Source organism: Panthera tigris, chromosome B3, assembly GCF_018350195.1.
Source record: "Panthera tigris isolate Pti1 chromosome B3, P.tigris_Pti1_mat1.1, whole genome shotgun sequence".
Taxonomy (NCBI): domain Eukaryota; kingdom Metazoa; phylum Chordata; class Mammalia; order Carnivora; family Felidae; genus Panthera; species Panthera tigris.
This window is the reverse complement of record NC_056665.1, coordinates 71,582,578-71,650,300: the sequence shown is the minus strand read 5'-3', so window position 1 is coordinate 71,650,300 and position 67,723 is coordinate 71,582,578. Positions and strand designations below refer to the sequence as shown.

Below are 67,723 nucleotides of genomic sequence, written 5' to 3'. Positions count from 1 at the left end.
CACAGGCTGTCTCCACAGGTAGTAGATTCCTCCTCTCTGGAAAATGTTAAACATAATGAGAGAGTTTTAAAAAAAAATTTTGTTTTATAAGCTTTCCAGATTTGCAATCTGTATATTTTCCTAGCCCCATTCCTTTGCTCTGAAAACAAGTTTTGTTAAACAAACACTTATTAAGATCTAACATGTGCCAGGTATACCTAGGGGCAGCCCGAACCCTCACTGGATGCCTCCCAGCAAAATCCTCCAGGGGCAGGCAATCTGGGAATTACAACAGCATGAAATCATCCGTCCACCCCACCCCCAACTTCAGAACTGCTAAGCCGGTGAGTGCAGATTTCTCTCCAGTTCCTTAACATCTCCTTTCCTGTGCTCATTGACTACTTGTAGGCCTCTGCCCATATTCTACCCATTCTTAAGAGCCCTTACTACAAAACTTTCTCTCTATGCCATGCCTCCAAACCCAGTACCTAACTGATTGATTCCAAGTAATTGCTACATTGTCTTTTTTTTTATTTCTGCCAAAAATATATCTGTATTTAAAATTGATATTTTTTTAAGAAATGGGGAGTTTTTTTCCCCACAGTATCTCTAATTGGTGGAATATAGCACGCTTGATTCCGCTCATATAACTTCACCTCATCACCCTGAACATGATGGGTATTTTTTACACATACAAATGCTCTCTCTCTTCCAGGCAAGCAGCCTGATATATTGATGGAGCCAGTTGCTTAACAATCTGTTGTTTTTTTTTTTAAGTCCCCTACCTAGTAAAATGTAGTCTTAAAACTCCAAATTTGGCCAAGGAGGAAGAGCCCCAGTTGAGGATGAAGACTCAACCATAGTCTCTTGAGTGTTACTTTTTCTTGGAGATACTTTGCTGATGTCCTCTGCCAGCGCCACACTGGCCTCAGGGGAGTCCTGCTCCCCTTTCTCAGCTTCTCCGGAATGCAAGTCAGCCGAGTGAGCCACTGGGAGGCAGCGTGGGCAGAGGAGGGAGGGCACTGAGGAGAGATACAGTTCCAGGTTTTGTTCTAGTGCTGAAGCCGCCCGCTGTGGGTCTTGGGCCTGAGCCTGGGCCACTGCATCGTCAGTGACCAACCTCCCTTCGAAGTGTTCAGTAAGCCCAACAAACATGGGAACACCAGAAAACACAATTACCAAAGCTCACGGTTCACCGTATAGATGAAAACAGTGTAGAAAATGGACTGGTCCTATAGTGTCAATGTGAATTTTTAAAATGTCCTTTTGGTTCCTGGAAAGAAAAGATTCAGAGGGCTACTCTGGCTTTTAAAAATTTATGTTCCCTGATGCCTGGATGGCTCAGTCATTTAAGCGTCTGACTCTTGATTTCGGCTCAGGTCATGATCTCACGTTTTGTGAGATCAAGCCCCATGGTGGGCTCTGTGCTGACAGTGAAGAGCCTGCTTGGGGTTCTCTGTCTCCCCTCTTTCTCTGCCCCTCCCCTGCTCATGCTCTCTCTCTCTCTCTCTCTCTCTCTCAAAATAAGTAAACATTAAAAAAATAATCATAAAAGGGGGTGCTGGGGTGGTTCAGTCAGTTGAGCGACCGACTCGGTTTTGGCTCAGGTTATGATCTCATGGTTTGTGAGTTTGAGCCCTGCCTGCATCAGGCTCTATGCTGACAGTGCAGAGCCTGCTTGGGATTCTCTCTCTCTCCCCTCCTGTGTGAGCCAACTGTCTCTCTCTTTAAGTAAATAAATAAATAAACATTAAAAAATAATAATAAAAGAAAATTTATGTTCCTTATGTTAAAAATGCAAATCAGAAGCCCAGTTCTTCCTTAAGCTTTTATGTTTAATTTATAAACAAATATAATTTTTAAAAGGATTAAATTTTATTTATTTATTTATTTATTTATTTATTTATTTATTTATTTGAGAAAGAGGGCTGGAGTGAGTGTGGGGGAGAGAGAATCCCACGAGGAGCAGAAAGAGAGAGAGGGAGAGAGAGAGATTCCCACTCAGGCTCTGTGCTGACAGTGTGGAGCAGGGCTTAATCTCATGAACCATGAAATCATGACCTGAGCTAAAATCAAAAGTTGGATGCTTAACCAACTGAGCCAGCCAGGTGCCCCACAAACATACATTTTGATAATCACTTCATATGCTTGTATTTGATGACTATTTGGTACTATTTATACATGTAGTTAATAAGACTACTTTAAACATTAAAAAATATATTTTACACATTTAAAATATTCCCTGTCCTTATAAAGTAATTCAGTCATCTGGCAAACCAACAAGGCATTCCTGAATCCCTAAAACACTAAAATCTAAACAATTTATAAATATGGTGATTCAATTTTGTTTCCTTCAATGTTCCAAAACTAATTTTATTTATTATTAATTTTTTTTAATGTTTATTTATTTGAAAGAGAGAGAGACAGAGAGACAGACCATGAGCGGGGGAGGGGCAGAGAGAGAGGGAGACACAGAATGCGAAGCAGGCTCCAGGCTCTAATTGGTCAGCACAAAGCCTGATGCAGAGCTTGAACTCATGAACCATGAGATCATGACCTGAGCTGACGTCGGATCCCTAACTGACTGAGCCACCTAGGCACCCCTCCAAAACTAAATTTAAAGCAAAGTTCCACCTCAAATCACCCATCTAAACCAATTACACATTTTAAATTAGAATTGTAAGGCCAGTTTATTACTGTAATAGACTAAATTTTCTTAAATACTGCAAATACTTAAAATACCAAATATGCACAAATTACTTCATATAAACATATTAATGCTACGTGTTTGATTCTTTTAAATATTTCTATCCTTAATTTAAAAAGTTCTGCATGTTAAAACAAACTTACCTACTAAGAAGTAACTGTGTTGTCTTAGATGGCTGGGGAGCCCCTTCTCAAGTGACTTTTCGGAAACATGTTCTCAGTGGCCCAGCAGAGATTTTGTCCCAAGACTTTTGGGCAGCTTCTCAGGCCCCAAACTGCCCCTCTGAGCCCTCCTTCATGGATGCTGTGTCATTACACTCTGAATGGGCCAGTTTCACAGTCAAAGGCCCCCAAGTTTCAAGTTACACTTCATCTAATTCTTCAACCTACACACGGAAGTCAGAAACTCCCACCCAGGTTGCTGTACAACTTGTTTGGATATAATTAATCTATTGAAGGATTTATTCTTTTCTGAATTCTTTCCACACTCTCCAGCTTCTGAGGACTTCACTCTTATAGATACTGAATGGTCGAATTTCTCCTAGTGTTGCCTGACTCTGGTTATAGCCTCCGTGGTATCCCAGAAACATTTAACAGGGGGATTTGTATTTAACAGAGAATGGGTTTGCTTAGTTGGGATGAATGAGGGAAGTGGGAGAAAAATGTTATAGAATCTATTTGAGTCATTGTACTTTCTGTTATTGTTTGATGATGTTTCAAAGGTGGTGTTTTTATTTGCTTCTGAAGCTAGATAATGAATCCTTGATTGCAACAATTTATGTGTGTTTGTCTAACTCCAAATTACAGCTCCCCTCCAAAGCCATCGCATGTGTTGGGCATATGTTAGGAACCCAGGATATTTGGAAACAAACAAACAAACCAAGAGCTTTTGTGCCCTCTTAAGGCAGCACCTGGGATAAATGGTGAATTACCAGAGAAGGAAACAAGAATGAGTTGATACAGGTGTCTCTTAGATAAGGACCTTGAATGATTGAGTATGATGTTTCTACCAACCAAGACTGAGAGATTGCAGGAGGGGCAAGTTTGGAAGCCAGGCAGATCATGAGCTCAGTTCTGAGTGTTTTTCTTTTTCTTTTATTAAAAAAATTTTTTTTAAATGTTTATTTAGTTTTGAGAGAGACAGAGACAGAATGAAAGTGGGTTAGGGGCAGAGAGAGGGAGACACAGAATCCAAAGCAGGCTCCATCCAGGTTCTGGGCTGTCAGCACAGAGCCTGACGCGGGGCTCAAACTCACGAGCTGTGTAATCATGACCTGAGCTGAAGTCAGACACTCAACCAACTGAGCCACCCAGGCACCCCCTGAGTGTTTTTCTTAAGAAGCATACAGGACATTGAGGAGGCTAGTAACTGCAGCTAGACGGCTTTACGTGTCTGGAACTTGGGAGATCAGGGAGAGAGGTAAGATTTTGGGAACAGGTAAGTGGCAGTTGAAGCCCTGGATGTGCATCAAGTTACTCAAGAGAGTGCTGTTGTGAGAAGAAAAGAGAGCTAAGAATAGGACCCTGAAAAACACCATCATTTAAGGTGCAGACAGAGGAAGTGGAGCCTGCCCACGACACTGGGGAGATGCCAGATGGGTAGGAGAATGTTTTTCTCTCACTTCCAGTATGTCTTCCTTGGCCAAGAGCACAGGAGTGGCCAGATAGCGATGGTGATGGGCAGGGTACAGTATGGCAAGGCCATATTTGGGGTGCGCTAGCGTGGTGTGGTAGGTCACAGGGAGCTCTGCCTTAAATCTCTTTCTAGAAAGCAGGGAGGGGGGCTGGGAGTCAGAATCTTTGGATTCTCTTTCTCTGCCACTTCATGTTTCTCCAAACATCCTTTGCTTGTTCTGAGCCATAATCTGTGTAGGAAAGTCTCTTTCAAAATGTGAGAAGGAAGCAGAGTTGGTAGAGGGAGGGAGAGGGGTTGGTTGAGTGTTCATGTGTGTCGATGTATGTTTGTGTATGTTGTCTACACACGTGCACATGTGTGAATGTGTCCCTGTGTATGTATATGTGTATGGATGTGTATGTCTTATATTAGTATTTATGTGTACATGTGTGTATAATATGTGTGTTTTTCTCCTGAAAACGGGAAAAGTATAGAAGAGGAAGCATCCAGAAACTCTTATGCCAATTCAATAGAGTGATTTTATGTTAATTGAATCTAATAATAAGAAATTTGGTTTTGTGTTTTCTTTTTTTTAAAGTTTAGTTATTTTGAGGGAGGGAGAGAGCGGGGGAGAGGCAGAGATAGAGGGAGAGAGAATCCCAGGCAGGCTTTTTGCTCTCAGTGAGGAGCCCGAGGCAGGGCTCAAACTCACAAACTGTGAGATCATGATCTGAGCCGAAGTCAGGAGTCAGATGCTGTTTTCTATATGTATATGTTCTATTTCATTTTTCTAGTAATTCACCTTATTGTATTTTACGAAAGCATGGGTCTGGCAGATTGCATACAAAACTGCTCCTTCATCACAGTTAGAAAAACACTAATTAGGACCAGATCAAGATTCTCGGAAGGTCCTGCCTGATTCTGAAATTCCCAAGGGAGAGAGACTCACTTCAGAAATCTGAGGTTCCTGCTCTGGGTCTTATCGGTGATCCATGAGGACGTACAAGGGGGTCAGACCTCAGACCTGACTGGCATCTGGGGGCATCACCTGCTCTTCCTCCCCTCCGTCTCCTTTACACGAGATGGGACCCCCAGGCAGGTCTCAGGTGGGTGGGAGACAGACCCTGCTGGACGTCCCAGCCCGAGCCTTCTCAGGATGCTGCCCTCCCTCCTGCCTGCAGAACAGGTACAGCTGATGCCTGAAAGATAAAGGGTTTCCAAACCTCAATACTTTCCTGGGATAGTAACACACACTCGTGAGGAAGACCCGAATCTCTAATTGCAGCAAAACCAGGCACCTTTGTCCAATACAGGGAACCCAGTGAAGATTTTTCTGCCTTTTTTCCTTGGATAATCTCCCCTGCCTTGGTCCCTCTGAACTGTCCAAACACAGCCCTTCCAAGGCCCGAACTTGGTTAGCATTTGTAATTTTATATTCCTTTTCTTTAAAAGGGTCTTCAACATTATGTATGCCCTGGGCCCCACAAAACCTGGATCCGTCTTTGCTGAGGTCCTCTGTGCTTGACCCCTGAAGGGCCACACGGTATCACACGCAGGAAGATAAACAGCAGTGAAGGGCCAAAGACAATGACTTCTCTTTCTGCATCATTGGGAGCATCCATAAAATCCCCTATGCAATTAAGTGTGCGTGAAGTTGGGTGTGTGGGAGGGAAGTGGAATTTACAAAGAGGGTAAGGATTAGTAAAGAACTGGAGGGTGGAAATGTAGCAGCAATGTCCAGAGTCCGCAGAGCTTAGGGTGGGGCCTTGGGGGGTGGTGGACACCGGCTTTAGACAATATTATTGAAGTGCACAGTGACCAGTCAACATCAGCTGGAACCAGGCCGTCCTCCTGTTATGGAGAGACACGGGCCATGGTGCAAGGAGTGGCCAGTTGCTTCTCTCTGTACAGCAGTCTGGGTACTTCCCTGAAGTGAGCTCACATGTAGTTAAGGACACAGGCCCTTGGCTCAGGTGGCAGTTTTCACAGCCCTTCTTGCAGGCTACAGTGGGGGTCTGACAGGTGGCGGCCGATGAGGGAGCACGAGGCAGGCAGAGGGGCCAAAGCACAAGCTAACACCCAATCCCCTCCCCAGGTGGGATCTGTGTGATATTCCTTGGACAAGGAACAAGAACAAAGGAAAGGGGTTTAAGTGCTTGCCATGGTGATGTGGGAAACTAAGGCAAGTGGAAAATTAAATTCCCTTACTGCCTACAGCCCACCGACAAGTCCTTGAAACCGGCAGAATGACCTCCCTCTGGGAGCTCAGCTGCCTCAAGGATGACACTTTGCTGGGGCAAAAGAGAACCTTAGCTTAACATTATCCCAACCTTGAGGATCCTGTAAGTCTACTTCCTTTATCTCAACTGTCACAAGATATATGCTGGCAATCATACTCCAAGCATATGCCACCCCCCCCGCCATTATACATCGATATATCATACCGATGTACATAAAGGGTCTCATGACTGAGGTTTTACTAAACGGTAATAAATGGCATTTCCCTAGCAATAGCTAGTCCCTCGAGGTCCTGGAAACCTTGCTTCCAAATTTCTCAGGTCTATCCCTGACCCCCCTCCCAACCTGAAGATATATAATGAGTTACCATCAGGACCCCCCAGTGCAGCTCTTCCTGCCCATGGGTCCTGTCCCCGTGCTTTAATAAAATCACCTTTTGCACCAAAGAAGTCTTCAAGAATTCTTTCTTGGCTGTCGGCTCTGGACCCCACGAACCCCCCTGTCACCCCAAAACTTCATCAGCGGCCACACTGGAGAGGCTTCATGCAGGAAAGTGTTGAGGTCTTTGCAGTGTTTTGTGTACTTGTCGATGTTGCCCATCGTGGTGTTGCACCCCTGCTGCATGTGCTGAGTTTCAAACCACCGAGCTGCAGTCATGTCGCTGGGCTTGGCACTGACTGGGACCTCAGCTGGCCACAGCCCCAGGAGCAGCCGCAGAGGGCATGATCCCCCTCTGGCTGCTGCCCTCTTTCTTAGGGGAGTAATGGCATGGAGGAGGAGGAGGAGGACGACACCATGCGGACAGCCCTGCTAGCCTTTCCAAGAATTTCATACCCCAGGGCAAGTATTGCAGACCTTCTACAGCAGACATTTAAGAACACCACTGGAATTTTATTGTTTAGTCTCCGCAGATAATGTGCCTTTTTATGCTCTCAATAAATACTGACATTGTTCACCCCTCTTAAGAGTTTTATGAGGCGAGTATGATTACTTTTTTAAATGTCTGAGAAAAGTTGAGAAAATCGCCCATCATCACACAACTAAAGAGTGTCAGACATAAGATTTTAATCAACGCCTCTCGGTTTCCAATGCCCCTATTCCTTCCACGTGCCCATGTTTCTTCTTTGAAACTGAGACATCAGACCACAGGGGGAACCAATCTTGGAAGAAAAATGGGCTAAGTAAGGGTCCACACCCCACTCTCCCAGGTTAGCTCAGGAGTTCCTGAAAGTCAGCATTAAGGCTGGGGAGTGAGGCTAATGCTTTTCTGTTCTTACAGAAGCTAGAAAAACAGTCACTTCCAGTAAGAGAATCACTGCTCCAGCCGGCCAAGCAACATGGTGAGTGGGGTTCTTTTGTGGCAGATATTTGCCCTGTTGGAGAGAGTCTTGGATAATAGAGGGTTAGAGCTGGAAGAGTCCTTAGAAATACCTCAATCAACTCCCTCTTGTACCAATGAAGGAGCTGGAGTTTGCGAAACATCAAGTGCCCTTCCCAAGGCACCCGAGTGAATGGCAGAGCCAGGGCCAGGAGCTTTCTGACTTTCAACCCACCCCTTTGGTGTGATGCCAGGCTGAAAAGGGAAGGAGAAAATGGTTCCCATGGAGGCAGAGCACAGTGAGTGTGTCTCTGTTTGTAGTCTTAGGTGGTGCATGAACATTGCCTTCAATAGTTCTCTTATGATCCCTGTGATAAAAATTTAGGAGGAAGTCTCGTATTAGAGCAGGGAGGTAAATAAATTGTTTGTTTCTCTCCTTTTCTAACAGAGACCACAGACTTCAGGCTGAGTCTTCAATAAAAAACATTATCTGGGTAGAATTTTTAAAAATTGGAGGACATTGGGGCACCTGGCTGGCTCAGTGGGTAGAACATAGGACTCTTGAACTCAGGGTAATGAGTTCAGGTCCCATGTTGGGTGTAGAGATTACTTAAAATATAATTAAAAAAAAAAATCAACGGTGTTAAAAAAACCCTAAAAATTAGATGACATTCATTAAGCTTTTTTTTATTTACTAAAAAAATGTTTTTTTATGTTTATTTTTGGGAGAGAAAGAGACAGAGTGTGAGTGGGAAAAGGGCAGAGAGGGAGGAAGACACAGAATCCAAAGCAGGCTCCAGGCTCTGAGCTGTCAGCACAGAGCCCGACGTGGGGCTCCAACTCACGAACTGGGAGATCGTGACCTGAGCTGAAGTTGGACTCTCAACCGACTGAGCCACCCAGGCGCCTCTCATTAAACTTATTTTTACTTGTATTTATTGACACCAGTATTCCTTGAAATAAGGTGTTGCACAATTTCATTCAAAAAGGATTATCTGAGAGGCGCTCGGGTGGCTCAGTTTGTTATGTCCAGAATTCGTGATCCCCAAAGACCACCAGAGAGCCAAGTCCCTGGTGCAAAAGTAAAGAGCCTTTATTCGTGATCCCCAAAGACCACCAGAGAGCCAAGTCCCTGGTGCAAAAGCAAAGAGCCTTTATTCGAGCTAGCGGGAGCTCAATCCCCTACCTGAACCGAGGCAGCGGTGAGATACCGGAGAGAGAGCGGGTTCCAAAAGCACAAAGGTTTTATAGGGATCATGGCCTTAGCCGACTGGCTGGGGAAGGGCCGTGGCGTCAGCCGATTGGCTGGGGAAGGATAGAACAATGGCTGCCAAGGTGTGGTCCCAGATCAGCAATTATCAGCGTCACCTGGAACTTGTTAAAAATGCAAATGTTGGGCCTGGTAGTCACAGACCTACTGAATCAGAAACTCTGGGGGTAGAGCTCAACAATCTGTGTTTGAACAAGTTTTCCAGGAGATTCTGATGCACCTGAACTTTAAGAACCACTGTGTCTGAGGATCTCTAACATGTATACAGAACATTTCTCACTGGTCACCTATTAACCATTGGCTGTCAGCCTTGCTGTGCTATATAAATACCTAGCACCAAACACCATCCCCAGAGACTCTGATTAATTGGTTTGGGGAGGGGTAAAATGCTCCCAGGTCATTCTAAGCCTGGACAGGGTTGAGGGCTCCTGCCTCTGGCCCCTACCTGAGAGAAGCCCTCCCTCTTCTACTCACACTTTCCACGCCTCTCATATTCCCTTCCTCCCACTTTAGACTTCAGAAGAATGCATCAATCAGTAGCCTGCTTTCTTAGAAAACGTAAGTTACTCAAGGGGAGGAGGCGTGGTCTGAGGTTTGAGTGAGAACCTCTTTCTGCGGCCATGTCAGGGACATGGTCACTAGTTGGCCGGCCTAGGTCTGCTTTTTCAAGTTGAGCATCTGACTTTGGCTTGGGTCATGATCTCCTGGTTCTTGAGCTCCACCAGAGTCAGGGTCTCTGCTGTCAGCGCAGAGCCAGCTTCAGATCCTTCATCCCCCTCTTCCTGCCCCTCCCAGGCTCTCGTGCACACGTGCTCTCTCTCAAAAATAAATAAACATTAAAAAAAATAAAAAGAACTATTGGAGCTAAATGAGTACATATATATTCAGTAAATTATAATACTGACAGTAAGGGGATAGTGCAACAGTTGTCAAGGGACCGAGCAAATGACTGCAGTGGGGCGCTTGCTCTGGGCTTCTCAAGTCCGTGTTGCTGTGTTGGCTCTCACCCAGCATCTCAAGCTCTGGGATTTGTGTGACTTCACTGCCTTTGAGATAAAATGTTCCTCAAAGTTGCAAAAATCTCCAAGGCTGCTAGGATCTGCATTGCCAGAGGCGAAACTTCTGAGACATCTGTCCCTCCGCCTCCCAGGTGGAGCCTGGTTGCCTTTTCCACAGCTGGGATCCCTTCAGGCGCTTCTCCCCACAAAGCTAACAAAACATTGATTTTTGTGCCCAGGAGAACATTATCCAGCAAACAGTTGACTTGGGCCCCAGGGAGCAAATATACATATATATAACTATATATATATAGTTATATATATATATATATATAGTTATATAGTTATTTATCCAGGAAGTCATTTCTCTTTTGCAGGCCCTCAGCTGAGCCTCTCTCATTGGGATGGGAGGATCACCAAGTGGTTATTCATCAACAGTCGCAGACTCAAGTGTCCTGGATGGGGATGGCAGCAGGGCCCAAGTGCTGGCATTAACATTTTATGCTGACAGGGGCGCCCCGGGGGGCTCAGTCAGTTAAGCTTCCTCCTGATCTCATGGTTTGTGAGATCTCATGGTTCGTGAGATAAGACGGGCTCTGTGCTGACAGCTCAGAGCCTGGAGCCTGCTTCGCATTCTGCATCTCTCTCTGCCCCTCCCCCATTTGTGCTCTGATTCTGTCTCTCAAAAATAAATAAATGTAAAAAAAATTAAAAAAATAAAACATTTCGTGCTGACAGAGATGGCTGACCACAGACTTTTCAAGCGCTGAATCCAATTAAGTTGCAAACATGCTTTCCCTCAGGTAGGTGCTGACCCTGCAGCTGGCCAGCCCCACTCAAGGAAGCCTGGGGAAGGGCTTCCTTTGTGTGTTTGATCCTAGTCATTCGTCATGTCTTTCCAACTGCCAGTCTCAGGGCCCTTACGTCCATTAAGTGCTAGAGGCTCAGTGCCCAGGGTCTGGGAGGTTTCCAAGGGCCTACGCGTTCCAGACTGGGAAGAAAACTATATGGAGTATGGAAAGCGTCCACTGCAAAATCTCAGATTTAAAATGTGTACTTACCTGCTATCACAGGAACAAAGTCGACTTCATCTGTTTTGAAATTTGGCAGCTTTGGCAATTTTGGCAACTTTTTTGACAAAAAGTTGATCAGATTGCAAAACAATCTTAGGTTAAATTTTCTCATCTTACAGGCATTCCCAGGTACAGCAATGGCAGAAGGAGCGGTGCCAGTTACAAATTATTTGCGGTCGATTTCAAAAATAAAGTTTTAAATATCATTTCAGATACATTTCTGCAAGAACGATGTTGCATGAGGGATATGTATATTAAATATATTCAATGTGATGCAGTGTTAAGGTGCCTAGGTTGGTATGGTGGCATGAAACACGGGCCTACTTAAGGGTCAGGTCAGCCCAGGGCTGACAACAGCAACAGAAGGAAAGGGATGACATTAACCACCGTTTCGTGAAGGTCTACTGTGTGCTTGGCATAGTGCTGGGTACTTCGTGAAGAATGATAGCTATCATTTAAAAAAGTGTTTACTGGGGCACCTGGGTGGCTCAGTCGGTTAAACATCTGACTTGTGTTTTCGGCTCAGGTCATGATGTTGAGGTTCGTAGGTTCGAACCCCATGTCGAGGCCCGGGTCGGGCTTCTCCTCCCTGCTTGAGTGGGAGTCTCTCTCCCCCTCTCTCTGCCCTTCCCCTGCGTATGCCCTCTCTCTCTCAAAATAAATAAATAAACTTAAAAAAAAATTAAAAAGTGTTTACTGTGTGCCAAAACATTGTGCTTTATATACAGTTTTATCTACAAAGCAATATTATGTGTTCCATGTTAATAGTCCCATTTTCCAGAAAAGGAAACTGAGGCTTGGAGAGGTTAAGATCACAGATTTAGTAAGTGGCAGATGTAGTAAGTAGGATTGAAAATGAGGTAAAGTCTGGCTCCAAAGTTACATTGTCTCTCTCTGTTGCACTGCCTTCCTGTTTATTGAACTTACCTAATGGGTTAAGGTTGGTGACCAAATTTCTATTCTAACAGACTGGTCTTCCTTTTGTCTTCTGAACATGTTTTGTTCTTTTTTGTTTCTTCCCTGAGAGCCCTTTCTCAAATATTATCCATCTCGCAGAGCTCATCTTGATCGCCTATGTGAGCTTTCCTGAGGCCAATTAATCCCTCCTGAATCTAACCTTCTTCAATGATACTTCTGGTAGCACTCATTTGGGTACTTAGCTGTGTGCTACCTTGTTTTGTTATTTGATTCTTAGATTTGTATCCAGTCTTCCCAACTAAATGGAAGATGTCCTCTAGCTCTCCGCTGGCTCAGAGGGACACTCAGTGACTGCTGCCTCTCGGAATCCACATCATTTGTTTTTGTTTTTGTTTTTTAGTGTTTATTTTTATTAATTTTTTTAATCTTTATTTTTGAGAGAGACAGAGTTGAGAGGGGGAGGGGCAGAGAGAGAGGGAGACACAGAATCTGAAGCAGGCTCCAGGCTCCAAGCTGTCAGCACAGAGCCTGACTCAGGGCTCCATCCCATGAACCGCGAGTTCATGACCTAAGCCGATGTTGGATGCTCAACTGACTGAGCCACCCCAGGTGCCTCCCTCCTTTTTTTTTTTTTTTTTTTAATGTAATGCATTTTTTTTTAGTTTTTATTTTTGAGAGACAGAGAGAGACAGTGCATGAGCAGGGGAGGGCAGAGAGAGAGGGAGACACAGCATCTGAAGCAGGCTCCAGGCTCTGAGCTGTCAGCACAAAGCCCGATGGGGGCTTGAACTCAGCCCCGAGATCATGGCTGCAAGATGATGACCTGAGCCAAAGTTGAACACTTAACCAGCTGAGCCACCCAGGCGCCCCACTTTTTGTGGCCTTTGACTTACTACGAGCCTGTGTGCAGCATTTGGACCTCCCAGGGATGACAAAAACAACAGTGATAAAAATGATCATAGCTAATATTTATTGAGGGGTTTCTATGTTCCAGTCACTGTTCCAAATGCTCTATGTCTGTTTTCTTTTTCTCTTTCTTTCTCTTTTCCTTCCTTCCTTCCTTTTCCTTCTTTCTTTCTTTCTTTCTTTCTTTCTTTCTTTCTTCCTCTTTCTTTTTTCTTTCTTTCACGCGTGAAGGACCTTCCTACTGCCCTTGCCCCATAACTATCTGATCTTCCTCATCTAGTTCTTGAAAAGAAATACTGGTCAGAGACTAAGGCCCACTGAGAGCAAGTTAAGGAAAATCCCATTAAGGCCAGTGTACTCCTACCCTTGACTGAATGCAGATGTATACCAGGTATACAAAGACACAACATAAATGTATTCTTTCCCAATTTTCCTGAAATTATTTTGGGGGGAGAGGAAGTAATTTAAAGCACTATTTTTACATAAAATAAAACTGTATGATGGAGTATGTTGAAAAATTCAAATAAATTACTGATTTTTTTCAATTTAAAATGTTTTTGCTTTGAAATAACTTCAAATTTATATGTAAGTTTCAGAAAGAGTACACAGAACTCCCCTATACGCTCCAACCATATCCCCCAATTATTGACAATCCTGAACTATTGAGAATAGGTTACAGACATGATGCTCCATTACCCCTTCATACGAGAGTGAGTATTTCTCAGTTACAAATACCCTGGCCCACATAAACACAGCACAGCCATCAAAACCAGGAAATTAGCATTGATCTATTACCCACAATGAAATTTTAAGATAACATATAAGACATTTATGCATATGTCTATTCTATGAATATTAGTTAAGTGAAAAAAGGAGGCTTCAGAGAAGGCTCTTGTTGCTAGGCACGACTTCAGGTGTTTTAATTAATTCTCCTCTGTCATTTCTAGCACATTTCTAGCAAAGTCTGAGAAACATTGCTCTGGGGGCTCTAGTTGACCATGAAAACCCAGCCCTGGGTATACCAACTTTGAAGGTAAGGAATGGTGACCCTTACCAAAGATAAAATATTTGGGGATGTCTCAGACCCACCTGGAGGTCCACCAAGTGGCATCTCTGCAATGTTTTCACACTGGCCCCGAATAGCAGATAGGAAGTGAAGACCTTTGTTCCTGCTGCATGCCCTTACTTATGTGTCCAATAGCCAGTGACATGACCCAAGGACGTGCTTCACTAGTTTATAATCAAGTTCTTGGGTACTATGTTTTTCCCCATCTCACTGACACAATATGAACATTCAGTTGAAGGGGATGTGGTCCGTGGGTGAGAGGCAGAAATGTAAACGTGTCAGGATTATGGACACTGAACACTCTTTGGGATGAACGTGCTTTTGTCTCAAGTCCAGGAATCTGCCCATTTGCAGATTCATTTGCCAATCCATGGATAGTGAATTTGACCTTGGAAAATGTCTGAGATCCATTTGGGACAATTAATTAGAATGTCAGTTTGTAAATATCACTGGACTGGTTGAAGATACCTGAGTACTTACTTAAATTAGCCACGTGATCTTGGACAAGGTGTTTAAGTCCTCTGGGTGTTACTTTTCTCATTTGCAAAATAGAGAAGGCTGAACTAGATGATGTCTGAGGTCAGTGGATACAATCTCTTGTAACATTATAATTTTATGAATATCTGCTGAAAGAGTCTAAAGCTATGAAGACATGTAGATCTGTCTTGTGCTAAATGCCATGGCCTGAGCAGGAATTTGTACTAATTTACACCAGGTCAGTTTACGTTTTAAATGTGTAAGCTCAACTAAGTTTCTATGTGAAGACCATAGAAAGTGACAGCTATGATGCTTTCCCACTGGAAGTCCATTGGAAAGCAGTGGAGGACAATGACCCATGGGCACTGGTGGCAGTTTTGAGTAATGGAAGACAAAGTATGAAAGGGAGCTGAATCGGAGAGTGGGAAAAATGTAAGAGGTCTTCCATGATGGAGGTGAGGGCATACCAAACTCACCTGAGGACTGGTTTAAATGTCTCAGGAGGGAAACTTGGAAATGTCACTAGAGTGCTTTCTCCATCAATTGCTGTGATACTTGAATCCTTTGGAGAGGAGCTGACATGGTGAACACCCTCAAAAGTTAGTGGCCCTAAATCCTATGCCTTCTTTTTATATCTTTTGATTCACGGAAGGTAGAGTTGGGGGAAAGAAAAAAAAAAACGTTAAGTAAAGTAGTCTTAACAGAAATACTTGATAGCCACCTCCCCCCCCCCCCCCGCTTTTTTGGTCCCATTTGAAAGTATTGCTCCCTACCCCACCCCACTCCAAATTACTTTTCCTAGAGGGATGAATGCATATTGTCCTTTTTGTCTGACCTTGAGCCTTGCTTTATCCACTCTTGGCTAGGAACTACAGTTGGCAAAGGAAGGGTGAGGAGGAGTTTGGCCTCTGTTGAAATCCTTTGTTCTTCTGTCACGGAAGTCACGCCTGCTCCATCCATCACAGATTTGGCCACCCAACATTTGACACCACAGTAATAAATATGATAACACCTCTTGAACTTTTCCTACATGCCAGCCACTGTACTAAGTACTTTAAACATATTGTCACATTTAATCTACCTGATACTCCCATGAAGTAGGTTACCTTTATATAGATAGGAAATTCCCATCTCCCTAAATCAGGAGGATTTTCCATCAGAGTGTGTATTTCCTTTAGGGGTAGACATCTTTCCTTACCTCCCCTCTTGTGAACCAAGGGCTTCCTACAAGGCCCCGTTAGTGATGTGTTCTCATGCTCCTGTGGCTTCATGGATGCTCCTAGGCTTACTGGCTTTGGAGTCTTGCACAGGTAAGCATCCTGGCAAGAGCTGTATCTGCTCTTCTTTCTAACTTCCATGGTGGGATGGGGGTAGGAGGAGACCTTTAAAAGACTGAGGATCTAAAGTCTTCAAAGTCCTTTTGGAAGCTGCAAGAGCATAAGAATGGGCCAGGGCTCTCTCAAAGGAACATCCCTGGATGTTATTGTCATTGGTGTATTTCTTGCCTTAGCACTAGAGTTATTCTCTTAGAGCCATAGATACTATGAAGAAAGCCATTGACACTATGAATCAGTGTGTGGAGAAGGGCCTCATCTCAAGGGCATTTCCTCTTCCTACATTCTGCCCTTGAGATCAGGACCCTTCTTTTCACATTGACTCAGCTGGCCCTCTTTGTAATGTCTATGGGTCATTTACTTCAGTGTATGGAGACTTTGGGAAACCAGGGTGATGTAGAAAAGTTTCCTACCTAATATACCTCAGTTTTTACTTGTAGGAAAGTGAGTGAGCTCTAGAACCAGTTCTGGGGTTACTTTCTTTTCTTTTTGAGAAAGAGAAAGAGCAAGTAGGGGAGAGGGGCAGAGGGAGAGAGAGAATCTTCAGTAGGCTCCATGCTCAGCATGGAGCCTGATGTAGGGCTTGATCCCATGACCCTGGGATCATGACCTGAGATGAAATCAAGAGTCATACACTCAACCAACTGAGCCACCCAGGTGCCCTTTGGGTTACTTTCTTTTCTGGATTCCGTGTCTGCTCCATATTAGGTCTGGGTTGAAACAATTTTCTTTCTCTTTTTCTTTTTTATTTATTTTGAGAGAGAGAAAGAGAGAGAGCAAGCATGAGCAGGGGAGGGACAGAGAGAGGGAGGGAGAGAGAATCCTAAGTAGGCTCTGCTCTGACAGCACAGGGCTCAAACCCACAAACTGTGAGATCCTGACCTAAGCCAAAATCAAGAGCCAGATGCTTAACTGACTGAGCCACGCAGGAACCCTGAAACAATTTCCTTTAAAGCCACCTACACAAGGCTTGACAATGTTCCCCTACACAGTCTCCTACACACTCCCAGAAACAGCAATGTTATAACTAATCAGCCTCCTTTTCTCATCCTTCAGCCATCAGGTAGGACTGCATCAGGCTTCAGCTGGCCTTAGTAATTGGCCCAAACCTGTTATTCACTTTGGACCTCACCTTTGACCTTTGGAAAGTTGAATAGTCAAATGCTTATTTCAATATTATTCTTGGCATCTCTCAACTTGGCTGTGATCAAAGTCATGTGAAGGAATGGGTGACTGTCAAACCTAATCAGTTAAATCATCAGTGATGAGAACAAGCAAGTCATTTGGATTCATCGTTAATATCTGAATCACTTTCAAATATTAGTGGGAATTCTAGATGTAACTTACAGTGAAATTTTCCTTATGAATTTTTAAGTGTTGAAATTCTGTCAGTCAGTAGAAGTATAAATGCACACTTATTATTTTAAGAAAAATGCTGAAAAATTAATGATTGTAAAAGATTATATTATATATAAAACAATGAAGAATTTTCACATAAAATAGGAAAATCAGTTGACAGTTAATATATGAGAAGAGATAGTGTATTAGCTGGACAACTTTAAGAAGAACCTCATATACTTTTTGAGCCAAAGTATTTATAACAATTTAATAAATAGTATAAGTACTATTCAATTCAAAAAATAGTATAAAGCAGAGCAACAGAAATTCAACTAGATTATAATTCCATCTATGATTCCATTATATCATAATCTTTATAGAATTGATTGGTGTATTAGCATTTATCATGTTAAGTAAAATAATTGTTAAGAACTATACATTCAGAAGGATTTTTTATTGAGGTGTAATTTACATACAGTTAACTGTACAAATCTTAAGTGTACAACTCAATGGGTTTTCACAAAGTAAACATCCAGACCAAGAAAGAACATTACCAGCTTACCTCTTACCCCTTGCCAGTTGGTATTCCCCAATATACCACTATTTTGAACTCCATCACCACAGATTACTTTTGAATTATGCTTGATTTTTAGTTACTTAGTACTATTTAGGTCATGAATCTTTTAAGAAAAAGTTTTATCTGGAAATTCTTTTCATTTTGAGAGGATGCACTAAAAGCATCATTATAGCCACTTCAAAATTTTGTGAGGAGGATGTCTTCAAAACCGTAATATCCATAAGAAAAAACATCAATACATGTAATTTATATTTATATATGATATATATCAACTTATACAATTTATATTTATATGAATATATAAAGAGTTGTGAAAAAAAAGGGAAAAAGTCAATACCCCCAAGTATCTTGCTTTCTATGCACCTCATTGAAACCATCTATTTAAAGTGATAAATGGGGTGCCTGGGTGGCTCAGTTTGTTGAGCATCTGACTTCGGCTCAGGTCATGATCTCGGGGTTTGGCTCATGGTGAGTTCCAGTCCCTCATCTGGTTTGCCTCTGTCAGCACAGAACCTGCTTTGGATCCTCTGTCCCTCTCTCTCTCTTCCTCCCCCGCTTGTGCGTGTGCTCTCTCTCAAAAACAAATAACATTAAAAAAATAAAGTGATAAACGTAGAGTATAATGACCATAGGATATATAGATTTACACTTTGTAATTTGGAATCTGGCCACAATGTGTATTTAGTGCACCTCTACTTCCAAGACTCAGCAACGTAGTGCCCCACGTTCTGCTTGAATTGTTCAAAGTTCCACTCTTTCTTTTGACCGTCCCCTCCCTACCTTCCCTCCACCTCCTCTCCAAACACCAGCCCACCCAGCAGGACTCTGCAGACTTGTCCTCTAGCTACTCATGAACATCACTCTAGCAGAAGAAGGCCCTCAAGGAAAGTTGAGTGGGGCATTTGCCTTCTTCGGCATGTTTGCCACCATGGATTTGACTGGACAACTATTTGTAACTACTAGTGGTCATTATTAATTGCCTACCAGGGCTGAGGGCTGCTTAAGGCATCATAAATATCATTTCTAAATTTTCCTGCAATCCTATTGGGTAGGTGATATCACTCCCATTTTGCTGTATGGAAGCACAGCTGCAGAGAGGTTCAGTAGTTTGCTCAAGGTCACTTGGCCAGGAACACTGAGCCAACCAAGATTTACACCCAATTTTATCCATCTCCAAAACTGACTCTGACTCTGGTAAGGAGTACAGGAGCATGGGTGGTGTCGGGCAGGGACAGGTAGGGAACAGACTCCCCAGCTGGGAAGGGAAAGTCTAACAAGATAATTGGACAGTGAAGTAGGGTGGGCATGGGCATAGTCAGTTTAGGACTGAAATAGAGAATGTGCTGGTGATGGTTAGGGCTGCAGGCGATGTGGTGGTGGGGGGTGGGGGGCACTATCAGAACAGAGCCAGTGTAAAGCCACAACTTCTCCAGTTCTGCTCACTAGAGAGGGAGAAGTGGTGTCTACACCTGGGGGGACAGGGAGATGGCATTTCCACATCTCAAGCCCTCCGGCCTGGGCAGACCGCCAGATTGGAGAGCCAGGGAAGCACCGAGGCAGGAGAGATCATTATCAGAGGAAGGAAGCTCTGGCAGCTCCCACCAGCCTGTTTGTGACCAGCAGGCTCTGGGCCACGGAAGTCCCTTGAGGTCAAGGGAAATGTGATCCTGGAGCAGGGGAATGAAGCTGGGACACTCCCCTGACCCTATGCCTTCAGGCCAAAGGGATCTAGCCACAGCCAGGCCCGGGGTGGGGGGGTGGGGGGGCTGGGTCGGAAGAACAGTGGGCTGGAGAAGGGGGAGCCCGGTTAGAGAGGCAGAGAGAGAATGGATTAAGATCCCTGGAGCACCTCATAAACAGCTCTTGGCTAGAGACGTAGTGACCTTTATTGCAGCCAGCACAGGACAACTGGCTCTTCGGAGAGCTCTCAGGGGATATGGGTGAACTCTTACCTAGTTCTCTAGTCCCTGTAGAGGTCTCTCCTTTTTTGCACAATGGTCAAGTACAAAGTACACCGTATTTAGAATAAGGAGTCCTAAGTGCAAGTCCAGGTTCTGCCACTAACCAGTCTGACAAGCTTTTTAATGAATTACACTTTCTCAAATCTCAATTTCCTCCCCTAAAGAAGGCACATAATCCCTCTCAAGTCTATCTCACAAGGAACTCATGTGGCTCCACTATGAAAGCCTAAAATGCTACATAAATATGAAGTGGTACTTTGTTCTTTCTTCCCAGCTGCCTCTCCACACACAGGCCATGTCACTACCACGTTATCTGGGGAAGATTCCTAGTTTAGGAACTGGAGCAGCTCTGTCCATAAATCCCATACCCTCCTTGTCCATTTATTTCCCCCTCTTGTCATGCTGCCATGAAAAGAGGGGACAGGGGAGAGATGTACAAGGCACAGGCCAGGGAACCCATACTCTTAGCTTGCTCAGCCCCTCTCTTGAGGGTAAGCTTCCGGGAAAACAGCAACAAAAAGATAAAAGACCATCTCTTCTGGAGCTTAGCCCTCCAACCTGTCTACCTCAGCTCACCTTCAGCCTCTCAGAAGAGCTAGGAAGGGCCCTAAGAGATGAGAGGAAAAGAACCTTCTGGACATATGAAGAGTGGCACAGAGGGGTGCCTGGGTGGCTCGGTCAGTTGAGCATCTGACTTTGGCTCAAGTCATGATTTCAGGGTTTGTGAGTTTGAGCTCTGCATTGGGCTCGCCTCTGTCAATGCAGAGACCACTTTGGATCCTCTGTCCCCCTCTCTCTCTGCCCCTCCCCCTCAGTGTCTCTCTCTCTCAAAAATAAATAAACATTAAAAAAAAAAAAGACTTGCACAGAGGTCTGGAGAGGGAATTAAGGTACAGCCCAACAGGGAGGAAGGCTGCATACCTAAAGGACCTAGTCCAAGTGCACAGGGACCAGCTTGAATTTCCCAGAGCCTCCTGCCTGGGGAGCGTCACAGGCTACAATGTAAGAAGCGACCAGTTGCTTCTTTTTGTACTTGCAGTTTGGATACTTCCCCGAGGTGAGCTTACATGTGCTCAGAGACACAGGCCTTTGGCTCTGGTGGCAGTTTTTACGGCCATTCTTGCAGGCTATGGTGGGGGTCTGACAGGTGGTGGCCACACTGGAGAAGGATTCATGCAGGAAGGTGTTGAAGTCTTTGCAGCGTTTCGTGTATTTGTTGATGTTGTTCATTGCAGTGTCGCATCCCTGGGGTTTGGGCTGCACGTGCTGAGTTGCAAACCACTGAGCTGCAGTCATGTTGCTGGGCTTGGCACTGACTGGGACCTCAGCTAGCCACAAGCCCAGCAGCAGGAGCAGGAGCAGAGGGCTGAATCCTGCTCTGGCTGTTGCCATCTCTCTCAGGGGAACAGTCAGGATGGAGGGCTGGGTTTGCTGGGGACAGAGAACAAGAGGTGAGAAATTAGTCTTCCTGTATGTGCTCCTTCTATCACATCACCATTACCCTCCCCACTGCCTCCTTCTTCCCTCACCCAGGGGTCTCATCCCTTCCTCCCTGCTCTGGGTGCCCTTCTCACCCACTGTGACCCCATCCCCCTCACCTTGTATCCTGTCTTCCTTCATTCTGTCCTCCTACTCTTTGTTCTATCTCCTCTCCCTCAAGCCCCATCCTCTTTGTACCCTTATCCATTGGCTCTGTGTCTCATCTACTCCATGACACCCCCTGGCCCCCGTGTCCCCACTCTGTGCCTCCATCCTGGCATCACTCTCCTCTGTCCTGTGTGTGTGTCCTTATCCCTTCTTCCTTCCTCTATCTCATCCCTCACTCTCATCAGAGCCTGTCCCTTCTCTGTCCTCTCTCCTCACCGAGGTCCCTCCACAGGTCTCACCTCCTCACTGAGTTCTCGTGCTTCTGCAGCTGTAGCTTAGCCCCTGTTTAGGCTGCCCCTACCTGCCACTGGCCTCAGATCACTTGCCTTTTAACTCCTTAAGAGCTGGCCTGAGCTACGTTGCTTCTGTTTGAGGGCGGGCTGGGGAGCCATCCTGGATCAGGAAATGAATCAGGTTCATGCCTTTCCACCTACATGTCCCAAATAAGTGGATACCTATGGAGCTAATGTACCTGCCTAAACAGGTTTGGCAATGAGGAAGCTTCAAACCTCATGCTCAAAGAATAGATTTGGCCCCCAGCCACATGGTTTTAATGACTCTAATAAAGCACCTGACCCAGGTGTCAACCCCAAACAAATTTCAAGAGAGTTGCCATTTATCCCCCATATACACCTTTGGTTCATGATACTGGAAGAGCCAGTCCCTGCAGTGGTAAGGATGGCTTTTTCTCTGACCTGATGAGATGCAGAGAGAACAGCCTAGAATATTTGTATGATTTCTTGTCATCAGGACTTCCTGCTTATCTTTTGGAGGAGATGGAGGAGACAGGGAAGTGGATGATTCATCACAGTCACGATGCCCAGCACCACCCCAACTCAGCTATTCTGTGGTCGCTCACTCCTCTGGGCCCCTCAGTGCCAGGTGCTGAGCAGGGCCACCTGACTTTACCTGGAGAAGGCCCCCAACACCTTTCATCCCTCACTCTTTTCCTCCTTACTTTGTTAAAATTTGCAAAATTTAAACATCATCCAAATTTGAAAATGCCGTTGGGGGTGGCAGTTGCCTCATTCTGCCACAGGCCTTTATCTTGCAGGCCTTGTTCCTTGGGGTAGTTCTAGCTGTGTGGAAAGCCTGAGGTGGACTGGTCTGGGGGCTCTAGTGAGCTTGGCACAGGGCACTCAGGAGAACCGAGACGCTGAGGAATAGAATCATCACCATCTGTGGGTGGGAAGGCCTGGGAAACTGAGATGAACAAGAGTTTTGTTTTCAGGATTCACCTGTAAGTAGTAGTTGATCTCAGAATACTGAGTTCATGTTCATCCATGCAGTAAACACGTATGTATTGAGTGCTATGTGCTGAGGTGCATAGATCAGTGAATAAAAGAGACAAACATCCCTATCTGTGGTGGAGCTTACATTCCACTGGGAGAAAGGTAGTAAAAAATAAACATATACTTTGCTTGAAGTGATAATTGCTAAGAAAAAAGGTAGAACAAGAGGGAAGTTGGTAGGCAGTGATTTTTTTTTCTTATTCAGCAAAGTGTATGCATTTCTTTTTAAATATTTAAATAATCTAAATCCAAGTTAGTTAACATATAGTTTAATAATGATTTCAAGAATAGAATTTAGTGATTCATCACCTAAATAAACACCCAGTGTTCATCCCAACAAGTGTCCTCCTTAATGCGCCTTACCCATTTAGCCCATCCCCACTCCCACAACCCTTCCAGCAACCCTCAGTTTGTTCTCTGTATTTAAGAGTCTCTTATAGTTTGTCTCCCTCTCTGTTTTTTTTTTTTTTAATTTTATTTTTGAGAGAGACAGAGATGGCGTGAGTGGGATAGGGGCAGAGAGGGAGAGAGAGAGTCCCAAGCATGCTCCATGCCACCAGCACAGAGCCTGATGTGGGGCTTGAACCCTCAAACCGTAAGATGATGACCTGGGCCAAACCCAAGAGTCGGTCACCTAACCGCCTGAGCCACCCAGTCACCCTTCCCTCTCTGTTTTTATCTTATTTTTGCTTCCCTTCCCCTTTGTTCATCTGTTTTGTTTCTTAAATTCCACATATGAGTGAAATTAGATGTTTGTCATTCTCTGACTAAACTGACTTATTTCACTTAGCATAATACACTCTAGTTCCATCCACGTTATTGCAAATGGCAAGATTTCATTATTTTTGATCGCCAACTAATATTACATTGTATATATACCACATCTTCTTTATCCATTCATCTGTCGATGCACATTTGGGCTCTTTCCATACTTTGGCTATTGTTGATGGTGCTGCTATAAACATTGGGGTGCATGTGTCCCTTTGGCTCAGCATTTTTGTATCTTTGGATAAATATCTAGTAGTGAAATTTCTGGGTCGTAGAGTAGTTCTATTTTTAATTTTTTGAGGAACCTCCATACTGTTGTCTAGAGTAGATGCACCAGTTTGCATTCCCACCAGCAGCGCAAAAGAGATCCTCTTTCTCCACATCCTCGCCAACATCCGTTGTTGCCTGAGCTGTTAATGTTAGCCATTCTGACAGATGTAAGGTGGTATCTCATTGTGGTTTTGATTTGTATTTCCCTGATGATGAGTGATGTTGAGCATTTTTTCATGTGTCTGTTAGCCATCTGGACGTCTCCTTTGAAAAAAATGTCTATTCATGTCTTTTGGTTAGGCAGTGATTTTTAAACAGGGACATTAAGGTAGGCGATGCTGGGACAAAGACCTGAAGATGAGAAAGTGAATTTGTGCTTATGTGGGGAACAGTGGTCCAAACAGAACAGCACTGCAAAGGCCCTAAAGCAGACAGATGCCTGGGTGTTGGAACAGCAAGGAGGCCAGCATGGCTGGAGCAGGTGAAGGATGATCAGAGCAGGTGAAAGATGCGTCAGAGAGGGACAAGTGGCCAGATCATGGAAAGCCTCAGAGACCAGTAAAGGATTGTGACTTTTACTCTGCACACACTGGGGAGGCCCTGGGGTGGGGGTGTTCTAAGCAGAGGAAGTGAAAGGCCCTTGTTGTAGATTATAACTGTAGCGAAGCCATGTGAACGTTCTTGATTGTAAAGTTTGTGTTCTGGTCTAGAAGTCAGAATTTCAAGTCGAGAAGAGGAGGTTTTTGTTTTGAGGGCGGTGGAACATGATTTTAGTAGATGGAGTGACCTGCTGAGGGTCAGGATGATTTTTGGAAGAAAAGGTGGTGTTGGAGATGGGAAGCACCACTAGATGGCGACAGAGAACCAGGAGCAATTTCACACAGGTCTCTGGCTCCTGTGCTCTGCCCTCAGCGAGACCTTGGCTGTGGAACAGCATTCACTGCTTTGTTAAGGTGCCTGAATCTTTGCAGTTTGAACTTCTGGATAGAGAATTATGCCTCTGCTGCTGTAGAAATGCAAATGTTTGGAAATAAAATTCATGGCTTAAAGCAGACTGTGGACAGAATGTGGATCAGCACAAGCCTGTCCAGCCCTGGACTGGAGGCAGGCTGGGGGGGGGGGGGGGTAGGTAGGGGGGGTGGGAAAGAGCTCATTTGAATTCCTAGCCAGGACTCCTCACTTCTCATTATTCTAGAGTGAGATGTTTCCAAACCACGACTTGCACTGCCCTGTGCTCTTGTGTTTTCCTGTCATTATAATTATCCTAGTTTGCTCTTCAAATCCATTATGCTGGGTTCTCCAGAAGGCCACCTTAGTGCTGCATGAAAGTAAAACACGGCCCTACTGTGTCTCAGGCCGAAAGGGAGAGACAGTAAAGGTTTAGGTTTGCACCCAAAAATTAAAGGGTTGAAACTACCATCTGTACAATTCAAGCTGAAACCCCTACTTTGCCTCAATTATTTGGAGAAGGCAGGTGATTTTGTTTATTTGCCCAAAGTATCCAGCTTCCAAGATCTGCTTCACTTTGCAGTCAATGGGATAATTTTGCCAGTTCTCCTACACCACATGTAAGGGCAAGAGAAAAAGATGGAGGAAGGGGGACAAGATTAGGGAGAACAAAAAGGGTCAGGTATCAGGCCAAGGACTGATCAGAGAGTCTGGCAGAAGGGAAAAGAGAAAAATTAGAAAGGGGTGAGCAAGAAGACAAAATAGTGGGAGAAGATGGGAGGGAAGAAAGCCCCTCACACAAGCAACCTCACCCCAGGGATATGAGGTAGCTACCCTCTGCTTTCTCATTCTATCACCGCAGCCACTGCTCTTTGCCCAACCACTCCCAGGCTAATGCCATGCTGCTGCGTGTGTGTGTGTGTGTGTATGTGTGTGTGTGTTTGTGTGTGAGTGTGTGTGTGTGTGTGTGTTTAAAGTCACTGGGGCGGGTGCTGTGAAAATCCCAGCAGTGCCAGGTGGACCTCTGCCTGTCTTCCCCACAGGACAACAGCTGCCACTTCCTCTCGCCTGGCTGAGAGGGGGTGAGGGGAGCTGGCTGGGAGGAGGGCCGGGTCTGGATTGGTGCCCACCCTTCAGAGCCCGGCCTCTCCCCCTTCCGGAGTTCCACACAGCTTCTGGATACCGATGGAAAGCCCGTGAGAGTTTCCCTACAAGCAGGAGCAGATCCAAGTTCTGTTACCCTAATTTTATTGCTCCTATAGGATAAATAAAGGTAATGGGCTCATTTCTGTAGACAGGGAAAGTGAAACAAACAGCAAGTTAGGGTCAGATGTGGGACTTGCTTTGGGTCTTTGAATTCTCATGACCTTTCCTGGAACAGCTGTGGATCTGGAGGCGGCACGGTACTGACAGAGGTTGGGATCTTTATAGCTCCCAAACCAATGCTTTTAGACAAGCTGGGATGTAGGAGAGGGAGACCTGCTCCGGGGTTGAGAGGCCTCATTAGGTCACTCTATCTCGGGAGCCACTGGCAGTTCCCCCTTTATCTGCAGAATAAGATTCAAATTCTGCAGCCTGATATTCAAGGCCTGCCACAATTTGGCAAACCCATCTTTCGAACTTTGTCTCTGACTTCTCTTCCACCGAGAGCCTCAATTCTAGCCAAGCTGGTTTTGTCTATTTTCTTAAACATACCTTTCATAATCTTCTTTATCTCGGTTTAATTATTGACTGTTCCTTGAGATGCATCCCAAGGTCCCAGGATGACCCTCCTCTCACACAGAAAATTTGCTCTGATCTTCCCAATTCAGAGGGATCTTTCTCACCTCTAAATTCCTACAGTTAGGGGCACCTGGGTGGCTCAGTCAGTTGAGCTTCCAACTTGGGCTCAGGTCACAGGCTCACAGTTTCATGAGTTTGAGCCCCGCATCAGGCTCTGCGTTGACAGTACGGGGACTGCTTAGGGTCCTCTGTCTCCATCTCTCTCTGCCCCCCACTCTGGAGACTATCAGTCTCCAGAAGACAAGGACCATCTGTTATACTTCTTTTGTACTTCTCACAGGGTGTAGCTTAGTGCCTTGCATATAAGTGATCTTAACTGATTTGATCTCTGGGTTAGAAGGCATTCATTCGGCCCCTGGATGACCCCAGTCATGCGTGGGACCCCCAGCAACCTGCAGCTTTGGTTGGCAGATGGAGGAACTGACAAGGCAGCTCCTGGACTTCAACCCTGGGGCTGAGGTGAAGTAATGACAAGAAGGTTGAGATGCATGAAGTGATCCCTTTGGGTTCAAGGACAACCCAGGAAGCGCCCATGACCTGGTCTGCTTGTTGGAGGAATTTGGGTGGACAGGGCAAACAGTGACATTACTGAGATTGTGGTGAGCTCACTTTGGGCAGAATCTTGGGGTTCCTCTCATCCCAGGGAATCACCGTTGCACCTGCCACTCTAGCCAGCTGTTCTAGAAATGCTTACTACTAAGGAGAGGAGGTAGGAGAGAACGTGTAGAAGACTACAGGCAGAGAGTCACCTTGACAGGAAAAATGACTCAAAGTTATTTCAACGGTGAACTCTCAGTGCCTCTTTTGCTGGCAGAAAAACCCAGGACCACTAAAAGCAAAATCTAACAAAAACATTTCCAAGGTCTGCCTATTTACTGACCCTTTTCAATATATGAGGTATAAGTAATTCTGCCATTGTTAGAAAATCGGATTCACTCATTGGACCAGGGTTTTCTTTTCTATTTTTTTAAGTTTATTTTTTGAAAGTAATCTTTACACCCAACGTGGGTCTTGAACTCATGACCCCAAGATCAAGAGTCACATGCTCTTCTGACTGAGCCAGCCAGGTGCCCCAGACAAGGGTTTCTCAACCTCAGCACTATTTACATTTTGATCTTGATAATTCTTTGTTGTGGGAGCTGTCTTGTGCAACCACGGATGTTTAGAGGCATCCCCTGGCCTCTTACCCACTAGATGCCAGTAGCCCCTTCCGGTTGTGATGATCAAACATGTCCCCAGAAATGACCAAATTGCCTTCCCCTCGTTGAGAACTACTAAATTGGACATATGACTTTGAGCAAACTACTCTTTCTCTCTCAAACTTAGTTTCTTCATCTCTAGGGGAATTCTCGTGGATGTAAAGCCCGGAGTACTGAGGCAATGAATTCCACAAATCTCAGGCTGAGGGAGCAGATGAAACCATGACAAGGATGTCAGTGTGGAAACAGCAGGGCTATGGATCAGCACCTCGAGGACAGGATTTTAAAGACCGGGCCTCTAGAACTACAGTCTGGAACCTGAAGGCCCATCATACATTCACCCCCTTTCCGAGGCCTTTGTAACATATGCTTATATGTGTGTCTTTCCTGCTGCATTATAAATGTAATCTGGGCTGGAGCTGTTTTATTTACCTTTGTATTGCCCCAACGTTTGTCATAGTGCTTTTCAGAGGGTATTTAACAACTAAAAACTAAGTTCAAAAAATCTTAAGGTAATCCACACAGGGCCTGACTAATAATAGAAAGCTTCATGAAGATGAAGCTTAAGTCAGGTGTCAGAGGGGGCTCTACACTGGCAGAGTGGGGATGGGGGAGGTCACTTGGATCATTTGGGGAATATAAGGGGCTTTGCCAATATGGAGTTGGGGAAAAAGTGAGTCGGTGTAGAACCTAGGAGATAATATCCAGTTATAATTGTTTATACACTGTGTAATGGTTGAAAGTCATGTTCATGATGACCATCTCACTTTATTCTTGTAGTCTTATGAGGCAAGAAAGGTATTAGTCTCATTTTATAGATGAGGAGGCAGAAATTCCGTAGGTTATCTATATCAGGTACCGAAGTCTCTCCTCTACAATGTGCTGTTCCATTTCTGTAACTGTGTGTGCAGAGGTGAGTCGTGATAGGTGGGTAATGAATGAAGAAGACGACGACCAAGGGCCATGACAAGCCCTTTCCTCTTCTCAGGGAAGCTGCAGCCTTGAGCAAATAGGGAAGAGGAGGCACGCTTTGAGGTGGGGACCACAGCAGCAGACTTCCTCACAACAAAGATATGAGTCAGCCGGTCTCAGGAGCCACCCTGCATGGCTCCCACTTGGTGCTGGCTTGTAGACCCAGACTGAAGGATACAGGCGAGGCACCTGCCTGTGTAGGCTTTTCCTTCACTCGCTTGGCTGTGCACACTTCCCTGGGGAGGTCTTCCAAGCAGAGGCTTCTTAAACAGGAACTCTGGGTTGAGTCTTCACATGAGCTAGCTCAGTGGAGGTGATGGGGGCAAGAGTGGGAGGAGGAGAGGAACAGTATCAGGGGTAAAGGAGGTGGCATGCACAAGCACAAGGAGGTGGAGGGTGACACAAAGGGGGAAACAGATGGGGATGGGTATGCAGTTGGAGACATGGCAGGGGTCAGGTCATGGAGAGCCTTCTGTCTGTCCTATGAGATGCAGAGCCTTACTGGAGATGGAGAGCATGTGGTATCCAGGAAAGGGGGGAGCCTGAGGAGGGGCAGAGATAGGGATGGAAGGGACAGGTTCTTAGTGTTAGATAAGACTGTCAGGACTGTGGGACTGATGGACTCATGCTCATATTAAGTACTTACCATGTGCCAGGCACTGAGCTACAAGCTCTTGATATACATCTTAATGAATTCTAATACTGCCGTGAGGTATATAAAGTATTACCCCTATTAATAGATGAAAAATTGAAGCTGATAGTGTTTTAGCAAACTTAGATTGGGGATACACAGCCTGTAAGCAGCAAAGCAAGGATTCAGCCAGGATTTCTGGTCTGTTTTACTCAAAAGCCTTACTCTTACCCACCTTGCAACCACAGGTGGGGTCAGGGAGAATGAGGGGTCTAGGATCACCTGTGACAGAGGAAACAGAGACAGACAATACAAGTTGTGGGGAGGATGGGTTCAGTTTTGGACTTCAATTCATGCTTCCAGGAAGAGCAAGGCTAGGGGGAACATGAACAAACAATGCCAGTACCCCGACACCTCCAGTACTCTGCACCACCCCAAATTACTCATTGGCCTTGGAACACTCAGGGGTCTGTGTTCTGACTCCTCCATCCCATTCTTCCTACTAGGAGGCCCACAACCCAGACAACATCCTACAGGGAGGCAAGGCTGAGAGGCATGTGGAAGTCAAGGACAGTGGCTGGCAGGCTCTAGAGGGCTCTTTAGTTCTGATGAAGGGGCAGGTATTGACGAAAAGAAGAGTCCGGCCCTTTCCCAGCATGACAAACTACATTGAGAGTCTGATTCTCTGGACTCAGATGGCCCATACTTCCTCAAGTCCAACTCAACCTGTGTAACCCAACTTGACAAGCCTGAGGCTTCAGGGTCAGTGTGCTTCAGTTTCCAGGAGTGCTCTGATTCTGACAGGGCCTGAAGTTACAGGTGAGGGAGCTGGTGTGACAGTGTGATTGTGACTGGTGGGAAGGTGATGATGGGGACTGTGGGGAGTCCACAACGAGGTCTCTGATTCTCAACCCAGCACTCTAGAGGGAGGCCCTTGAGTGCATGTGTGGCCTCCTGGGCCACGGTGAGTGGGATGAGTGGCAGACCCTCTGTTCTCTGAGGGTTAGGAACAAGCAGCACCTTGTTCCTCAGAAACACAACAGTGTTTTCCTCCTTACCTTTCCGCAGAGAGGGATCTATGGACCAGAGAAAACATCAAAGAAAGCCCAAGAACGTAGGGCCTTTTGGCAGGGAGCTGGAACTAAGTGTTCCGATGACAGCAGAAAGGAGGGGACCAGACAGCAATGTCCCTATCCTCCCACCCACCCAACCCCCTCAGTCCAGGGGCTCTTCAAACTCAGGGGACGTGCCCTCCTCCCAGACTGGTCTTTATCTAGAAATTTCTGGTGTCTTCTCACCTTTGGGCTGTCTTTGGCTCCAGGCAAGAATTCCTGCTCCTGTCCCACTGGTCTTCCAGCTCCTGCCCTTTCTCCAGAGCAGTCAGAGAATTGTGCTTCAGCCTGTTCCTTCTGTCCCCTTTGCATTTTTTTTACCGGAAAGGTTGACCAGAGCCAGGGATGATTGGGAAGAGTCACTCACCCAAGGACCAGTTGGACCTCTTCTTCTGTAAGTGTTACAGCTCATGGACTGGCTGAGGCTGAGACCCCGAGGTGGACCAAGGGAGTGGGGGGAATGGCTAATATAAGGTGGACAACCAGCAAGTGTCTCCTCTCTCTGGGGCATGAGGTCTTGGGCTAGGTGATATTTGAGATACAGTACAGCTCTTAGGGTATAGGGGAAGGCTGCGGGGACACTGGAGACTGTGGGAAAGGGCAGACAGCCACTCTAGGCCCACCTCTGCCTCCAACCACCTTAACTCTACCAGCAGGAGGAATGGCAGTAGCTGTGGCCTGGCTTGTGTTTCTCCAGCTTGCTTTCGGGACAGCTCTGGTTGTGGACATCGAGATGCAGATTGCCATCAAGGACTTCCACATGTTACACGTCGATTATCCCAGGGTGCACTACCCAAAGGGCTTCCAGGGCTACTGTAATGGTCTCATGGCCTATGTACGGGGCAGAAAGCAGAAGAGTTGGTATTGCCCGCAAATCCATTATATGGTGCATGCCCCCTGGAGAGAAGTCCAGAAGTTCTGCAAGTACAGTGAGAGTTTCTGTGAGAATTACAACGAATACTGTACATTCACAGAGGACTCCTTCCCCATCACGATCTGTTCTCTGGCCCCTAATCAGCCGCCCACCAGCTGCCACTACAACAGCACCCTAACCAACCAAAGGCTCTACCTGCTCTGTTCCGGAAAGCGTGATGCGGAACCAATAGATATCATTGGTGTCTACTAGGAAAGGGAGGCTTTCGATTTGAACCACCCCCTACTGTCACCATACACCAGCCTGTTCCCATTCCCAAACCTCTGATTTCTGATACGAGGCTTCCTCCCTGACTTCAAAGGCAGGCAGGGCCCCCTCCCAAGAGACCAGGGAAGTAGGACCAATGTCCAGAGCTTCAGTCATCATGCAAATTCATACTGCCTTGTAGACCCTTTCCAACTTGTTTACCTCCTCTTTTCCCCCGTCATCTTCCTTCTCCCACAGACAGCCTTACCCACCCAAGAAGCTGACTGTGTCCAGTTGGCAGTGACGGTCCTTCCACTGGGCCAGATCCTGAATCCTGGATGGAGGCCCAGAGCCTCAGCTCACACCATGACAACAGGCACCCAGCTCCATGTCTCAACTCCCCATCCCCACTACCCTTCTCTCCTCAGCTGTCCCCATCTCCCTTATGATTCTCTCCACTCACTCACCTACATGGTAGGTACCTCTAGCTAGAGGTCCTCCTCAAGACCCTTAGAGTCTTTCTAGCCTCACTTCTCCAGAATGCCCCTCAGTCCCCAGTCTGTTCCTCTCTACGAAATCATTGCTCTTCTCTCCATGTAACCTGTTCTTTCTTCTCTCCTTCTACCACAGAGCCCAGGGTAGTTTCTCCCCTACACTCCCCTCCTTTAGTCTCCCTGTATTCCTCTCTCTGACTTCTTTTCCTTCCATTCTTCTCACTGTGGCTCACTGGAGTTTCAAATGATCTTCTCTGACCTGTTACCCCCAAGATGACTGCATCCCTTTCCTTCCCAAAGCTCTTCCTGACAACCCGCCCCCCCTCCAGTTACAGGATCTGCCACTGACAAGACAGGTGTGAGGTGAGCCTCGCTGTGGTCACAGAAGGTTTTAAAACCACACCTTGAGTTATAGAAGATATAACCACTGGATGAAACTGGGTGAAGGGTATGTGGGACCCCTCTGTACTATTTTTGCAAACTTCCTGTGAATCTATAATCATTCCAAAATAAAAATATAAAAATATATCTGAAGCCATTCTGATTTCATTCCTTTTTCTTCGGCACACAAGCACTCCTGCTCTGGGAGTCCTGGAGGCACTCACCTCTGGCCATCTTCCTGGGCTACCCTTAGCAGTCAGTGGGATTTTCTGTTCCATGTCTCCAACACCACCTGGGCTGCAACAGGGGAGGGAGGTGGAGGGACAGGGAGGGGTCTAACAAGTGGTATCTGGGTCATACTAGGTCCAATCGGGAATTGCTACTTCCCTTTGGGAGATAAGAAGGGTGGATACCAGAAATGTATGAGTGCAAGGAGCAAATGCTTTTGTCTCCACACCTGGTTTATCTCTTATCCCCAAATATATTCCTCAGCTCTGTTCTTAGACGCAGTTGTAGAGGGGAATGCTAACCTAGGGCTGGGAGGCATGAGGTTAACTAGAGAAAGGGTGCAGAACTCAAAACCCTGACTCCTGGGGTCTTCTCTTCTCTCTCTCTGCACCAGTGGGTCTATCTATCCCTCTCCCTGAAGGAAAGACAGAGCTCATTGGCTGATGCACACACAGGTGTTTATTGTTCCCTATGCTCCTCCGAGGTGTGTAAGATGCTGGGTCGAGGACTAACTGACCCTAGTTGTTGAGGCTACTTCTCATTTGCTGCTCTTCTTATCATAGGTGCCAGCACCCTTATAGCCACTCACATAGCCTGACTTGTCGGTCATCTCTTCCCGTCCTGTGATGCCTTTGCCTTTGCCACGCTCGTCAAAGCGCTCCTTGTGGGTGCCGGTGTACTTGCTGGTGTCTGTCAGCCGGCTCACTCCACCCACTGTTGTTGCCTTCTGCAAGCCAGAGGATGATGGGTCTGATCCTTCTCTCTTCCCCTTGGCTGTCACACCCCTTCTCTAAAGATGGACTTTGGTTCTGCTAGGACCCAGTGCTCTATTATACTGTTGGCATGGGGCTGCTTTCTTTAGGGCCCAGATGCAGCCATGGGTAGGAACATGGCAAGAGCCATCCACTCACGAGGGTGGAGGAGTCTGGTGTCTGGGAATGAATGGGGTGTGTATGGAGTTTTCTGCTTCCAGAGGAGCTATTTTGACCAGACTGCAGCCAGAGGACTTCAACCCCAGACCCAATACGCAAGGTCCCTCCAAGTGGGAGGGCCCTATTTGAAACCTAGAATAGAAGGGGCTTTAAATAGAGAGGGGACAGGGGGCACCTGGGTGGCTCAGTCCATTAAGCGTCCTATTTTGGCTCAGGTCATGATCTCACAGTTTGTGAGTTAGAGCCCTGCATTGGACTCTGTGCTGAGAGCTCAGAGCCTGGAGCCTGCTTTGGATTCTGTATCTCCCTCTCTCTGTGCCCCTCCCCTATCATAGTCTCTCTCTCCCTCTCTCTCTCTCTCTCTTTCAAAATCAAATAAACATAAACAGAGAGGGGACAAATAGAGAACAGACGGTGGGTGGGAGGCAGGAGGGCAGATATTACATCTTATACAAGAGTGGGAGGAGGAGTGGGGATCAGATACCAAGTCCTTTGCACTCAGTGTTCCCCCAGAGCCCTCTGGACACTTGGAAACAAGGCTTAACTTTATTATTAAAATAGATGTGGACCCTTCTCTCAGCCACAGTCTCTTCATCCCTGAAATTACTAGATGATCTCTAAAGTCTGTTCCAATCCCAACAGTGCCCCAGAGACTTTCTGCCTTGTCTCCCTACAGTATTACTAATGACAGAGGTTAGGGACATTGGAAGGGGGAAGGGAGATAGGAGCAGCAGGGATTTAGAGAAGTAGAGTCAAGGGTTAGGGATGAAGAATGTCACTCACAGTAACACCAGTGGTAGCTGGATCCTTGCCTTCCATGAGTTTATAAATGTTTTCCAGAGCTTCATCTGGCTTCTTGTCTTTGAATCGTTTCTGGCCCAGCTCCTTCATTGCTTCCTGGAACTGCTGAAATGTGATGGTTCTGACATTCTTGGCTCTGGTCAGTCAGACAGAAATCCAGGAACTCTGGAACATGAATTCATAACCTTCCAAGGCCCAACCCTTCCCTGACTGAGATTTGGTCTCTTGACACTGAGGGTCCTGGGACAGGGAACAGCACAGGACCAGGTACCCAGCAGGTGCTCAGTAGACCCATTATTGTGTCCTCCCACATGAACCTTTCTAGGTCCCACTGCCTTGTGTGCCTGGCCCCCATCTCTGGCCCCTTACTTGACTTTGCTGAATACGATGTCCACATCAGTGGAGGTGACTATCTTGCCATCCATGATGCCACAGTCTTTGCATAGCTTGGAGAAGTTCTTATTGTTCATTTCAGTGCCACTGCTTGATGATTCTCCAAAGACAGCAAACCGCTGGAACGTTTTCTCTGCTTCTGATGCCATGATCAACTGGAGGTGGGGGAGGGCCGCAGGGAGGAAGACTTGGGGGTGAGGGAGGAGGAGAAGGGATGACTGAGGAGTAATGAGGATGGGTGTTAGTCAACAAAATAAGAATCAGCAACAGGAACAAAGTCCCTCCTCCCTGTTCTTCTCTTTCCTTTCCCCCCATCGCTCCCATCCCCCACTACTGTTCCCAGCACCAGGGATACTAGTATGGATCCTACATACTGAATAATCACCACTACCACCTATGTCTTCACCACTTTTGTGCACCTGAGAATAGCCGGATGGTGTCTGCCCCTTCTCAGCCTTTGTTTATAAGTGTGTGCAGATATGTGGGAGCCAGCTGGTTGGGGAGACTATGTGGCAATGGGGAAACGGGAGGAGAGGGAAGCTTCTATGACCTCAGCAGTGTTTATGTTACATCAGCTTGAAGCTACAGCCTGTCTTGGGAGAGGGGTCCTTCATTTCCCCACTTTGCATTGAGCAAGTTGCCACCCTTCTGATCTTTCCAGCTGATCAAACTTCCCTCATCATTCCCCCCAGCCTGACACAGTCCTCTGGGTCCTGGTCAGATTGGTTTATGGTCTGTCGCACAGTGCTGAGAGGAGCCCAGGGAAGGGGTTAATGGAAACAGGTTGGCATCAGTCCAGCAGTGCCCTCCTTTCTAGTCTCAAGTCCAAGTTAGTGACCAACATGGAGAATCCCAGTGGCTTTGACACACCAACCTCAGTAGGAACTTTAATGTTTTTTTAATGTTTATTTTTTGAGAGGTGGGGAGGGGCAGAGAGAGAGGGAGACACAGAATCTGAAGCAGGCTCCAGAGTCTGAGCTGTCAGCACAGAGCCCGACACAGGACTTGAACTCACAAACTGTGAGATCATGACCTGAACTGAAGTCAGACTCTTAACTGACTGAGCCACCCAGGCGCCCCCACAAAACTATTTTTCATCCATTAATCCTGCTCAAGAATGCTCTAAGGATCTTCAGTGACAAGACAAAAAAAAAAAAAAAAAACAAAACTGTCAAGGACTTTCACACTTGGCCCATGCTTTTATCAAACATCACCTACCTCTCATCAATATTATTCTTCATCTGGGGCCATAATGGCTTTAGAGGCTAGCTACCTCATGGTTGAAAGAGAATAGCCTTGGAGTGGGATGAATCTGGGTGGGGATTTGAGTCCTAGATTTGTCATTTACAGCACTGGTTGGTTGGCCTTGGGCAAATCACTGAAGCTTCTGTTTCAGAAATGTCTGAGCTGCGGTTCCTCACCTGTACTGTGTAACAATAAAATTTACCTTATAGTATTGTGGGATGATATATGGGAAGTACCTTGCACCTACTAGCTACTATTCAATTCTTCCGAGTAACTTGTGTATTTCTTCTTCCAAGCTTTCCCTCTTGCTCTTTTCTTCCTGGACAGAACGTTCCTTTCTCCCACTCAAATACCCTGTGGTTGTACTCCTCATGGGTGGTACACTCTAGGAAACAACAACAAAAACCCTTTTCCTCTGAATTATAGCAAAATAATGGTTCTTAGTCTGTGGGCTACAGTCTCCTGGGGAGAGGATTTCTGATTTATTGCAAGGGACCCTGGGATTTATATGTACAGAAAATATTGTCAAGTGAATAAATAGCACACTTTGCACATGTAGATATCACTACATACATAGGTATTAGGAATATCAGAATTCCGTACAAACGGTGGAGCCTGACTGGCTTGGTCTGTGCAGCACGCATGTGACTCTTGATGTTGGGGTTGTAAGTTCTTTGTAGTTTGAGCCCCACATTCGGTGTAGAGGGTACTTAAAAATAAAATCTTAAAAAAACAACCTTATTTAAAAGTATTGTTGAGGGGCGCCTGGGTGGCTCAGTCGGTTGAGCGTCCGACTTCGGCTCAGGTCACGATCTCGTGGTCCGTGAGTTCGAGCCCCGCGTCAGGCTCTGGGCTGATGGCTCAGAGCCTGGAGCCTGCTTCTGATTCTGTGTCTCCCTCTCTCTCTGCCCCTCCCCCATTCATGCTCTATCTCTCTCTGTCACAAAAATAAATAAATGTTAAAAAAAAATTTATTTAAAAAAATAAAAGTATTGTTGAATTCATGGTTTGTCTCCGTCAAGGGATACTAAAACCATCAAGCGGTAATGGAAATCTCTCATCTCCCAATTGAGAAGAATGGGAAACACTTGGCACAGGATTTTTTGTCTAAACAATTAATCTTCTATAGACATCATTTTTCTTAACTTTCTGTCTTTATTCCTTCTCCCACCTACTTCATCATATGCTTCTAGAACGGATATGACCAGCCTTCACACTTCTTTGAATTGCATCTATACAGTGGCTGGCACACAGCAGGCTCGCAAAACTGTTGCTTAACTGAAGGTACAGTTTGAAGCTGCTTCTGGCCCAAGAGAAGGGAGTTAGAGATTACTCTGGTTGGGCGACTTATGGCTGGGCTGGGACCTACCCTGACAAAGGGAACCCTACCTTAGGGCAGAACCAGCCTCATTTCTGCCTGCAGGAGCTGAGACCCCTAGGCCCCGGAAGCAAACAGATCCCAGTGGAAATTTCCCACCTCCTGCCCGCCCCACGCCCCTGCGTAGGCCCCTTATCAGGTTCCCCCTGAGTCATCCTGACCCAGAGACTAATTTAGATGCTGGAACCTCCAGGTCCTTCCCTCCCCCACTCCAAGACAGACTACTTTGTACACATCAGAGTACACTGCAGGCGGAAGCTCTAGGCATTCTTTCTTCCCCAGCTCCTGGGGGGCTGGTAAGACCTCTCTCCTGCCCTACACAGCTCTGTCTATGATCCTAAGGCCAGCAAGCTTTTCCCTGTCCAGGAGAGTGTTAAACTGGCGTTCAGAGGGGAGAGGGGACTAGGCAAGCTGCCAGGGTGCCCAGCCTCTGGGCCAGTTTCTGAGGGAAACAGTTATGAAGAGGGTGGGGGGAGGGAAATGAGGAAAACTTCGATGTTCCAAATTGGGAGAAGGTTCCGGGGTCCTTTAGATACGAGGTTGTTGAGACCCGGGGTTTGATCCTGACCAGTTCTCCTACTCTGGGTCACCTCCTCCCTCTTGGCCCCTCCTTCTTTCCAATAGACCCTGCCAAGTGGGGATGAAAGGGGCATTGATGTTCCTTGGATGGGAGGGGGTTGTGGGTGGTGAGGGGGGTGGGGGGGGTGGTTCCCAGGCAGGAGGGGGGAGGGCAATTTGGGGGTCTTGGGGGGGGCAGCTTGTGCTGGTGTTGCGGTTGGCAGCTCCAGTTCCATTGGCCATTGTTCCCAACTGGCCTGCCGCCCAGCCCCCGAAATGGTAACTCAGGAACCAGGCTGAAGGAAGATGGGGTGAGAACCCTGGTGGGGTGGGGGTGGGGGCGCTGGAAGGGTGCAGGTGGGGAGGAATTCAATCTGGTTTCCTTTTGTCTAAGACAACTTAGGAACCCCTCGGCCACCCAACTATCCCATTCCAGGTGGCCTTCCTCTAGGGGCACAGGGAGGGTGCATCTAGGGTGGGGCTCGGATGGGGCTAGTGAGCAGTCTAAGACCGCAAACCCACCCCAGGCCCCGAAAGCGACACGCAGCAGTCTCTGAGAAAACACCGCCTGGGCACTGAGATACAGCCGGGCCGAGCCTGTCTCACCCTCCTCCTCTGGGCCGGACTAGGAGGGGTTACCGCCGAAGCCACAGGGTCTCTTGGGTTCCAGCCCGGGACACAGCGTCCTCCCCAAGCCCCTACTCCACCCCCGCAGAGTTAACTCCGCCCCCACGCCTGTTTACCCTAGAGTCAGAGCCCCTGGGGGTCCCTGGCCCCTCCTCCGTCCCCCCTTGGGGCCTTGACCCGGGAGTCCCCGTTGGCCATCCTCGCCCCCCCTCCTGCGATCTCCCTCTATTTATAGCGGCCCCCCGCATTCCCCGCCCCCCCTCCCTGCCTTGTTTTCCAACTTCTCAGCAGCCGAGAGCTGGCGTCGGGACGCAGCACAGAGAGGAGGTACCAGGACCCTGGGCACCCCGAAGTTGAAACTCCTGCGCCCTCGACGACCCCCACCCCCACCCGTCGGTGCTAGCACACCTGCCCCTCCCAGCGGGCGAGACCCTCGCCTCCTCCGCGGCGATCCCCGCCCACCTCCTCCTTCCTTAACCTAGCTCTGTTTACGGGCAAGCGGAGTCGAAATCGTGGGGTGTCAGCACCCTGGGTTCGTCTCCCCCCTACCCGTCCTCATACTGGGTCTGGGGGCGAAGGAAGGAACCACAGTGCGATAGGCAGATCCAGGTCACGGGTGGGGGCGGTGTGGAGGGCAGGCGTGAGGATCCCCTGCAGGACTAAGGGATCCCCGCACACCCCACAACCGCTCGGTTGCTGGGGGATGTCGTGGGGAGCGCGAGCAGAACGCGGAAGCACCCAGCAGTTTGCTTCCCTTAGGGTACCCCTCGGGTCCCCAGCCCAGCCCCTCCCTGAGCGGCAGACAGCCTGGGGCGGGATAAAGGGGGGGCGTGTTTACTGGGGGTCTGGGGCGGATCTGCAGGGAGCTGTCGGCCCGTGGGCGGGCTGGGGCGGGCCGGGGGCGGGTCTGTGGGGAGCCCGAGCCGGGCGGGCCGGAGAGTCAAAGGCAAGTGAAGGTGGAAGCGGCCGCGGCGGCAGCAGGTAGGGGGAGGGGCGGGCGAGGGGCCGCAGGGCCTGGATGGCGCCAGTCGGGCCGGTGGGCGGTTTGATCCCTATCCCTCGGAGCCAACCGCTCGGGGGAAGGGGCCCGCAAGGAGGGGGCGCTGCGCTGCGGCGCACAAAGGCGGAGGCTCCGCGAGCGGCAGGGCGTGTTTGGGGCGTGCGCGAGGTTGTGTCCAGGGTCCCGGGCGCTCCGCGCCGGCCGCGCTAGGGTGTCGATCCCCACGCGGACGAGCAGCGTAGGTGCGGACGGGTGCAGGTCCGGGTCAGTCCCATCCTTCCTACCCATCCCTTCCCAGCTGGCGCTCGGCCCTTGCGGGTCGTCGGGGCGGGAGGGGCGGGGGGGGGGTGCTGGGAGGAGACTGTGGGGCCGCCCTCCCTTCCCTTCTCCGCTCGGGGCACCCACACCGAGACTGGGTGGAGGAGAGACTCGAAGGCACGAGGCTTCTTGAATTTCATTTTTAAACGTTTAAATGCGAAACAGTCATGCTCAGCTATCCTCATCTCACTTGAGAGCTGTCAAAAACCTTGAGGATCCCCTAGTTCCCCCTTGTAGTTTGCAAATAGGAAATTGAAGCCAAGAGAAGTAACTGAGTGGGCCAAGGTCACACCCTCAGCGACAGAGCCGGGACTAGAATCCAGAGGTTCCGACACAAGCCACGCTCTTTCCTCCACATCAGCACTTCCTTCTCTCCTCCCCCAGCCTGGGCTGATACCTGCTCTCCGTGTTGCCCCGCAGGCCCCTCCAGCCTGTATTGATTCTAGCTGAAGCCTAGAGAAGACATGTTCATTGGACTCAGGGGTACAGATTAGGGAGGGTTAGTGACCTGGGGAGGGTGGGTGACCCAGGTAGTCTAGATCTTGGCTGAGGCTTTCTGTCCCTAAAAGACCCAGCGTCTGTCTCCCGTGTCATTCACCTCATTGCCTTGTTTTCTCAGACCCCTGAGCCAGGAGGGGAGAGAACCCTGACCCCTGACCCCACTGCATCCAGCCAATAGGAGCCCAGTAAGTGACCCCACCCCCAGGCTGCACAGGTGTTCTGCTCCTCACCAGCCCCACTAATGTTGAATGTATGCTAATTTATTCACAATGGGGAGGGAGGGAGAGTCTTGGAAGGAAGGGAAACATTGAGTCAGTTGGATACAGGTGTCCCTTGTTCTTCTTTTCTTTCTTTCCCTCTCACCCTCTTGGTCTTGGTACTTGGGTCATTTTTAACCCCTTTCCCTTTGAGCTGCTGACCTTGAGGTTTAGTTGAAGGTCACAGTTAATTATGAACTCTCACTACTCTGTTCCTTAGTATCATTGGCATACCCAGTCACTGAGCCATGAGGTTCATCCCTATCTAACTCTGGGAGTGTGGGGTGGCCCCTAAATATAGCACGGGAAACCGGAGCTACACTCCTGCCCCACCCTGGTATTTCTGTGCATGACAGGAGAGGGGGGTCTGGAGGTGTGGGTGTTGAGGGGTAGCCAGAGGGATGGCCAGTCTGAAGAGAAGTGGTATCCTGAGTCCTCTGCCATTAGCCTGCCTTTCCAGCGGCCTGGACATGGAGCTGGGGGCGAGAAAGGCTTGATGTGTGCTCCCTCTCCTAGGGCCCTCTGCACCCTACACTGTCCTGGGCTGAGAGAGGGAGCCAGGTGTATGAGATGTGCAGGGGTGGAGGCAACCTCCCCAGTTTTGGTGTTTCTTCATCCTACCAGGCCACCATGGCGGAGCTGCAGGAGGTGCAGATCACAGAGGAGAAGCCGCTGTTGCCAGGGCAGACGCCCGAGGTGGCCAAGGTCAATAGAGACCCTCCGACTCCCAGACCCGAAGTCCAGGCCTGCGGGCATCCCCCTCACCTCCTGCCTTCCCAAATCCATGATCTCTTTCTAACCCACACCCCTGTTTTCTCCACCTGTACCCATGTCTCTCCCCCATACACCACAATGGGAGTCAGGCCTTTGTCCTGTCACTGCACTAACCTTCATCCTCTCCATGTCTCTTTTTGTCATCTCTTTCTGTCTTTCGTCTCGGTTGGTCTCTTTGCCTTTCTTTATCTGTGCCTGTCTCTCCATCTATGACTCTACATGGCTGTGTGTGTCTGCGTGTGTCTGTCTGTGTGTGTCTCTCCAGGAGGCTGAGTTAGCTGCCGGAATCCTCCTGGACCAGGGACAGGTAACAGCTTGGGAGTAGTCCCAGGGTGGGAGGAGGGGTTCTCCTGTCTCCCAGTAGGGAGAGGACTGCTACCTGGCTCTTTCTCCCCTCTCTGCTCCCTTTCCTTCCATTCCAGTCCTTTCCCTTTCCCATCTCTCCCTTTCCTTCCTTTTTCCTCCTCCTCAGAGTTCCTTGGTGCTCTCCCAAATTTTAGGATTCTTTTCCACCCTCTGAATCATCTTCCACTGTTTTATTTACCTGAACCAAAGTCTTGCTGATCCTATTTCTAAATCTTTGTTCCTGTCTCCTCGCTTTGCCCCTCCCATACCTCAACTCCCCGACTTTTGACTTTGACTTTTGTGGGTGTCCTTCTCTTGCCTCTTTTTCCTCTCAGCCTGACTCCTCCTGATGGTGACCTGTTTTTCTGCAGACTCACTCTGTGGAGACACCTTATGGCTCTGTCACTTTTACTGTCTATGGCACCCCCAAACCCAAACGCCCAGCGATACTCACCTACCATGATGTGGGACTCAATTGTAAGGACCTCACCTTCCCCTCCCACTCCTTTCTGGGAAGAGGCTGGTGGGAAGGGTAAAACCCTAAGGGATGGGGAAGGGTCAGCACCCATGTGGCATGTCAAGGGGAGGTTCTGTCCTCTGACTATGGCATAAAAGAAAGAGGGCGGGTTCTGACTTCGGGTTGCTTTTCCCTGGCTGATTCTACCATCGGGGTGATGGGGATTCTCTTTAGATAAATCTTGCTTCCAGCCACTGTTTCAATTCGGAGATATGCAGGAAATCATTCAGAACTTCGTGCGAGTTCATGTGGATGCCCCTGGAATGGAAGAGGGGGCTCCTGTGTTCCCTTTGGGGTGAGAATTAGCTACCTCCCTCCTCACTGGGCTGTGAGGCACAGGGGGTGTGGGGAAGAGTGGACTCGGGAGGAGGAAACAGTGGAGATTCCGGGAAAGGATAGATAGGACACCCTGAGGTGCGGGGCAGCGGGGACAGGTTGGTATTTTCCTTAACATTCTTCTTTTCCCCAGATATCAGTACCCATCTCTGGACCAGCTGGCGGATATGATCCCTTGCATCCTGCAGTACTTAAAGTGAGAAGCCTGGGTACCCCTCCAAACCGTAGTTCTCTGTCTGGCATAATGGGGCCCTTAGAACTCCTGTGTCCACCAGGGTTCCTAGACGGGTTGTGGTCTCTATCCTAGATATATCCTTCCTCCTCCATGCCTCCACCTGACTGTTGAGAGGAAGGGGTAGGTTTGGAAATGGACTTGAATCAGCTGAGTAGCCCTAATGGATAGAGGCAGGAAAGGGAGGGATTATGTGTGGCCCTGCCTTAGGCTGAGGAGGGGCTTCTCTGATTCAGAAGGTCGGAGGAAGTGGAGGGGTGACATAATCTCAAGGAGCCAGATGGACTTGTCTTTCCCTCCTACTTCCCCTCCTCCACACACACACACCTGTGATCTGGAGCCCTCACCCCTGAGTATGAGGGAGAGAGGGAGAAGGAAGGGAAAGACAGGTGAGCCTCTGTGGTATGTATGCTGAGTGTGGAGGACTCCCGGCTTGGCTTTTCCTGGGCACCCGGGCCATGGGCAGCTCCGGTTTGCCTTGTTGGCTCTGTTTCCCCCATTGTCCCTGTTGTTCACTGAAGTTTTTTTTTTTTTAACATCTTGCTTCAAGTTCCCTTCTTCCCGGTTTCTCACGAGGAACCAGGAACTAAAACAGAACAAGTTGAACTAGCTCTTGAGAATTGAGAATGGACACAGAGCTATGTAGGAAAACAAGCGTCTGGTTGTTTGGGGGATGGGTGTTTCTTTTCAAGACCCTGGCTTCCCAAGAGAGCTGAAGATAGACTTCAGGGACCTACACTGATTACCAGTGTCAATTGTTAGCTCCCTGGCGCCTTCCCTTTTAGCACCCCTCAAGGGAAGATGGTGTTCTGTCCTTTGTGCATGTGGCCTTGGGAGAGAGGGTGAGGAGTTTGAAAAGCCAAAGTTTTGGACACCAGGGCCCATTAGACATGCATTTCTCTTTCACAGTTTTTCCACAATAATTGGAGTTGGTGTTGGAGCTGGGGCCTACATCCTGTCACGATATGCTGTAAGAAATAAAAACAAAAACAAAAACACAAAAGCAACCCAGACAAGGTTTAAGGCCCATGGCAGACTGATTAGGAGAGTGTGGTTTAATAGTGTGTGTTTGTGGGGAGGGGGTGGGGGGCAGGCCCCATGGGACCCTAAGACTGGCCGGAGCTCAGTGGGAAGGGATAAGGCCCTGCCCAGCCTCTGATTCCCTATCCTCCTGCTACTCCTCAGCTTACTCACCCGGATACAGTCGAAGGTCTTGTCCTCATCAACATTGATCCCAATGCCAAGGGCTGGATGGATTGGGCAGCCCACAAGGTTTGGAGGAGCCTGTGTGTTGATGTCTGGGGGGGCGGGGCTTGTGTAGGTCCAGTTAGGCTCTACTAGCATAACTGCTTGGCCTGTGAATGTCAAGAAAGGGGAGTGGAGCAGGGAAGATGTGTGTGTCACTTCGTAGCCTGGGTTTCTTCTCCTCGTGGTATCCTGAGCTTGCTCACCTGCCCTTTTTCCTCATAGCTAACAGGCCTCACCTCTTCCATTCCGGAGATGATCCTTGGACATCTCTTCAGCCAAGTAAGTGGTTGTGGAAGCTGGAGGAAGTAGAGGGGACCTTAGGGTCTTGAATGCTTGGGGTGACTCCCTTAACTGGGACGGGATCTGGGGAGGGAGGAAAGCTTGGCTCTTCTCATCCAGTAACTGTTGACTTCTTTTCTCAATCCTGATTTTTTTTCCTCTTCATTCCTTCAGGAGGAGTTGTCTGGAAATTCTGAGTTGATACAAAAGTACAGAAATATCATTACACATGCACCCAATCTGGAGAACATTGAACTGTACTGGAATAGCTACAACAAGTGAGTGGGTGGTGTGTGTGCGCACACGTGAAGCAAATGTAGAAGCAGCAGCTGGGGGTCGTGGGGAGGTGCAGAGAAGGAGAGCGAAGTCTGGGACGTACACAGTGCGAGGAGGGCAGGATTTGGTGTGCAGCTGGGGCAGCTGCGGGCCAGACCCCGTGGAATGAATTATATGGAGCCGTTCCCCTTTCTCCTGTTTACCTCCCTTGGATTTTTGGATTCCCAGAAGTGAGATAGATGGTCTCTTGTCCATATGCCCTTCCTCCCCCTTCACTGACCTCTGGCCAGAGACCTGGGGCACAAATGACCATAGGGATTGTGTTTGAGGCCTGCCTGCCACCTTGCCCTTTGGTTCCCACTTTTTTTTTTTAACTTTATTTATTTTGAGAGAGAGAAAGAGAGCGAGAGCAAGAGAGAATCCCAAGCAGGCTCTGCGCTGTCAGTGCAGAGCCTAACGTGGGGCTTGAACTCATCAACTGTGACCTGGGCTAAAGTCAAGAGTCAGATGCTTAACCAACTGAGCAACCCAGATGCCCTTGTTTCTCACTTTTAATTATTAATATTTGACTGTAATTTCTGGGAGGAAGAGAGCTTCCTCAGGGAGGAGATGGCTTCCATCCGGATAGACAGCATTGTCTGCCTAACATTCCTCCTCCTCTTTGAACCCCTCTCTAGCCGCCGAGACCTGAACCTTGAGCGTGGAGGTGCTGTCACCCTCAAGTAAGACGTTAAGAGATAAAGCTTTGCCTCTCTCTCTGGATCTTCCCTAGGTGCTTATATTCTTTAGAAGGAGAGTCTTTTAACAGGGAGTTTTCTCATTATCTCCCACCCTGTCCTATGAAGCAAATCTCACTGTCTAGGTCCATCCCCCTTTGAATTGTCTTGGTAGGGTCAGAAGACCGTCTCCTCTTTGGAGTCAAACATTGTCTAACTGCTCTTCTGGGAAAAGGCAGGTGACAGAGCACCAGGGCCTTACCCTCTTCTCCCGACACTATGCCTCTAGGTGCCCTGTGATGCTGGTGGTAGGAGACCAAGCACCCCATGAAGATGCAGTGGTCAGTAGGGAATTTTGGGGTGGGTGAGGGAGGGTTGGAGATCCAGGGTGGTTGTTAGAGGGTATCTTGCCAAGAGGCCAGCTCTGGAACAGGGAGAGTGACTGTGGGGCATAAGAGGTTGATTCCTGGTAAGAAGGAAATGGGTACGAGGCTAATGGGAAAGAAACTGGGATCTGGGTCCTTGGGTCCCTTCGAAGGGAGGGGCCACAGGGAGTATGACCTCATTCATTCAGCCTCCTGCTTACTCCAGGTGGAATGTAACTCAAAGCTGGACCCCACCCAGACCTCTTTTCTCAAGGTCAGTAACCCTACTCCATACCCTGCCTGACTCCTGGCCCCCTGTGCAGAGCCATAGATCCTCTCTAGATTCAGCTTCTAGGCCTTCCAGGTCCTGCATGGGAGCAAGTGGGGCAGATAAAGAAAGCAAACCCTGAGGGCCTGGAGTGGGGAGGCTAAGGAAAAGAGAACCTTTTCTATCTCTTGGCATGGCTCCGTTTATTTATGTCTTCTGGATGGTTGTCTCTGTCTCCTGCACAGATGGCTGACTCTGGAGGCCAGCCCCAGCTGACTCAGGTGAGTACCCCTGCCGTCCATGGGATGGGATATTAGTGGCTCTGAACCATACACTTTGTTGCTCATCCATTTGCCACTCATTCCACACCTAACCTGCCATGGCTTGGGGTTCCAGCTTGGCTTCTTTTTCTTTTTTAATGTTTATTTATTTATTTTGAGAGAGAGAGAGCTAGAGAGCAAGAGAGCAAGATCGTGAGCAGCAGAGGGGCAGTGAGAGAGGGAGAGAGAGAGAATCCCAAGCACTAACAGTGTGGAGCCTGGCGTGGGGCTCGATCTCACGACCCTGGGATTATGACCTGAGCTGAAATCAAGTCAGATGCTCAGTTGAGTCACCCAGGCAACCCTCCATCTCAGCTTCTAACCTCACCTCACTGTCCCCCTCTCCTCTTCTTACTTCCACAGCCAGGCAAGCTGACCGAGGCCTTCAAGTACTTCCTGCAAGGCATGGGCTACAGTGAGTATGGGAGTCAGAAGCTATCATGAGAACAGTGATTGCTGCACAGGAGCGGGGAAGGGATGGGCACTGGGGGGGGAGGGGGGGTGGGAGGGGGTGGGGGGAGGGAACCATTTCAGGCTAGTTCTGGAAGTTATCACCGTCTGCCAAATCATTGACCTCCCGCTCCAGCCCCATTTGTGACTCTCGGCTCACCCAAGCACCCCACTCTTGAGTTGCCAGCCTCTCTGTCTCACCTCCTTTATGCCTACCTGCTCATCCTTCTGTCTCCACAGTGGCCTCATCCTGCATGACTCGCCTGTCACGATCGCGCACAGCCTCCCTGACCAGTGCAGCATCCATTGACGGCAACCGGTCCCGCTCTCGCACCCTGTCCCAGAGCAGCGAGTCTGGAACTCTCCCTTCAGGGCCTCCAGGGCATACCATGGAGGTCTCCTGTTGAGTGACCTTTGTCGCCCTGGTGTAGGACCCAGGCCTCACCTCCCCCAGCACTAACCTGGGAGGTGCATAGGGCACTGGGCCAGAGTAAGGGAAGATGGGCAGATCATGTGGGGAGATGACCTTGATCTTTGATTGCTACCCTAACCTTGACCTCTAACCTGTGATTCCCCTCAGCTCCTGGGAGAGATGTCCCAATATCTCTTAGGGACCCAGACCCCTAAAGTATCCCTCTCCCTCATTGTGGTGTTAAGGTGATGAGGGCACGTACCCCTCTCCCTAATCTAGGTGTCTGTTGATAAGGGACAAGAGGTTGTTGTAGTTGCCCATGTGCCTCCACCAGACTCTCCCTACTTATCCCATTGCAAGGGTGGGGGACTTGGGGCCAGGACTCCATTCACCAAATCTGATAGGGCTTCTCATGAACCCTTCAGATCTCTGACGGGTATGGACCTAACTGAATGTGTGTCAGGGGCGGCTTGCTGGTGGGTTAATGGTCCTCAGGATGGTATAGAAACACCCAGTGTGTGAAATGGAAGTTGGAATGGGAGGTGGTGGGCAATGAGCAAGTATGAGGGAAGGATCGGAGCTGGGGCAATAGGAAGGGGCCTGGGGCCATTGGCTGCACTAACTTTGGTAGCTGTCTAGACAGTGTGTGTCTAGAGTGGGAGGGGGAGGGAGCTAAGCTGGGGCAGGGCTGCTTGGGGCTTGTCATAGGGGTGGGAAGGGCTATCTTGGGGCTCTGACCACACTGTGTTATGTGTGGAGGGTGCCCTCCTGTGTCCCACAATTTCTGCTGTAACAATAAACTGTAGAGGAACTGAGTGCCATTCTTCCTTGTCTGAGTATGCCCGCATCATGCCCCTGTTCGTGACTTCCCCCTGCCCAACCACATTCTCTTCTCAGATATGGCATGGACACTTCACAGAACGTGACTACATGGTCACTGGCCCCTATTCCAATAGGGTGGTATTGTCCTTGATATTGATAGTATTTTCAAGTTTTGGGAGAGAGGAGCTACGTAGGTTTTATGGGACTTATTATTAGTTAGTTGATGTCACCAACATCATGATCTGAAGCAGGAAGTACAGAATACTGGCTGAAGTGTCCAAGGACATCTTGTGACCACCTTCCTGCAGGATCCTCCCTAGGGGTCACCTAAATTCTATTTTATTTTATTTTACTTTTAACTTTTAAAACTTCATTTTGAGAGAGAGAGAGAACTTGTGCAGGGAAGGGGCAGAGAGACAGGGAGAGAGAGAATCCCAAGCAGGCTCCACACTGTCAGTGTAGAGCCTGATACAGGGCTCAAACTCACAAACCATGAGGCCATGACCTGAGCCAAAATCAAGAATTGGACGCTTGGCCAACTGAGTCACCCAGGTGCCCCTAGATTCCACTTTAGATGGTTCAATAGAATCAGTAGACCAGGCCTCACGCAGTTACTACAGGGGTTGGGTTGGTCATAGTTGACCCCAATCTGAAGACTCCTTCAGGAGAGCAAGAGCACAAAGGATTTCCTCTCAGGAATCCTCCTCCCCCATGAATCCAAGAATTCAGGGAGTTTTAGACTGTGGTTCTCTGAGAAGTTTTTCAACAAGTATGAACAATACTCAGCAAAAGGACTTCAGATATTGTGGCTGTTGCAGGCTGATTCTTGGGCTCTTGGGGCACAAAAAGTAAAAAATGGGAAGGTACTTTACAGTGTTATTGTTAAGAGTGCTGTGGATGGACTATTACAAGGTCACTTGCTGGAGTACTTTCTAGAGTACTCCACACACAATTATGTGCTTTCCTCAATGCAACTGAGCTGAGGACTAATGCAGCTTGCTGTCTGGTGCTGACACACTGACATGGAAGGGAGGCATGGAATATGTTACTGACTCTTGAGCATTTCGTCACTCTCTCAGGACTGAGACTGCTATAAATGCATGAGGCCAGGACTGGAGGGGGCTGGGGTCTCAGGTGACTCGCAGGGTTATAGAGCTAGCTGTTGATGGCAAGTGTGTTGGGTGACCTCATGCCGGGCAGGTAGCAAAGAGTGCTTTAATGCCACCCTAAAGAAATAGCACAATTGGAATCACTGGACTGACTAGCTCCTAGGTAAACAAAACGTGACAGAAAGGCAAAGAACTCCAACCAGCATCAGCCTTGCCTGGCAAAAGGTGCTATTGTGCATTATGGGAAGGAAGGCAGGTCTTCTCACACAGAGAACACCATTAGCAAGGTAATCTTCAGAAGAGGGAGGATACCATGTGTACACGTGTGAATGTGTGTGTATGTATCTGTCACGCAGGTGGTGTGTGACATGGTGGTTACTGTGTGTCCCTCTCCTATAGATGTGTCAGCATGAGAAACCCAAGAGTTAGGAAGAGGGAGAGATGCTCTCTGCTGGGAGCAAGGGAGAGGGGGTTTGCTGTCCTTGTCTGACCTCTTCACTTTGTTGGTCCTAGACATTCCAGGCTAGCCCACGGGGACGCAGTGCCCTCCTGTGGTTGGCATGGTTCTTCCTAACTGCCCCCCCCCTCGGTTTCCCTCCCAAATCTCCCAGTGTTCTTTGTGATTCTATGCAGTAGCTACATAGGGAAGCCATGGTCTGTGGCTCCTGCCTGTTCTGAAGGTCAGAGCTCAGGAGAGGTGAGGTGACTTCACAGAAGGCTGAATCACAAATTCCCTACTTTTTGTCTCTGCTTGAGGCTTAGGACTCCTGTTTCTCTCTTCCTCTCATTCTCAAGGGATGTGTTTCCCTGACTTCAGGGATGGAAGTCCAAGATAGCTAAGAGAGGGTTTACTGGGAAAGAGAATAAAACTAGAAGACTACGGTGATGAGAATCTTGTGGGTCAGCTTGGAAAGTCTGGAACTCATGAAGAGATTTGAAAGAGTGAGTCTCTGAAAGTACACACAAAACTGACCCTGCAGTAGGAGGGAGAGATGGAAACTTCAGAGAAACTCCTTTACAGAGTTAGGGCAATGCCAGAGTGGGAGACGCCACCTTTCTAGAGATTTTGGTACTAAATGGAAAGTGAGAATCAGTTGTCACTGGAGGCCAGGGGTGTGGTCAAGGTAAATGGTGCCCAGAGCAATTACGTTGTTTGCACCGTCTCTCCTTGCCAACATCAGAATTTCCCCCAAACTGGGTAAATAGTAAAGGTAGGATGCATTCTATATTTGACATTCAATACATCTAAAGATAGTAATTCTGAACAAAATTCAAATAAAAAGGAAGTAGTCAGCAACTGGCCTCTTTAAGCATCCCTGCAGACTGGGGCCTGGGGGTGTACCACCTGTCTACACACCCCTTTTGCTTCACCTTTGCAAGTGGCCACGGGCTCCTCCCTCAGGTGCGGGGGCGGGGAACATGAGGGTGCCTGACCAGCTGGTGCACATACACTCACACATAACCAACCCATTCTGATTCTGGCAACCATTCTTTGTACTCTAAAGCCGGGAGAAAGGGACCATTTCCTATGGGCACTGTCTCCTGTGAGGGAGGCAAGACACTGGCAAAGGGGTGAAGTGGAACGGACTGTCTCACAGGAGTTAGCCTGGAGCTCTCTGGTTTTGTTCCTGGGGCATCTTGTTCACAGGTGCCCGTCTTTGGCTGACCTCCCATCCTGCCCCAGGATATTCACTAACCTCCATTCTCTTTGATGCTGTGCCCCATCTCCTCTCCTTTTCTTCACCACTGTCAGCTTACAACTGTAAAAACCCAAGCCTTGGCCTGTATGCAAATGAAAGGTGGGGGAGCTCCCAAGGGTTACTTCAGGGAACCATTTATTGTTGCAAAAGTGGAAAGTTGGTTCTAGGTGGGAGGGCAGTTGGAGGTCTCATTCTTCCGGCTTTTTTTTGTTTTTTCCTGTTTAAATATATAAAAAATACATGTGTGGGGATGGAAAATAAGGGATGGGGAAAGGGCACAGGGGTTCAGGAGACTTGAAAACACTTCCACATAAATTCTTTGGTGACTATTGCAACTAGCTTCTACTCTATCCTTTTTCCCAACCTGCATCTTTCCTCTATTTTTTAAAAACTCTCATGATTCTAAGGTTTTTCGGTTACAACCTGTCTGTCAAGGCTGAATGAAGTGTGTCAAGGTTTACTCCTGAATCTGGCTTCCAGTTGCCAGGACTCAGCTACCTCTGCTCTCCCTCCTTCCCCATGGCTCTCTTACCTGTTCTCACTCCACTCTTCCTCACTGCAAGCTCATTTAAAGTCACCTTCATCTGCTCCTTTATAGCCCTCTCTGACTCCTTGCTGGGGATTCATAGGTTTTGGAAATGATCCGATTGTTCCTTTTTCTGATCCTGATGTTCTCTCTAGGGAGCCATCCTCGAGCTTTATTCCAGCTCTTGACACGATATGGTTCCAGCTAAAGATGGTTCCTGTCCTGGTTAGTAGGTCTTGGGAAAGGAAAGGCAATGGTCGTGGGAAGGAAAGAGAGTGCTGATGGCTGAAAGCACAGGTGGCTGAAAGGGAATGTAAGGGCTCCTGGGCTGGGAGGAGGCAAAACGTGCATGACTCACCCTTGCTTGAGATCTCCCAACCTCTGCTCATTTCCCTCAGATGCTGATAGCATCAGTGACCCAGAAACATATGAGGAGCCCAGGGTCCCATGTCCTCAAGTCTCCTTTCTGTAGTCCTGCAAATCCTTTCCACCTGAAGTAGCTACCGTCCATAAAATTGTGTCCCTCCCAATTCAGCCTTGAAAAGGCCTGGCAAGACCACTCAGGTTGAAAGTAGCAGACAGTCGATGGCATGTTGGATATGAGCCTCCAGATTTATGTGCCTCACAAGACTGATATGCCTGCAATGCACCAACAGGCAATTTTGTCCTTTGGCTTCTTCGCTTTGGGCATGAGCAAAAAGAGACCCTGGCAGTAGATCACAGAGTAGAAGTGGAGTGAGGGTGGGAGGGTGCTCCTCTAGTGTCCTCCTGGTCGGATCCCTGCAAGCTGGTTGTATCCCTTCTCTGAGGCCACAGCTCTTACTGGACGCCCCTTTCTCATTTCTGCTAACTGCTCCCTTCTCTTCAGCCGGGGTAGCAACATTGTTTTTGCTCACCCTCCAGCAGACATTTGCGCCACCAAGCACAGCAGTGTTCTTTCTCAGCCCCAGGGGATTGCACCATCCACTCCTTACTCTGTCCAAACCCTGCCCACACCTTCCTATATACTCCCTTTATTAAACTTGCCTCAATTACCCATGTGCTCTCTGCTTTCTTCTGAGACCCTAACACATAGGATGGGAGGTAAAGGGAAGGAAAGGGAAGGAAGAAGAGAATCTATATAGTTGAGTTTTTCTTAAAATCAGAGAAACATGGGTTGGAAGCCCACCTAGCTATGTGATCAGGTATTTAACTGTTCTGCATGTGTCTCCCTCAACTTACAGCGGGGATAATACCTACTTGGCAGGGTCAGGAAGGTGAGATCATACTTGTGAATGCAGTAGCACAGTGCCTGGCACATAGCAGGTGCTCTGTGTGGAGACTCTATTATTATTACTACATCTGAGGCTCTGTTCTGAGTACATATTACATTACCTAATACTGATGGGAAAACAGAATAGGATGGTATTTCAGGGAAATGGTTTCCTGTATCAGACATTTTTATTTAGTTGTACCTGAACCTTGCCTTCTCACTCATCCCTGGGTGCGTAAGCTGGGCTTCTGAGGAGGTTTGTGTATCATAGTTTGTGGGGAGGGGAATGGGATGGACAGGAGACAACTCTGGCAAGAAGGAAACTCAGGAGACCTTGTCAATGTGAAGGTGACTTGGCTTCTGCAACTGTCAACATCAGAAGGGGCAAAGTGGGGAGAGTGAGTTCACAGGGTACACCTTCTCTCTTCTTTTTTTTAAATGTTTATTTATTAACTTTGAGAGAGAGAGAGACAGAGACAGAGACAGTGAGAGAATGAATGGGAGAGGGGCATAGTGAGAATCCCAAGCAGGCTCTGCGCTGTCAGCCCAGAATCTGATGTGGGGCTCGATTCCACAAACCAGGAGATGAAATCAAGAGTCAGACACTCAACCAACTGAGCCACACAGGCGCCCCTCTTCCTCCTTCTCCACTAAGTCTGCAATACTCCTCCAATTCATGGGTGAAGGGGCTGGGTAACAGGCAGATAATCAGCTCCGTATTTGCCCTTGGTAGTTTTTAAGAGATGTAACACAGTGTAGGGGCTACTTGAACTGAAAGACAGACGGCCTAGTTGGGAGGGGCTGGAGGCAGAGGGGCAGGTAGAGCAGGCAGAAGGAAAGCCACTAAGTTGTGGCAAAGCCAAGTAATCACCCTAGGCATTTATCTGGCGCCTCTCTCTCCCTCTCTAAACACTGCTTCTTAATCCCGCAGCTCAAGGCAGCTAGCTGGATGGAGACAGGGGCTCAAAGGAGAGCAATAGCATCCTCGAGGCCACACAGGGCTCAGTGTGAAAAATAAAAGCCAGATGAAAGGAGGCTCTATTTAGCCTGATCTCAAGAGTCTGTTGGACACACTGTAGTTGACTGATAATAGGTACTGGGAGTGACGTGGGTGTGGTTTCTGTTTTTACACCTCTTCTCTCTAAATGCTGGGAACTCTGGCTCAGTTTCTCAACACCTGTGGGGAAGACAGGAGCAGGTTGTTGGAATTTCAGCAATGCTGCCATGTTTGGAGGGCATGGTCTGCAATTGACAGAATGGCTAGGGGCCCGGATTCCAGAAGAAAATACCCCATCCAGTGTTCATTCACCCTTTCCACTCCCCATTCCACCACTTCCTGTACTGGGCAGCTCCTAGGCAACCTACAGAAATGATGTATAGCATGGCTGAAGGGGAAGGGTAAAATGGACATTTTATTGTTCACAGTAGCATAAATGGGACGGGAGTCAAATCTAGAGTGATTGTGTTTATATCAATTCTCCAATTTATAGGCACTCAACTTAAACATCTTTCTCTCAGTCCTGGATGAGAAATGGGATCTCATGTAGGGAAAAGCTGGGGTCCAGTTCATGTGGACGATGCCTAGTGAATGTCACTTAGTCTCAGTAGAGAAATATCTGAGGGCCAAAGCTGTCTGGGAAGTGTCTCCCAGGGGCAGGAAGGCCATTGTAGATAGGTCCATCAGAAGAATCAGGAATCTCTCAGGCCCACAAAGCAATAATGGCCATGAAGGCAAAACCGGCGGCTACACAGCCCCACTTGGCCAGAGGGGCCTCGGGGCCAGCTAGCTCCCGGGGCAGAATTTCTAGGAAGGTGACATACAGAAAGGTGCCGGCTGCCACACCTTCTAACACAGCCTGGGTTAAGCCACGCCCCCCTTTAGAGTCCCCCTGAGTCACAGCCAGTCCCAGGACCAGGCCCAGGGGGGACATGAGAGCCAGTGACAGGATGGACAGCGTGGCCCATCGTGAGCCAGTGCCTATCTGCACCAGCCGCAGTCCTACACCAAACATTATGAGCCCCTTGTGAGCCAGGACTGCAAGACAGAGCTGCACGGTAGCTGCTACTGTTGGCTGCAGCCCCACAGCCAGACCTTCAAACACTGAGTGGAAGGAGAGGGAGAGCAAGAGGACAAGGGCTCGGAGGGGACCCTTTGAGGGGGAGGGGAGAGGTCCATGGCTGTGGAGTCCAAGGACGTGAGCCCCGTCCCACTCCTCCTGCACTGTGACCCCTTCAGCAGCCCCAGGATAGCACTGCAATGCCAGCGACTCCAAAAGGAAGACAAAGAAGAAGCCCAGGGAGATGATGAGCTCTCCATAGGGATACTCCATCTAGGAACAGAAAGAGGGCTGTGAGGTGGGAAGGGAAGACAAGAAAGTACACTGGGTGGCCATGGGAGTGGGAAACCAAGGAGAATGGGAAATGTGGGGCTGTGCCCAATTAGTAAAATCTGGCTGCCTGTTTGCCCGGCCGGCTCTCACTCTGGCCAGTGGCCTTATTACCATCTGCTTCAAATGCTTCCAGATTGATGTGGCCTATGGTGCAGAAAGAAGGGCAGGGGAATGAAGCCAAGAGCAGGTATGGACAGTGACAACCACCACCCTTGAGGGACTAGGGAACACAAAAGTGATAGGGTTAGAAAAATGGGAAAAGAATGTGAGGCATGTGAAAGGGTCCAGAGAAAGAATGAAAGAGTAAAGCAGAGTTTTTTTAGGGCGTCCACAAACCCAAAGGATTGGGTGGGCTCCTCTTTGGTCTGTGATGTCTGAGCTGAGGAGCAGAGGGGATTTCTGTTTCTCCTCACATACTTCCCTCAAAAGGGTCTGGGTGGGAAAGGAGTTTCGGCTCCTCTCCCGCTCCGGGGAGGGACTGGCGGGAGATACTTACCTGTGCTGAATCGGCACCATCAGAAACACTTCCCTCCCTTCTTGTCCTGTTCTAGGGAGAAAAAAGCAGCAATCAATGGAGGATGGAGCTCAGCTTCCTGTCCTGCCCCTTCAGCTCCACTGCTTTCCTTAAAGTCCAACCTGTTTTCACCATGCCACAGGAGAGCTGTCTTCTTCCCTGTCCCTCCCTGCTGGTCCTCAACTCTGTCACCTTTCTCCCTTCCTCCCTTGGTTCTGCTCATCATTCTGGCCTCCCGGCTCTGCAGCTCAGCATTTCTGCTGCTCACCTGCATCATAAACTTCTGGATCTCTGATTCAATTCCCTCCAGGGCATCAGCAGTCATGTGCATGAACCCCGCTCCCAGGAAAACACCTGCAGAAGTGCAGCCCAGGAGGCTGAGGACCCGGCGGTGACGACCTAAAAATGGGGAAAGTTACAATCTAGTTGGCAGTGAGATAGAAAAGGTGACAAGAGAGAGACAGTGGCACGCAATACCCCAAGCTTGGGGATGATGAGAGAATCAGAGCAAGGCATCAGGACGGGGTGACGGGGTTGTTGTCAGGATTAGGTTATGGGGACATGTGCTGCAGGGCCATACCTGTGGCTGCATCCAGCTGGAACCATTTGAAGCAGATGGGAATAAGGCCGCAGATCAGAGTGAGAACCAGCAGGGCAAACAGGCAGCCAATTTTTACTCCCAGTAGTGGTTCCATCCCTGGGGTGCAGGGTGAGCAGAGGCCTCGGGATGGCAAATGGAGTTACAATCTTCAGAGGAGTGCTGTCTTAGGTGGTCAGAGCTGGAGTAGCTCCTCTCCTGAGTTTCAGGAGGCTGTTGGGATCCTCCTCTTGTCCGGTGTTGCCTCTGCTTGCGCAGCCTTGCATAGCTGACTGGGGCCTTGCCCCAGATTCCCGCCCTCCCCCTACAAGGAGGCCCCTCCCCTGGCTCATGCCTTCCAGAACTTGGAAACCAGAAACTCCAGACTCCCTGCCAGGCACAGCCTGTGCTGTAGGTCCTCTTCTCTTCGCTGCCATGACTAATCCAAATGCTGTGGACAGTCTTAGTTCATGCCTGGGGCTGGTCTAATCCAAAATGGGAGTTTGGGGAGGGCCTTCCCAGCTGTTTTGTACTGGGGACACCTGGTCCTGCCTTATTCAAGACACTTCATCTAAGACTTCCATACCCTCTCCACCCCACCCCACTCCCTGTCTCATGGGTTATGCTGATATCTGAACCCTCCCCTTTCAGAGGGGATTTGGGGCCACTTTCAGGTAAGGAGGTGGGGCTGAGAGGTGGTGCTGCCGCCCACCATTCTGTGGAAACTAGATGAGTGGACTCCCCTTTCCTGTAACCCCAGAAAAATAGCTCTGGACATGATAATGTCTAGTGGGGAAGTTGAGATTTCTAGTATTACAACACTGATGCTGTTCCAGCTTTTGACTGTGCCTATTTTCGGATGTATGCAGATCTTCCTCAATGTACGACGGGGCTACATACTTAAGCCTCCTAAGCTGACAATGCATTTAGTACACCTCAGCTACCAGTCATAGCCTAGCCTACCTAACTGTGCTCAGAACATTTCTATTAGCCCACAGATGGGCAAAATCATCTAACCAAAGTCTATTTTATAACAAAGTGTTGAAATTCCTTATAATTTACCAAATACTGTACTGAGAGCAAAAACCAGAATGGTTCTAAGGGTACCGTTTACCGTCGCTATCGCGTGACTGCCTGGGAGCAGGCAGTTGCCTGCCAGCAACACGAGATGATCATACCACATATCGCTAACCTGAGAGAAGATCCAAATTCAAAATCCAAAGTACAGCTTCTACTGGATGTGCATTGCTTTCATATCATCTTAAAGTTGAAAACTTGAAAATCAAGCCATGGTAAGTAAGTCAGGGATTGTGTGTATCGGGGGAGAGGGGTGAGAATTTTAAGACAAGGAAAGTTGCTCTAGCTCTGAAACAGGAAGGTCTCAGGGAACGCTGAAAAATGAACCAAGCAAACTGAAGGGTCCTGCCTGGATCTGCGGTGGGGGAAGATGGAAAATTCAGTCTTGACGAGGACTGACACTTGAGGAAAATATATCCAGCAAACTGGGGAGCTGATGGACCCTGAGAGAGACACAAGGAAAGGAGGGAGAAAAACACAGAGGTGAGGCAGCTGCTGGCCCCCTGTTCAGGTGGCCACCTAACAACCGTGACATCTGCTGAGCCAGTGCTCAGAGACCTGAGGGCAGCTCTCCCCATTTGTCTGCCTCGGGTGACTTCCCTGGGCAGCCCTGGTCTCTGGCAGGAGGGAACAGTACTCTTACGGGAGAAGGTGAGCTTGAGATCTGTATGGGAAACAGGCACTGAACATCTGAGGATTCTCTTCGTCCCAGGATAGGCCATGACAACTGACCTCTGTACCTTTTAAGAATCACAAGATCCATTTCTACTTTTTGCAAACTTTTTATTATTAAAACCTCAAACGGATACATAGGGCTGCGACCACTCCCATCCTGGATACCAGGTACCTTCACCCTTGGCAGGCCTGTGTAAGCAAATACTTGTTATGCATCCTCGTCAACTTCCAGGGGGATCTTTAGCAGGGGACGGAGGAAGCTCCGACTCTGAAGGTGTGATCACAGGTAAAAGATCTCCCCAAGAGCTGACACGAGCACAGCGATACAAATCCCTATGGAAAAGGGAAGTCAGTGTGGGCTGCAGGGTCTTGCCTCCTCCCCCTAATTCTGGTCACAACCTTTATACCTGCCATGCCGGTGGGCTGTGATCACAGCATGCTGCATATGCCCATCTGGACAGCACAGGTGACAATGCACATGGCGTGGCCGTTTGAGGACAGGCTGAGTGATACGGGGCCAACGATTAGCCTCTTCTGGAGACCCCCGGGCAAGAATTACCATGGAGAACTTTTCCTCTTTTAGATTCTTCTTATTCTAAGATAAGGACATAGAGACTATTTGGAGGAAAAAGAGATGGGAAAAAAACAGCCCCCCCCCCCCCCCCATCCCTGCAGCCTTTTCATAAGCCATGCACATTCAGGCTTGAAAATCTCTAGGCTCTTCTCTGACTTCTCCAACTCTTTCCACCTCTGACTCTTTTTCATGCTGTTCCCCCAGGCTATTTCACCCTGTTGCAACATTCTCAGGATACATACCCAACTGAAGGGGATGGAGTGGTAAGCCTGAGAAAAGCTACAGGCCAGGGGCTTAGAGGCTGTCAACTGGGGACAAGGAAGTTCATGTGGACACTGTGAACACACACAAAAGACATGAGGTAAGACAAACGAACCACAGAGATCATACAACTGAAAAACTCAGAATGATAGAGTCAAGAAGGGCTAGGGATATGGGAGCACAGGAGCAGGAGGCAGGGAGGGCCAGGGGAACAACTAAGAAAGAAACTGGATAGGGACACAAAATAGCACAGGGTGGCTTAGCTTTACCCTCTCACTTTTCCTGGCCATAGCTGAGTTCAGATCTTTGCATGGTGGGAAAGGCAGAAATAATACTCACTGGAGCAAAGACAAAGCCAGGTCGAGGGTCTGAAGGTGACTTCTCTTTGCCCTAAAACCAAAAAAATTAAGCTGGTGAGGGCGTGCCTGGTGGCTCAGTGGGTTAAGTGTCTGACTCTTGATCTCAGCTTAGGTCTTGATCTCAGGGTTGTGAGTTCAAGCCCCGTGTTGGGCTCCATGCTGGGAGTGGAGCCTACCTAAAAAAAATATTAAGTCTGAGGGGTCTATTCTCATAACTCAATCTCTGCACTCAGTAAATTGAGGACTCCTTTAACGTTCAATTCTGGTAATTATTAACTATGTTCCTTGAGTTAAGCTGGCTGCTTCTCTAATACTCCAAACAAAGAACTTTCTCTTTGTAGCAGGAGAAAGGCAGGAACTTGGCACATAGTGTGGTGCTCTCCCTTGTCAGCAACCTCCACTCTCAAAAAGAACCCACTCCAGGACGATTAAATTTATGATTATACACTGGATCATACTGTCCCCAAAAGATAAGGTTCTTGGCTTAGTGATGCCCTAGATCAGGGGTTGGCACACTTTTTCTTTTTTAAAAGCCCAGAGAACAGGTAAAATCTGTTTTTGTCCCAACTATTTCAATTCTGCTATTTATAGTGTGAAAGCAGCCACAGACAACACACACACCAATAAGCATGGTTCCTATAAAAACAGGTGGCAGGCTGGATTTGATCCACAGGTCCTAATTTGCTAATCCCTATAACATGTCGTAATGACTTCATATGCCTAATAGCCTGAGAGTCACCCCTACCATTGTACAACAGAGTCTCTTCAGTTTTTAAGGGAGTAGCAATAACTGGTGACAGATTGGGGGTGGTTATGAAAGAAGGAGAATCTTACCTTAAGGACCAGGTCCCTGGCATCCATGAGAAGGGAGTGCCCAGCTTTTGTTCCATTCTCTACCAATACCTGTTCACAAAAAAGGAAAATAAGCACAAGCCCTGAATTACATGAAAACATAAATGTTAGCAGCTCTGTAAGAACATTCACAGATGGGAGAAGGGGGCCCTAAAAGAAAGGGCCTGCCCCATATAAGATGGGGATGAGACCCTAAAAGAGGGATGAAGGGATCTATGCATGAGAAAATAGGTTAAGAATGAACACAAGTTCCAGCGGAGAGAAGGAAATACGTGAAACCAATGAAGCTGCTTTAAACTTAAAGGGAGGGGTGCCTGGGTGGCTCAGTCAGTTAACATCTGACTCTTGATTTCAGTTCAGGTCATGATCTCACAGTTTGGGAGTTCGAGTCCCCTGTTGGGCTCTGCACTGACAATGTACAGCCTGCTTGGGATTCTCTCTCTCCCTCTCTGTCTGCCCCACCCCTGCTCTCTCTCTCTTTCTCTCAAAATGAATAAACTTAAAAAAAACAAAAAACAAAAAAAAAAAAACAACTTGAAGGGAAAAAGCAATTTCAACTCACCAGAAAATGACTTGTCTTGCGCCATAAGGTGTGGATTACCTCAGTGCGGTCAGCCTTGCTGGGCAGTTCACTTAGGGAAAAGGCTGATACCACCACATCGAATTGTACCTGAGAACCAAGATAAGAAACATGAATAGACCTGACATTCCCCCTGGCTCCCCTTCCAAGACTGTAACAAAGTTCTATCCTCTGATATTTCTTCTGTTCTCTTTTATCTTCTATCACTCGGTGCTGGGTAGCAGAGCTGAAGCTACAGTTTTCTGTCTGCTAAATTCCACATTTAACATACTCTAAACGTTGTCACTTGCCTTGGGTGATACAGGTAGAAACTGTCTGAAAAAGACACCTGGAACATAAGGCTCCCCAGATTCTGAGCCACCTATGGAGTAAAACAGAGACGTGGCAACTAGGAGTGTATAGGTATACACTGAAGGGATCTCTCGATAAGAAACATGGTCCTAAGAATAAAGAAAAGCACTAGGTGAGGGTGAGATGCAATAGGGTAAGAAAATATTGGGTCACCTGCCCTGTTAATCTTACCCAAACCATCCACAATCCAGCAAAGGCCTCCACCAGCCTCTGCTTGACCATAACACTGGAAAGAAATCAGACTCATTTTTAACTTTGAGCCCTCCTCTACTCCCCAGTAAAACACTCTTTCTAGTTCTCTGCCTAACTCCTTCAACTTTGAAAAAGTCCTTCCTTATACTTTCTTCTCACCTTTCAGTAGCTTCTCCGCCAAATCCAACATAGCAGCTGAGCTGTCCACACACATATATTCTCGTAGGCTCTGGCCCCAAGTACTGTGAGCAGCCCTAAGATGGCAAAATATAAATGGCCAATTTTCATGATAAAGAGTCATCCCTGTAGGACACCCCTCTGCCACCAACCCCACCCCTGGGAAACAGAGTATTATTTTACAACAGTTGGAAAAACTACCAATGTTATTTTCTTATTTCATTTATAACTCTTTAAAAAGGGGGCAGACACATAAAAACTATTTGTAGGCCAAAAAAAAAAAAAAAAAAAAAAAAAAAAAATCTTGGTGATATGCCCTAGACTAATTCCTTTCCTTTTTTATCTTTCTAAACATGGGTCTTTTTTCACTTGAAGTTTCTTTAAGTTCTGGCCCTAATCCATATACCTTCTTATGCCATACTGAATCTCAGGGAAGAAACATTCTAGTTCCCAACTTTCCTATTCTCCCTCTGGTTTCCCAGTCTCTTGGAATGTTGTACACATGGCTCTCTAGAGCCAGAATTGACAGAGACAGAAAGATACTTACCAAGTGACAGAACCAGTACCTGAACCAAAGTCCAGTAAGGTTTGGGGCTGGAACTCTGGAACTCGAGCCTGGATCTGAAGAAATATACAACACCCCACAGTAGCGTAAGTGGACACTTATTTAGGGCCTTGGTAAATATGAATTAGGGGATCTCGGCAGTGATGAGATGTGAATGTTTTTTGAGATTCAATGTAAATACTTTATAGAAAGGAACCTCCTAAAACAATGATTTTAAACCTTTCTTGGGTCACAAAATCCTTTCAGAGGATAAAGAGAGCCTCTTTAAAAAAAAAAAAAAAAATCACACGCCAAGTCCCAAGAACCCTACCCCGGAAGACTATTTTATGAATAAAGGAACTGATGGTAAAAGGATTCAGGTTGGAAGCTGATGGGCTTTCACCTCACGGAATGCCCTGGAGACTGCTGCGAAGCCACCATCCAGTCTTGCTGCCATATACACCAGGCTCAGTTTCTCATTGTAGCTGTCAAAAAAACAAAAACAAAAACAAAAACAAACCAGAGAGTCATACCGACAGCGAAATAACCTCCATGGCCTCGCTAACCTTTAGATTTTTAGGAAATGAAATCTTTGAAAAGAGCTCTTCCAGTTCAGCACTTTCAGTCCTCAAAGAGAAGAGTCTTGAGCTATGAACCAGGTAGCCTTTTCTAACATGAATTGTATAATTGTACTTCCCCAGTCTCCTTCTAAAGATTTTTTTTCTTCTGTAGCTCTTCTAATCCTCCTTACCTCAGTTCTTGCCAATGGTATGTAGTTTTGCGTAGGGCACGCAGCACCGTTTCACGAAGTTTCTCCTCTGACTGAGATAAATCTGGGGTGAGAACGAGAACTGGGAGTGAGGACCTAGGAAGAACGTGGCTCAGATCCAATAGCTGAATATACTGCCTGTCCATTCCTCTGCAACTCCTGTCGGAGGCAAAACCTCAAAGCTTAAGAGAGAAGCCAAACCTAGAGAAAACTTTCAGGTAAGAATAACAGCAACCGCCATCATCACCACCAGAATGTACCCGATAGTATTTTGCCTCTAACAGCAGTTTATGCAATTCAACCACCCCTATCCCACAAGTTTTGTTCTCTTTTAAAGAGAAGTGTTTGGCGCCTGGCTCAGATGGAGGAACATGTGAATCTAGATCTCAGGGTTGTGAGTTCGAGCCCATGTTGGGTGTAGAGGTCACTAAAAAAAATTAATACACTTAAAAATAAACAAAATAAAGGTAAGCGTCAGGAACAGTGATAGGATAAGGACAATATTTTGTAGATTTTCTTCACTTCTCCAAAATTTAAGATTGTAACATCTCCAATGTTTCTGTAGGTTACAAAGGGGCCTGAAAATCTTAAGTCTCATGATTGTGTTTAGCTCAGTAGTGATTTACCTACTGAGCACCTACTGAACCAGGTACTGTGGGGAAGTGCAGGGATACCTAATGAATACATGGCAGGTCGGTAATATTAAGGAACTCACAATCATGAAAATAACCCGAGGAATAATATTCATTCTCTTATCCCCGAAGAAGGCTTTTGTACTGGACAGGGAGCCATACGGGGATTTTATTTCACTTGAATAAAAACTTAGTCCGAATCCAGTGGATTTAGAGGAAAAAACCCAAAGATCTAGATTTTGACAAAATACCGAAGCACCTCACTGACCTTTACCAAAGCCCCAAGACCAACCTCTGAAACAGTCTATCTTCTAGTGAGGCATCATTGTAACAACTGCTCTGGCCAGAAAGTGAAACAAGAAACCACAGTATCAATTTGAGACAGTAAAATTATTTCTTGCTCTTCATTTCCCACCAATATTTCAATTTGGTCTACTCTTTATTGTCAAGCCCTACCTGGGTTTTCCAAGAATTTTTCCTCAAGGTACACAGCCCGTCTTTGCAACTCCTCCGGCCCTACAGGTAAATGCCGGCTCCAGAGATAATTCGTCAGTGCCCGCACCTGCTTCTCCACATTGGGCATCGCGCTCTCTATGGGCCAAAGATGAAAGGCGACATCACTTGCATGCACACCCGCTTTCCGCTACTTCTCGGGCCTCCCCTTCCCACCGACACTCACGGAGCAGGAGGAGCTGCGCGGCGGCAGCCAGTGCTTGCGGCAGCTCTACGCATGGCAGCTGCAGGATGCCGGGGTGCCGGCGATGGGGCCTCTTCCCCAGAAAATCGGAGCTGTTATCCACCTGAGATACGCCGGGCACAAGGGCGGCGAGCGCCTGCAGGCCGGGAAAAACGTGCTGATTGCGGGGCAGAAAGGAAGCTTATGGCGTTTGCTAAGGGAGGAGCTCCCAAGAGCGCTATTCCTCGGAGCGGAGCTATTTTCGAGATCCAGGGTCTCTCCGAGGGCAGGGAAAGTAGGCACTCACGCGGGACTGGGGAACTTCTCTACGGCCGAGACGCCATCTGCTTGAAGACTGCAGAAGTCTCACTGCCCTCGCGGTCGCCATGGCACCGGAGGCGAGCCGGAAACGGAAATGCTGTTGCCTGTGACCCGCACATCCTCCGCGCAGCTTCGGCACGGCGCAGTGTCAGCCAATGAGGAGAGCGAGTGCTTCCAGTAGCCAATAAAAATCGATATGTAAATCACCTCGGAGAGTTGGTGTACGCTGATGGGACCAGGACCTTGGTGCCTGGGTAACGAGCTGGTGGCGAGGAGACTTGGAGGTAGCGTTGAGACTGGTCTCTGCGTCCCGAAGTCGAGGGGCAGGGGTGGGCCATTTCCTAGGGCCTCCAGAAAAGCGCGCTAGACAGGGAACGGTATTTCTGGATGTATTAACTACCTGCGTTCCTTGTTTTTCTCTCTGGAGAACTCTGAAGTTTTGGGATTTTTTTTTCCCCCTGTGTGAGAACGGGAGAATGCAGTAAGGGAAAGATAAGAAAAACCAACTTTAGGCAACCGAAGATAACAAATTAATGGTTAATAGATTTAAGGTTTTTTACATATTAGTTTCTCTCCATATTAAGCAGTCTTCTTAGATAAATACTAAATTCTAACACTTAGAACATTGGGTACCCGACACTGTGGCAAGCACATTGACTCTATTACTGCATTTCGTCCCTGCTAAGAGATAGATTCTGTTAACCCCATTTTGCAGTTGAAGAAAGTGAGTATTTAGATGGTTAACTATCACGCGCAAGATCACAAAGCTTGTTAGATGACAGCTAGATTTAAAACTGGGCAGCCTAAGTCCCAGCCTCACCTTTAAACATATGCTCTATCGCATATTGTTGGCACTTGGAATGCAAGTTAGCAAGTTACTTAAGAACAATATGCTAAATGTCCTGAAGTGCTAACTTAACATGTAGCATTAAAACGGACTCACTGTGTTGTGTGCCCTCTTGATTGCGTTAGCAAACATTAGTCACCTATGGAATATCTTAACGTTTTGATCTCTGGTGACTGGATGGGTGAAATTCTTGCCTTTGCTGCAACTGCAAGAGTCCAAATATGGTAATTATGGGGTGAAATATGGGAACTAAATCAGTCAGAACTGTCTGGTTTGCATTTAGGTTATTAAGCTTTGATTCTTTTTTTAAAAAAAATTTTTTTAACGTTTATTTTACTTTTGAGACAGAGACAGAGCATGAACGGGGGAGGGTCAGAGAGAGAGGGAGACACAGAATCGGAAGCAGGCTCCAGGCCATCAGCCCAGAGCCCGACGCAGGGCTCGAACTCACGGACCATGAGATCGTGACCTGGGCTGAAGTCGGACGCTTAACCGACTGAGCCACCCAGGCGTCCCTTAAGCTTTGATTTTAATAAGGGAGAGTTTGGCTTTATAATCTGAATGCTCTGGAAGGAGTCTTGAGAGTTGCTTAAGACAGGTGTAAATCCAGCAGTCACTGCTCTCCTTCCTTTTGGGTTCACCTTCTTCCCTCCTCCGTCACTTTGAGTCACAGGGACACACTTTGCCTCATCTCTTGTGACAATTTGCTTTTACTTTATTTTCTTTTTAAAAACTTTTGAGGTTTATTTTTGAGACAGAGTGCACAAGAGAGTGAGCACAAGCGGGCAAGGGGCAGTGAGAAAGAGGGAGATGCAGAGTCTGCAGCAGGTTCCTGGCTCTGAGCTGTCAGCACAGAGCCTGACTTAGGGCTCGAACTCACAAACCACGAGATCATGACCTGAGCTGAAGTTGGATGCTCCACCAACTGAGCCACCCAGGTGGCCCAGTTTGCTTTCACTTTAAATTGTTGGCTCAAGTATTAGCAAAATAAAAATATCCTCATCACTATAGGTTAGATTTAACATAAATTGGCTTTATTATTTTTGTCATAGGAAGGTAACAGAACATAGGGATAAAATGCTTGCCATCTGGAATCTGGCAGTCTGAATTTGAATTATAGAAAAGTGAGATAGTAATGGCTGCTACCTCACAGGGTTATTGGGGTGAGCGTTTAATGACATAATGTCTGGTCCAAGTAAACTCCCAGTATGCTGATGATATTATTATCATATGTGTTACTGTATGTATTTTGGGAACTTGAACGGACATAATCACATTTTAATTTTTATTATAATTTCATGTTGTATTTCAAAAACAGACTTGAAAGGGGGGATATTTGGGACAAAGTATGACTGAGCTCTAGAGACTTTGAAATAAGGAACAGAACTTGGTGGTACTTCTGAATGTCCCTCCTGTTTTTCCTATTAACTGCCAACATACAGGTCGTTTCCTTTATTTTGACACTGACGTAATTGGGATTGTTCTCTTCCTTCAGTAATACATCTCCAAAGCTGACTTAGACATAAATTTATCTGTCTTTGTTCTTAATCCAAAGTATTGTTCATGAAAACAAAACAAAATGAAAACCTCCACACCACCCTTCTTATGGATTAAGGATGTCCTTAAGACATCTAAAACAGTGAACACAATTCTTTATTCATTGAAAATGCTTAATATTTGTCGATGATGTTGATAATGTGACCACTCTTTGTTTTCATGCTTGGAAACACTTAACAGGGTAGACTGGGTTGAGGATCTGAGTCTAATCATTTGACTGGGTCACAATCCCTCCCAAAGCATAGATGAGCCTGTTTCATAACTAATCTATTAATTCTGCTATATTAATTCTGGTTGCATACCTTGGATGGAGTAGTATTTCCAGTTAGAAAATACTACTCCAGAGTTAGAAACTCTGAATTACCTTTAAAAAGACAGACATACATGTGGAGAAATTAGGCAACATTAAAAAGAAATACCCCCCACCTCCCACTCCCAAAGTAAGTAAAGGGAAAAAAGTTCTCCGAGGAAGGTTTGGATAATTCAGTTAGAGAGGCATGATGTTCAGCTGGTTTTCTTCACAAGTTTATGAAAGAGGGAAATGGCTAACAATTAGGTTGAGAGAAACAATGAAGGTATGAAGCAACTGAAACAAATTTCTTGGTAAATTAAAGAAATTCTGCCACCAAAGATCCCAAATAGTATGATTTTTTTTATCTCTTTCATTTCTTTGTGTAAAGTTTTCCCTCTAAAAATATTCTTTACTATTCTTTATTATGTTTATTTTCTTTATTATTATGTTTATTTGCATTTGTGTCTTCTAGATAGTCTTTATCTTTTAAATGATTTTTACTTTTATTATGTAACTTTTCCTGAATTTGTCACCTTTTTTTCCTGAAAATTTTTTCTAATTTTGATGCATGTTGTTTTTTCATGTCTTGGATTTTTTAAAAAAAAATCATAGGTTGCAGTTTTATTTTTTATTTTTTTAAAGTTTATTTATTTATTTTGAGGGGGGGCATGAGTGGGGGAGGGGCATAGAGAGAGGAGAGAGAGAGAGAATCACAAGCAGTCTCTCTGCTGTCAGCTCCGAGCCCAACACGGAGCTTGAACCCACGAACCGTGAGATCAAGATTCGGATGCTTTAACCAACTGAACCACCCAGATGCCCCTTTAAGATTTTAAGTAATCTGTACATCCAACGTGGAGATTGAACTCACAACCCCGAGGTCACACGCTCTACTAACTGAACCAGCTAGGTGCTCCTCGTAACCGCTCTTCTT

At 47.5% G+C, this 67,723-nt stretch overlaps 6 protein-coding genes across 15 annotated transcripts; 2 read left to right on the top strand and 4 right to left on the bottom strand.

Annotated features, from left to right (window-relative positions):
* Window positions 1-20,704: 20,704 nt before the first annotated feature.
* On the bottom strand, window positions 20,705-21,684 carry LOC102972396 (ribonuclease 7). Its single transcript, XM_007099127.3, has one exon. It carries the CDS (start codon window positions 21,164-21,166, stop codon window positions 20,705-20,707), a length of 462 nt encoding a protein of 153 aa, XP_007099189.2. The 5' UTR covers window positions 21,167-21,684.
* A 9,372-nt stretch (window positions 21,685-31,056) lies between these two features.
* RNASE13 (ribonuclease A family member 13 (inactive)) lies at window positions 31,057-31,654 on the top strand. Its single transcript, XM_007091345.2, has one exon. It carries the CDS (start codon window positions 31,057-31,059, stop codon window positions 31,519-31,521), a length of 465 nt encoding a protein of 154 aa, XP_007091407.1. The 3' UTR covers window positions 31,522-31,654.
* Window positions 31,655-33,059: 1,405 nt separating this feature from the next.
* TPPP2 (tubulin polymerization promoting protein family member 2) lies at window positions 33,060-35,281 on the bottom strand. 3 transcript variants are annotated; one of them, XM_007091346.2, is made up of 4 exons: window positions 35,164-35,273; window positions 34,721-34,962; window positions 34,334-34,487; window positions 33,060-33,345 (listed from the first exon to the last, which is right to left on the bottom strand). In XM_007091346.2, the coding sequence occupies exons 2-4, from the start codon at window positions 34,891-34,893 to the stop codon at window positions 33,157-33,159; spliced, it is 516 nt and encodes a 171-aa protein (XP_007091408.2). In that variant the 5' UTR covers window positions 34,894-34,962; window positions 35,164-35,273; the 3' UTR covers window positions 33,060-33,156. The 3 variants fall into 3 exon arrangements, with proteins under 3 accessions (XP_007091408.2, XP_042845279.1, XP_042845280.1); XM_042989345.1 differs by lacking the exon at window positions 33,060-33,345 and adding an exon at window positions 33,369-33,682 and having other exon boundaries at window positions 35,164-35,281; XM_042989346.1 differs by lacking the exons at window positions 33,060-33,345; window positions 35,164-35,273 and adding exons at window positions 33,369-33,682; window positions 35,119-35,143.
* Window positions 35,282-38,814: 3,533 nt separating this feature from the next.
* On the top strand, window positions 38,815-47,981 carry NDRG2 (NDRG family member 2). 5 transcript variants are annotated; one of them, XM_007091348.3, is made up of 17 exons: window positions 38,815-38,879; window positions 40,490-40,556; window positions 41,253-41,333; window positions 41,668-41,709; window positions 42,119-42,224; window positions 42,439-42,559; window positions 42,734-42,796; window positions 43,742-43,802; window positions 44,018-44,104; window positions 44,303-44,359; window positions 44,534-44,637; window positions 45,313-45,357; window positions 45,641-45,692; window positions 45,943-45,990; window positions 46,230-46,265; window positions 46,668-46,719; window positions 46,995-47,981. In XM_007091348.3, the coding sequence occupies exons 3-17, from the start codon at window positions 41,259-41,261 to the stop codon at window positions 47,159-47,161; spliced, it is 1,116 nt and encodes a 371-aa protein (XP_007091410.1). In that variant the 5' UTR covers window positions 38,815-38,879; window positions 40,490-40,556; window positions 41,253-41,258; the 3' UTR covers window positions 47,162-47,981. The 5 variants fall into 5 exon arrangements, with proteins under 5 accessions (XP_007091410.1, XP_042845276.1, XP_042845278.1 ...); XM_042989342.1 differs by lacking the exon at window positions 38,815-38,879 and adding an exon at window positions 39,448-39,533; XM_042989344.1 differs by lacking the exons at window positions 38,815-38,879; window positions 41,668-41,709 and adding an exon at window positions 39,448-39,533.
* A 5,227-nt stretch (window positions 47,982-53,208) lies between these two features.
* Window positions 53,209-56,388, bottom strand: SLC39A2 (solute carrier family 39 member 2). 4 transcript variants are annotated; one of them, XM_015541706.2, is made up of 4 exons: window positions 56,060-56,388; window positions 55,748-55,878; window positions 55,462-55,512; window positions 53,209-53,752 (listed from the first exon to the last, which is right to left on the bottom strand). In XM_015541706.2, exons 1-4 carry the CDS (start codon window positions 56,172-56,174, stop codon window positions 53,738-53,740), a joined length of 312 nt encoding a protein of 103 aa, XP_015397192.1. In that variant the 5' UTR covers window positions 56,175-56,388; the 3' UTR covers window positions 53,209-53,737. The 4 variants fall into 4 exon arrangements, with proteins under 4 accessions (XP_015397192.1, XP_042843665.1, XP_007091414.1 ...); XM_042987731.1 differs by having other exon boundaries at window positions 55,462-55,507; XM_007091352.3 differs by lacking the exon at window positions 53,209-53,752 and adding an exon at window positions 54,021-54,905.
* A 1,507-nt stretch (window positions 56,389-57,895) lies between these two features.
* Window positions 57,896-64,201, bottom strand: METTL17 (methyltransferase like 17). Its single transcript, XM_007091351.3, has 14 exons — window positions 64,083-64,201; window positions 63,779-63,932; window positions 63,556-63,690; window positions 62,450-62,531; window positions 62,102-62,183; window positions 61,702-61,775; window positions 61,137-61,231; window positions 60,725-60,795; window positions 60,417-60,524; window positions 59,837-59,905; window positions 58,983-59,033; window positions 58,625-58,717; window positions 58,216-58,403; window positions 57,896-58,141 (listed from the first exon to the last, which is right to left on the bottom strand). The coding sequence occupies exons 1-14, from the start codon at window positions 64,161-64,163 to the stop codon at window positions 58,030-58,032; spliced, it is 1,395 nt and encodes a 464-aa protein (XP_007091413.1). The 5' UTR covers window positions 64,164-64,201; the 3' UTR covers window positions 57,896-58,029.
* Window positions 64,202-67,723: the final 3,522 nt, after the last annotated feature.

What these genes read in the sequence shown, in the direction of transcription:
- SLC39A2 (XM_007091352.3), bottom strand. Translation starts at nt 56,174, where the DNA reads ATGGAACCACTACTGGGAGTAAAAATTGGCTGCCTGTTTGCCCTGCTG. An exon ending in TCCAGAAGTTTATGATGCAG is followed by an intron (nt 55,513 to 55,747) that starts GTGAGCAGCAGA and finishes TTTTCTCCCTAG; the next exon opens with AACAGGACAAGAAGGGAGGG. An exon ending in ATGGTGCCGATTCAGCACAG is followed by an intron (nt 54,906 to 55,461) that starts GTAAGTATCTCC and finishes TTCTGTTCCTAG; the next exon opens with ATGGAGTATCCCTATGGAGA.
- LOC102972396 (XM_007099127.3), bottom strand. Translation starts at nt 21,166, where the DNA reads ATGGCAACAGCCAGAGCAGGATTCAGCCCTCTGCTCCTGCTCCTGCTG.
- TPPP2 (XM_042989345.1), bottom strand. Translation starts at nt 34,893, where the DNA reads ATGGCATCAGAAGCAGAGAAAACGTTCCAGCGGTTTGCTGTCTTTGGA. An exon ending in ATCGTATTCAGCAAAGTCAA is followed by an intron (nt 34,488 to 34,720) that starts GTAAGGGGCCAG and finishes CTGACTGACCAG; the next exon opens with AGCCAAGAATGTCAGAACCA. An exon ending in CAGCTACCACTGGTGTTACT is followed by an intron (nt 33,683 to 34,333) that starts GTGAGTGACATT and finishes CTTCTATTCTAG; the next exon opens with GTTTCAAATAGGGCCCTCCC.
- NDRG2 (XM_007091348.3), top strand. Translation starts at nt 41,259, where the DNA reads ATGGCGGAGCTGCAGGAGGTGCAGATCACAGAGGAGAAGCCGCTGTTG. An exon ending in TGCATCCTGCAGTACTTAAA is followed by an intron (nt 42,797 to 43,741) that starts GTGAGAAGCCTG and finishes TCTCTTTCACAG; the next exon opens with TTTTTCCACAATAATTGGAG. An exon ending in CCTGCAAGGCATGGGCTACA is followed by an intron (nt 46,720 to 46,994) that starts GTGAGTATGGGA and finishes CTGTCTCCACAG; the next exon opens with TGGCCTCATCCTGCATGACT.
- RNASE13 (XM_007091345.2), top strand. Translation starts at nt 31,057, where the DNA reads ATGGCAGTAGCTGTGGCCTGGCTTGTGTTTCTCCAGCTTGCTTTCGGG.
- METTL17 (XM_007091351.3), bottom strand. Translation starts at nt 64,163, where the DNA reads ATGGCGACCGCGAGGGCAGTGAGACTTCTGCAGTCTTCAAGCAGATGG. An exon ending in TACCATTGGCAAGAACTGAG is followed by an intron (nt 62,184 to 62,449) that starts GTAAGGAGGATT and finishes TTTTTTTGACAG; the next exon opens with CTACAATGAGAAACTGAGCC. An exon ending in CCAGGGACCTGGTCCTTAAG is followed by an intron (nt 59,034 to 59,836) that starts GTAAGATTCTCC and finishes TTTTGGTTTTAG; the next exon opens with GGCAAAGAGAAGTCACCTTC.